Source organism: Phyllostomus hastatus, unplaced genomic scaffold (assembly GCF_019186645.2).
Source record: "Phyllostomus hastatus isolate PE091 unplaced genomic scaffold, TTU_PhHast_1.1 phas_contig_5, whole genome shotgun sequence".
Taxonomy (NCBI): Eukaryota; Metazoa; Chordata; class Mammalia; order Chiroptera; family Phyllostomidae; genus Phyllostomus; species Phyllostomus hastatus.
Window position 1 is genome coordinate 5955687 of NW_025333897.1, and position 52204 is coordinate 6007890.

The 52204-nt window shown below is 45.1% G+C and overlaps 3 protein-coding genes across 10 annotated transcripts; all 3 read left to right on the forward strand.

Annotated features, from left to right (window-relative positions):
- The first annotated feature begins 3338 nt into the window (after positions 1 to 3338).
- CD22 (CD22 molecule) lies at positions 3339 to 15361 on the forward strand. Of its 6 annotated transcripts, none has more exons than XM_045846808.1 (15): positions 3339 to 3439; positions 4238 to 4400; positions 5551 to 5606; positions 5862 to 6236; positions 7198 to 7506; positions 8653 to 8985; positions 9105 to 9365; positions 10439 to 10696; positions 10899 to 11162; positions 11245 to 11508; positions 13055 to 13151; positions 13335 to 13410; positions 13612 to 13736; positions 14146 to 14230; positions 14533 to 15361. In XM_045846808.1, exons 3-15 carry the CDS (start codon positions 5573 to 5575, stop codon positions 14662 to 14664), a joined length of 2613 nt encoding a protein of 870 aa, XP_045702764.1. In that variant the 5' UTR covers positions 3339 to 3439; positions 4238 to 4400; positions 5551 to 5572; the 3' UTR covers positions 14665 to 15361. The 6 variants fall into 6 exon arrangements, with proteins under 6 accessions (XP_045702764.1, XP_045702763.1, XP_045702766.1 ...); XM_045846809.1 differs by lacking the exon at positions 4238 to 4400 and adding an exon at positions 3739 to 3828 and having other exon boundaries at positions 3424 to 3439; XM_045846811.1 differs by lacking the exon at positions 3339 to 3439 and adding an exon at positions 3758 to 3828.
- Positions 15362 to 19134: 3773 nt separating this feature from the next.
- Positions 19135 to 20324, forward strand: FFAR1 (free fatty acid receptor 1). The gene has a single exon (XM_045846817.1). The coding sequence runs from the start codon at positions 19343 to 19345 to the stop codon at positions 20246 to 20248; it is 906 nt and encodes a 301-aa protein (XP_045702773.1). The 5' UTR covers positions 19135 to 19342; the 3' UTR covers positions 20249 to 20324.
- On the forward strand, positions 20316 to 25598 carry LOC123823799 (free fatty acid receptor 3-like). Of its 3 annotated transcripts, none has more exons than XM_045846814.1 (2): positions 20316 to 20445; positions 24028 to 25598. In XM_045846814.1, the coding sequence occupies exons 1-2, from the start codon at positions 20367 to 20369 to the stop codon at positions 25020 to 25022; spliced, it is 1074 nt and encodes a 357-aa protein (XP_045702770.1). In that variant the 5' UTR covers positions 20316 to 20366; the 3' UTR covers positions 25023 to 25598. The 3 variants fall into 3 exon arrangements, with proteins under 3 accessions (XP_045702770.1, XP_045702771.1, XP_045702772.1); XM_045846815.1 differs by having other exon boundaries at positions 20327 to 20445; positions 24031 to 25598; XM_045846816.1 differs by lacking the exon at positions 20316 to 20445 and adding an exon at positions 23677 to 23805 and having other exon boundaries at positions 24031 to 25598.
- The last annotated feature ends 26606 nt before the right edge of the window (positions 25599 to 52204 follow it).

Below are 52204 nucleotides of genomic sequence, written 5' to 3' on the forward strand. Positions count from 1 at the left end.
ACAAGCCACCCTGACACTGCTCCGCCGGAATGAAGTGGGCACTACCTCACTACTACCAAGTGGGGGCAGGAGTTCAGATTCTGCATTCAGCCTCCCTTGACACCTGGGAAGTGAAGGTTCCTTGTTATTGTTGGAATGTTTAATAGTATGACAAAGATTGAAGGGGTGGGGGTTTGTTCCTCATTAGGCACCCACTATTACCACTCTAGTTGGGAAAAGGGAAGGATACTTTATTATGGCTGTTCACGTCTTTCACACAGATTACACTACAGGAGGTGGTCTTGTTACCACTGAGTGATGGTAGATGTCCCGACTATCCATTAGTTCTCTCTTCAGGGAGGAAGAGAGAAATGTGTCATCACCACTGGGTGGGGGTAAATGTTCAGGCTACCCATGTGTTCTCCACTGGCACTGTGGGGAGGAAGAGCCCAGTGGGAATGGAGGACCCAGCTCCAGACTCAGCTTCCTCTGGCATCATTTAGATGGAGTATCATGGAGTGGCCTGAGGAGCTTTGTTAAAGAAGTCTAGGCTCCCCACTCAGCCTTTGCTATCAGTGCATCGGGGTGAGGCTTCAGGTTTTTCTGGAGTAGGGCAGTTATTGCCTGAAGGATTTCTACCTAGACTGCCTCTTTCCTGGTTCTTTGGCTAGAAGAGCAGAATTTTGCTGGAATTCTTTTTTGTCTGGGCCTATTGGTATTTCCAGTTGCTGGCTTCTCTAGAATTCAGTCTGGGATATAAGAAGCAAAGAGGAAACCCATGGAATTTATTGCCATATCATTCCTCAGGTCCTGAGGTCTCTAGCCAGTGTGTTTTCTTTCCACATTTCAGAGTCTCCTTATGCTTGTTTTATAATTTCCAGGGTTTTTGTAGTATTTAGAAGAATAAATGGGGGAAAGTACACCTACTCCATCTTCTCAGAACTATGTCCGGTACTTTTGCTATACCACCTTTGCTGCAAACATTTTGCTGCATAACTAATTGACCATAAGGCAATTTTTCCATAAAAAGATAAAGTAACTGATTGACAGTTTGGGTTTTTTGTTAGTATTTTTGGTTTCATTTCTTCATTTACTAATCATTCAACCACTGTAAAAAAATGTTTGGTGTTTTTGTTTGTTTGGTTTCATTTCTCCATTGACAAAGTGTTCACAGTTACTGACATTTTTGTATTATAAATAAATCTTTGTCATCCTCACAGTGCTCTATACAGTGATAAGTAGACATGGTGCTGGTCTTAAAATAGTTAGCATTTCTTTCAGGTGATGATTTTCCCCAAGAGTTGGTTTCCTTTTTTGAAACCATACTACATTTGGGGGAAAATAAGAGGCCAAGGGCCCTCTTTGTGGGTGCAGAGCTGAACCCACATTTCCCACAGAACAAAGACAAGTGCTTAGGTACCAAATAAAGTCAGTTATTTGCAAAGTGTTGCTAGGAATTTACACACATTTTAAATGTATTCAAATATTTTATATTTCCTTATAGAATCTTTTAAATTTTATATTTAATTTTATTTTTAACATTATTATTTTATTTCTCATAATTTTATCTTTTATGACAAAATTGTTTATGGCCAATTACTTATGTGACAAAAACATTTGTGGCAAAAATCCTTGCAGCAAGGATTCTACAGCAAAAGTACCTAGAACCTCCCAGAACATCACTGCTTTTTGAAGAACTTGTCCTTCACTCTTTCTATTTCCTTCTTAATGCCTGGCAGTCAGTAGAGTGTAGTGGTGTCAGAGTGAAGATTCCTCCGAAGCTTCCCATATCATCTGTAGGATTTGCATGGCTTTGCCTATTGTCTAATTCCATTTTTTCACATTTTTTATTGTTGTTCAAGTACAGGTGTCTACATTTTCCCCCCACCCCAGCCATCCCCACTTCCCACCCTTGATCCTACCCTCCTTTGGTTTTGTCCATGCATCCGTTATACATGTTCCTGAAAACCATTCCCCCTTTACCCTCATCCTCTCGCACCACCCCTCTGATTACTGTCAGTTTGTTCTTAATTTCAATGTCTCTGGTTATATTTTGTTTGCTTGCTTTATTTTTTTTCTTTTCTTTTTTCTTTTTTAAATTTTATTTTAATTATTGTTCAAGTACAATTTTCTATCTTTTACTCCCACCCCAGCCCACCCACCCAGCCCTCCCCACCTGCCTCCTATTTCCACCCACCCCTAGTTTTTGGCCATGTGTCCTTTATACTTGTTCCTGTAAACCCTTCCCCTTTTCCCCTGAAATTCCCCTGAAATTCCCTCCCCTCTCCCCTCTGAACACTGTCAACCTGTTCTCTATTTCAGTGTCTTTGGTTATATTTTGCTTGTTTCTTTGTTTTGTTGTTTAGGTTCCTGATAAAGGTGAGATCATATGGTATTTGTCTTTCACTGCCTGGCTTATTTCACTTAGCATAATGCTTTCTAGCTCTATCCATGCTGTCGCAAAGGGTAGGAGTTCCTACTTTCTTTCTGTGCATAGAATTCCATTGTGTAAATGTACCATAGTTTTTTGATCCATTCATTTACTGATGGGCACCTAGGTTGCTTCCAACACTTGGCTATTGTAAATTGTGCTGTTATGAACATTGGGGTGCATAGGTTCTTTTGGATTGATGTTTCAGGGTTCTTAGGATAGAGGCCCAGTAGTGGAATCGCTGGGTCAAAAGGCAGATCCATTTTTAGTTTTCAGAGAAAATTCCATACTGTTTTCCATATTGGTTGTACCAGTCCGCAATCCTACCAACAGTGCTCTAGGGTCCCCTTTTCTCCACAGCCTCTCCAACACTTGTTGCTTGTTTTGTTGACTTAGTTCTGGTCTTAAACACAGACTAGATACCTGAGAAAAGTGGTGAGGTTTTGGTTTCAAGACTTGTGCATTCAATAACACTTCCCATAATTTATCTTCTTCCTTTCTGATACCTGTGTGCTTTCTCAATCCTTGGGGGCTGCTGAAACATCAGTGTCAGTGGTCAGATTCCCTACTTTTCAAGGCTATCGAGGGAAAGTAACAGGAACGAGAATAATTCGATGGTGACACTAAACGACAAATACTTTCAGGTTGACTTGTGCCTTTTTCAGCAGGCTGGCAGTTTTCATTTGCTTGGACTGAGTCATTAGAACTTCCTAAGGTCTAGATAAAGGGGAAGTTGTGGAGGAGCCTGCTCTGAAACTCATCTGATATAGAAACTTCATACACTAAAACAAAAAATTGACCATAGATATTTGAGTGTTTCATCCGATCTAACTCCTGCCCATATCCCCTTCATTGCCTCATTTCTCCACTCCTCAGTTCATCATGCCTCTTAGTCACCCTCAGAGCCACAGAAAGGTAGGAGGTGTGGCCAAAGAGTGTGAAAATCAGTTACAAGAGACTTTGCTGTGCTTCCCCTTTTACTCTCAGATGCTGCCAGGATCTCTGAAGAGGGAAGACACCAGAAAACAGGTAAAAAATGATTTTGTTCTCTTTTGCATTCAGCAAGCAACTATAGAGCAACTATTGTGTGTCAGGCACAATTCTTAGGGCTACTAGTATAGTGAGGACCCCACCCTCTCTTGCTGTGTTATAGCAGGTTGTAGAGCCCTGTGTTTGAATATCTCCTGGTTGAGCTTGGTGAGTCTTCTGAGAATAAGATGGGTCACTAGATGCTCAAAAGAGAAGCATAAACTCAGGGAGGCTAGCTCTGAAGTCCTGAATGGTGTGGCTTTGTCCTTCGTCTTTTGCCTAATGCCTACTGTCCCTAGCCTCCAAGTTCCACCAAGCCTCAGCAGCCTTTCAGTTCCAGGCCTGGAGCCCACTTCTTTTGCCCCAGAGACTTTCTGGAGCTCCTTTGGGTAAGCACAAAGCCCCTCTGCCACTCATCCTAAAAAGCCAGTTCTCAATGAGGGTATGGCCGGTGGCTGCTGGCAGCTGAGGGCACAATGGCCCAACTATGGGAGGCTAGTCTTTGCCTCAGGGCATGGAATTTGGCCCTTGCCACAAATCTTGTAGAAACTCAAAGGGTATCCAAAGTGCATCTCTCAAAACACTGACCCTGCAAGCCTGACATTTTCATGGAAAACAAAGTAGTTCCCATGGCTAAAGAAGTGTGTTCAAACAACCATGCTGGGAGATGTACCACACACACACACTGTGATTAAAGGTTTTGAAAAGACCTGCAGTAAAGAGTCCTATTTTACTTTTTAAAAATCAGCTTCTCTTAAATGGATCTGACCTTGACTTTTTTGTGTGTAACACTGTTAGCACGTACAGAGCTGGTGTCAACTCTGCCTGGAGAGACTGCCCCACTTCCAACTCCTTACCCCTACCCCTGCCTGGGCCAGGCCTGCACAGTCACTAAGCCTGGGGACAGACCCCCTTCCTGCTTTCCTGCTTTCAGCAAGCAGCTTAGCTTTCCCCATACCAGGTACTGGGTATTCAACAGCCTTTGGCAGAAGCCACACAGCCAGTGGCTGGGTGGGGGAGTCAATGTGTGGGAAATGTTGGCTGGGTGAGTGGGAGGGGCAGGATCTGTGCTGAGAACGGAGACACACTCTGTGGACACATCCTGCCTGGCTCCCTGGGGACTGTCACTGAGGGCTTAGCTATGCAAACTGGGACTTAAATTTAACTTTATGTAAATGTAACTTCGTAAAAGTATAGTAAGGTGGCAGGTCAGTTCACTGGTGGGGGTGGAGGGGGGGGGAGAGAGAGAGAGAGAGAGAGAGAGAGAGAGAGAGAGAGAGAGTGAGTGACAGCAGTAGCAGATGGCAGCCCTGGACTCTCTAGTCCACAGACAAGTTTTGTTTGACCAACACTGTGCTTGTTTGTTTGTTTATTTGTTTTTTTAAAGCAGGACATTTCACGTGGCAATCTGGCTTCTTACTTCTCTTAAAACAGTGAAAGATCAGGCAGTGATGAGCCTACATTCCCACTTGGCAACAATTAGCTAGAACTGAGAATCATCCCCTAAGCTGTGATAGTTATCATATAAGGCATAACCCATGATTTTGTCCCCACCTGGTTGATTTATGTTTCCTACCCAGCCCCTGGGGACATCTGAGAGGGACCACATTCTCCTAAGTCCTTTCAGACTCCTTTAAATGCTCTCTTGATATCATACTTAATTATTTGTTTTAAAGTTGTTTTTTTTCCTGGTCTTTAAAATCAAGTTTTGGGCATATCTCTCGCCTATGTAAAACCCTTTACTAGTTGCCCCAAGGTGATCCCCAAGTTTCCCAGGGCCTGACACTGTCAGTGCTGAGTCACCTGGTGCTATTCAAAGCCTGAGAGCTGGTTAGGAAGTTTATACAATCATGTATGGATGGGTGAATGGAAGAAAGGAACAAGTACTGGGAAGAGAGAGAGACTAGCCTAACAGGGTTCTTGGGCTGCTGGGAGAAGCACAGCACAACAGGGAAGGCCCTGTGTGCTTCCAGAAGCCCACATCCTACCACAATTGGACATGGGCTTCCAGGGATCAGGGACAAGGGGTCGGAGCTCAGTACATGAATAAGAAAAGCTGCCTGGAGGAATAAGAGACCAGATGCCTCAAAGACACACTCTTTCTGCCTCAGGCCCCCTCCTAGACACAACACCATGCATCTCCTCAGCCCCTTGCTCCTGCTTCTCGGTAAGGACTGTGGGCTGGGATGGTAGTTGGGTTCTGGGGAGACTGTGGAGCTGCAGAAGGAGAAAAGATCTGGGGCAGAAAAGAGTAAATGTGGGGTAGGGTGGGACAGGCAGTGGACGCATGTATATATATATGCTTTTCTCTTTGTGTCTTGCTCTTTGTGTCTCTCCTTCTCTCTTTAGAGGGGATTCTTTACTCCTTTGAAAGCTCTCTATGCCCCTCAATAACGCTTTTGATAACTGTGGTGGATTCCAGAATACGTGGCTTTCTCTGACTCACAAGATTGGAAGTTTGAACACCCAACAACCCTCTATGCCTGGGAGGGGACCTGCATCTGGATTCCCTGCCGCTACACAATCCCAGGGAATGGAAAGGTCCTGGATAACCTGACTGTGTATCAGAATTATAAGTGGGATGACAAGACCAAGGATTTCAGTGGGACAGTCCTCCATGAAGAGAAAAAGTTTGAGACACCTGCCTTTGAGGGAAGGGTACGATTCCTGGGAGACAACAAATCCAACTGCACCCTACACATCCACCCTGTAAATGCCCAAGACAATGGTCAGCTGGGACTGAGGGTGACATCGAGGAATGACAGATGGATGGACAAGATAGTCCTCAACATCTCCAGTAAGGCCATGGCGGGGGTGGTCCTCTGCCTCTGCACGGGCAAGGAGGGAAGTGGGAAACACTGACTCCTGGGACAGGGGCCCCAAACGAGATTGCCTGCAGAGGCTAAGCAGGGGGTGTCAGTGGGTGGCTCAGGCAGCACACACATGGGGCTGTGGCCAAATGGGAGCATGAGCACTTGTTCCTTTTTAAGGATCCCACCTGTCACTCAGCCTCTGCCCATTCTGTAATCTAGATTCCAGGTTACCTGATTTTTCAAAAGGAGATAAAACTCTAGATCTTGAAGTAAAATCTTCCAATGTGTTAATGTTGGTGTTTAATTCTAAGTGGCTCTTCATGGCTAAATGACAAACATGTAAGAGGTGGATCAAACACAGCTCTGGAGCCTGCACCCCAGGACATGTGCTCACTCCGTTTCATAGCCTCTCGTAGGTGGGTGGTTCTAGGCAGCCCTATGTTTGGGGTGAAAGATGTAGCTTCAGACCCTGCAGTTTGAGGGTGGCCTGGCCCTGGGACAGCTGGGATTGGCTACCCGCAGTCCTGCTCTACTAAAGGAACCCCCTAAAGCAATGCTGTTGGGGTGAGGCCATTAAACAATGCAGGCTTGTCATCAAAGCCAAGAAATGCATGTTGAACTAAACTGGTGAAATTCACTTAGGGGTGGTGGGGAGAGCACTCTTGAAAACATTTAGAAAGCAAACATTTGGCAGTGAGAATAAAATAAGTACAAAATCTGAAATGTAATCCCTAAGGAGGTTCAGCCCTTGACCTTCCATAGTGTGTGCTTCAGCTGAGCAAAAGTGATTCACAGCAGAGGGCAGGCCTGGAGAGAGGTAGATAGACTGGGAAGGGGTTCCTGAGGAGTTATTTGGGGCATGGCATCTAAAGCCAGGTGTAAGAAGATAGTATGCAGCAGTCCTCAGTCTCCCAGGCCACCAGCATGGGTCTTACTCTTTTGCAGAGACGGCTCCTCCACCTCGCATTAACCTCCCTTCAGAGATCCGGGAGCTCCAGGAAGTCAAGCTAACCTGCCAACTGGATTTTGCCTGCTTTGGGTCCCAGATCAAATTGCAGTGGTCCCTGGAGGGGACACAACATAATCTTTCCTCTGTCACCTCAACTTCCCTGACCACCAAGACTGTCTCTACCCAGAGCCAGCTCACATTCCAGCCAGAGTGGACCAACCACGGCAAGAAACTGACCTGTCAGCTCTGGAATGATAGTGCAGATGGGCTACTCTCTCAGGAAACGGTGCAGCTGGATGTGAAGCGTGAGTCTCTCCAATGCTCGTATGGGAAGGATGAGAGACTTGTCCTCTTCTCCTAACACTTCAGTGAGCACCCAGAGTAGGAGGAACTTCCACAGAAGGAAGCATAAGCAGTCTGTGGGCCCCTGAACCTGGGGATGGTCCAGGCCTAGCTGGGTCCATTCCTCCACCATCCCTGTTGTCAGGAAACTGATTCATTTCAGCATCTTCTTTGGTCTAATAGAATAAAATATTTTAATCTATCCTCAAGCTATGAGGATTAATCACATGATTTTGGTATCATCTGGGTAGGTTTTCTTGTTCTTATTTGGGGACAGCAGAGAGGAATTTTTTCATATCATTATTTTTGCCTCATTTATTCATTCAATAGATATTTCTTGCAAATGTACTAGGTGTCAGGTTGTCTTATGGTTGCTGAGGAGACAGTGGTGAGCAAAATTCTTGCTCATGTGGAGATAGCATTGCAGTGGGAAAGACAAGCAATAAAGAGATCAATAACAAAATAGAGAACATAACAGTATGTAGTGCTAACTGTATTAAGAAAAAAGTAAAGCAGGGGTTGGACAGAGGGAGTAAGAGATGGAGACTTCTGTGAGGCAGGTAAACTTGAACTGAGACTTGAATGAAGGGAGGGATTGAGGCAGGCAGATAATTTCGAGAACATTCCAAGAAGAAGAAAGAGTGAGGACAAAGATTTGAAGTAGGAACTTGGTGTGTCTGTGACAAGCAAGGGGCCACAGACCCCCAGCACCGTGTCTGAGGGGTCTAGTGTAGGACAGGATGGTTGGGAGGAACCAGGGCATTTGAGCTTGTGGGCAACACTTAGGGTTTGGGATTTTATTTTAAGTGAGGACTCCACTGAATGGTTTCAAGCAAGGGAGAAGCAAGGTCTAATTGATGGTGTTAGGAATGCTGCTGGCTGCTGGTGGTGACCAGACCTTCAGGAACTGGGGGTGGGAAGAGCAGAAATGAGTGGGAGGCAGTGACAGTTGCCAGCCCACGCAACAGGGGTAACAGTGAGTGGCTGCACACCTCAAATGCTACATGCAGGCCACTGCTTTATCAGAAGAAAAGCTGGGCAACTTCTCACCACTTTACACCCTCTGAGAATTCTCTGTCCCTTCCCCCACTGTCCCTCTGCTCCACCAGACTCCCCCAAATTGCAGATCACGTTGAGTCATGGAGAAGCCAATGTGAAAGAGGGGAATTCTGTGAACATGACGAGTCTTGAAGATGCCATTGTGAAAGAGAGGGATTCTGTGACCATGAAGTGCCAGATCATCAGTAGCAACCCACAGTTCACTAGTATGTTCTGGTTCAAGGATGGAAACCCTTTGAATGAGCACGAGACACTGCACCAGGAGCAGAAGACAGCCACACTAACTCTGCCCTCAGTGACCAAGCAGGCGGCTGGAAAGTACCACTGTGAGGCCCATAATGGAATAGGCTCAACAAAGTTAGAAGTGACCCTCCAAGTGCACTGTGAGCCTCCTGGGAACTGTGGAAGGGCAGGGAGTTAGGGGGTGGAACCAAGGCCCTTGAGAGATAAGCAGGAGCCGCCTCTGCTCACCTCCCACACTTGCCTCTGCCCCTTTTTGCAGATGCTCCAGAACCTTCCACAGTTGAGATCACAGTCTCACCAGCTAAGGAGGGAAGTAAAATAAACCTGACTTGTTTATCACAAGCCTGTCCTCCTCCAATAAATTATACCTGGTATCACAATAAGATTGAAATATCGGAAACAAACAAGACCTTCCAGATCCCAAACGTCTTCCTCGAGCATGCTGGAAATTATTCCTGCTTGGCAAAAAATAGTGTTGGCACAGGAAAAGCTGGCCAAGCAGCTGAGTTGGATGTCCAATGTGAGTAGTCACAGAGCATGTGGGTTCTAGAGGGAGAAGCTGTGGAAGTAGATACAGGAGGAAGGCAGATGAGTGCAGGGGATTCCTGAGACCTAGGATGAACAGCAAACAAAAGCCAGAGTCTCCTGACATGTAATCTTCTTGGGGCGGGTATTTTGCTGCTGTTCACAGTTGTATTCTCTGCACCAAAATAAGGCCTGGCTGGTGGTAGGTGCTTAGTGGATGTTTGTTGAATGAATAAGCTGCACAATACCAGGGTCCCATGAGGGAAATAGAGGCTTGGCATCGCTAAGCAGTGGCTGAGTCCTAGAAGGGGTCCTGAAGTTTTTGAGGAGAAATGGGGCAATATGTGCCATTACCTCTCCATCATCAAACCCTTTTTAACACAGTGCGTCTTGTCATTGAGTCAAGACCAAGACAAAGAGAATCCATAGTTTTCATCCTTGAATCTTGGAACATCAATGTCTGGACCAAATTATGCTGTGGGAACACACAAATCTGGAACATCTAGGCAGGCTGATATACAATAGTAGCAGCAGCAGCATCATTGATGTTTATTGAGTGTTTACTACACTGCTCTAAGGACATCATTTTCTTTTGTTCTGGCAACAATTCCATGAGTTTTGATACTCTTAGGACCCCATTTGACAGATGAATAAACTGAGACTTGCAGCCCATAGTGGTAGGGCCTGGCAGTCTGGTTCCAGAGCTGTACCTTTTAAAATTATTATTATTATTATTACTATTACTATTACTATTATTATTACCACTCATGTTGCAGCCACCTGGCAATGTGCCCCAGACCCTTGCAAAGACAACAGACAGTGCCACGTGTTCTCTGCCAGAGCCATGCTCCTAGCCGATGCACCATCCTATCTCTAACAACCAGGCCAAATAGGAAGGGCAGGATTTCTGTCCTCACATGGATACAAGAGGGAAGTGTGAGCCTTCCTGTGCTTAATTTCGGAACTGTGTGGGTTCAGGAGATAGGCAGAAGGAAAAGAGGAAGCAGAAAGGAACAGGTATTATGAACAGCTGACTTTTCCTCACCCATTTCTCTCATTTTCTCCCAGATTCCCCCAAAGAAGTAACTATGGTGATTCAAAACCCCTCACCAATTCGAGAAGGAGACGATGTGACCCTGTTTTGCAACTACACTTCCAGTAACCCCAGTGTTACCAGATATGAATGGCAAACCCAAGGCTCCTGGAAAGAGATAATGCCTGGGGTCCTGGTGATTCAAAAAGTTCCCTGGAATGCCAGTCCATTCTCCTGTGCAGCCTGTAATCAGTGGTGTTCATGGGCTTCCCCTGTCAACCTGCATGTCCAGTGTGAGTGACCCAGGCAGGGGCATCTGGGAGGTGGCAAGGTGGGATTGGGGCTTTAAGGGTGAGGAGACTGGAGCCTCGACCAGAATCCTCACAGAGAATTAAGGGATGAGAGTCAGGTCTCAGCACCTAAGGGAGAGGAAGTCCTGGGGACAGGAAGAGGGAACAGGACCCAAGAGGTCAAACTGAGGCCCTTGCTCTCCAGATGCCCCCAGAGGTGTCAAGGTCCTGCTGATTAGCCCTGGTTCTGAGATTTACTCTGGGCACCCAGTCCTCCTCCGATGTAACTTCTCAAGTAGCTACCCCACTGATGTCCTCTTCTTCTGGAAGAAAAATGGAATATTTCTGAAGGAAGGAAGAGATCTGAGCTTTGACTCCATCTCTCCAGAAGATGCTGGAAATTACAACTGCTTGGTCAACAACTCCATAGGACAGAGCACATCTGAGGCCTGGAAGCTCCAAGTGCTGTGTGAGTGGCTGGACCTGGAGGCTAACAGCAGAGAAGGGCAGGTAACTGGCTACCTGGATCCTGATTTCACTTCTCCTTGCAGATGCACCTAGGAGGTTACGGGTGTCCATTAGCCCTAAAGACAGTGTGATGGAGGGGAAGAAGGCCGTCCTGACGTGTGAGAGTGATGCCAACCCTCCCATCTCCCGGTATACCTGGTTCGACTGGAATAACCAAAACCTTCACCATGATGATCAGACGCTGAGATTAGATCCTGTGAAGGTCCAGGACTCAGGCGCCTATTGGTGCCAGGGGGCCAACCGACTGGGCATGGACCAGTCACCCCCCAGAATCCTCACTGTCTACTGTAAGGCTCCTTCCCTCTTCTCTGGCTTTGATCACTCCTGTTGTTTTGCCCCAAGGCTGTGCATCCCAGCCACCTACTCCTTCCTCCCTCCGCATCTCCTCCCTGTCCTGCCAGGCCAGCCCAGCCTGTGTGCTCAAAGGCAACCCCTGCTGCACATAGCTCACCAGTCTTCCCTTCTTCCTGCCCTTCCTGACTCTCTCCAGGAGGATTCCCTCTCAGACTGTTTCTGCCTTCTAGACACCCTGAGGTCCAACTGGGTCCCTCCCTCTGTCACTCTCTGTATCACCCTTGTTTTATCTTTTGAAACTTAAGTGTTTTTTATTTTTTTTTAATATTTTATTTCTTTATTTTTAGAGAGAGGGGAAGGGAAGGAAAAAGAGAGGGAGAGAAACATCAATGCGTGGTTGCTTCTCACATGGCCCCCACTGGGGACCTGGCCTACAACTCAAGCATATGCCCTGATTGGGAATCAAACCAGTGACCCTTTGGTTTACAGCCCACACTCAATCCACTGAGCTACCCCAGCCAGAGCTTAAGTGTTTTTTTAAAAAGACCGTACGAGTACATGGTAAACGTTCTAAACAGCACGAAAGAGCAAACAGTGGAAATACAGACACCTCTCCTTTCTTGCTTCCCAGGAACTCTACCCCTCCCTCTAAGCCTGCACTGTTGGAAGGTGTTTACATCTCCTCACAGAATTCTTTATGTGTGCAACGTGCATCTATACATCTGTATCTATATAAAACCCTTCATTACACAAATGGTGGCAGGGCTTACACTTTGTCCTGAACCTCTTTTTATTCCATGTATTAACATCACCTGGAGAGTGCATATACAGGGTGTATAAAGAGTCTGGAAGCATTGGGAAGACATTAATTTATTTGTTATACTTTTTCAGATTAGTGATTGGTGCCATGGTTTTAAATTTAGAGGGTCATTGACTGCAAAGTTGGACACTAAAGGAAAATAGCGTGAGCATGTAACTTTGAAATGTACTATATTGTATAAAAACATGTTCCCTGGGTCTCCCACTTTGCAGACACCCTGGAAACCTGCCTTTTCCCCCCTAAGGACTGTGCTATATTCTGGTGTATGGATGTTGCTTAGCTCACTACCTAGTGCCCTCCTCAAGATGTGTATACTCTCTTGCTTGGGGCACCCCTGCAAGAATAGTTGGAAGATAAATTCCTACACTAAATTTCTGGGTCAAAGGACAGTGGTTTGAAGTTCTAATAGTATGGCCAAAGTGCCCTCTGAAGATGTCGTATGCATTTATGGGGGTTACATGCTCTGTGTGTACCCCTGCCTGTCACAAAGCAGGAGCTCCTCATGAAAAAGAGCTATCCTCCTAAAAGCAGGTCCAAAGGGTGGGGACTGGCTTCTCCCTCTTTGTCTGCATCCTGTCCCCACTGGTGGAAGTCATGCAGGCAAAATGATAGAGCTCTACAAAGAGAAGTCGAGGATGCCCTCCAGAATATCAGGGCAGAGTGGTCTGGTATCTGACTGAGACCGTGTCATCAACAGATGGTCCTCCTTTCTTCATCAGATAGCCCAGAGACCATCAGCAAGCAAGTGGCCCTGGGAATGGGGCTCTTCCTGGCCATCCTCCTCCTGCCACTCTTGGGAGTCAAGCTTCAGCGAAGGTGAGTTCCTCACATGCCCTCCTCCCCCTCCTTTTCCACCGTGTCCCCCTTCCCCTTCTCTTTTCCTCAGCCAGTTCCGGGGAGTAACTCCAGTTACTCAGTCCTGTAGACCCCAGCTTACCCATTCTACAGGGTCTTGTCCCCATTCCCTTGATCCTCACTGAGCAGGTCTTTATTTCTTAGCTGGAAGAGGATTCAGAGCCAACAAGGGCTTCAGGAAAACTCCAGTGCACAGAGCTTCTTTGTGAGAAATAGAAAGGTAGGATGGAAGAAAGATAAAGTGCAGGGAAGACCTTGAAGTCAAGCAAAGAAACAAAGTGAAGGGGGGTTGGGGGCATGGGTGGGGGGGCGGGTAGGGAATAAAGAGTACTGTGGAGAAGCCTGGGCTGTCAGCGGCCAGGGGAAGGGAACTATGGTGGGGAAAGGAGGGGTGAGAGCTGAAAACTTGCCTCCCTCACAGGTTAGAAGAGCCCCGCTCTCTGAAGGCCCCCACTCCCTGGGCTGCTACAACCCAGTGATGGAAGATTCCATCAGCTATGCTACTCTGCGCTTTCCTCTTGCCGAGACTGACACACCAAGGATTGGGTATAGAAGGCCCCAGGAGGGTGACAGCTGCACCCTGGGAGGGCTGTGGGAGGAAAAGTGCATGTCCCACCTGCCATCTCCATGCCAAGCTCATGCCAGGCACCACTATATTCCCATTTTCTCATTTCATAATGACCTGCTCCCTCAGTAAGTAATTGTCTCAGGAATTGGACCTGTTCCTTAAAGTCAGCAGAAACTATGTCCAGAATCAGTCTCTATCACCAAAATTAAGATTGTGGTACATACATCCACCCACTCATTTAACACATTAACTCCTACTGTGGGCATTAGGCATATACATAATGGGCTGAGAGGCTGGGGTGCTCTTAGGGTCTAGGGGAATTAAAAGAAGGAGGAGAGTTCATGAGAAATGCTTCATTTGTGATCATCTATCTGCCTTCTCTTTCAGAGAAGCAGGAACCTCAGAGGTGCAGAGAACTTCCTTAAACAGAGACAACACAGTCACTTACTCTGTGGTGCAGAAACGTCAAGTGGTAAGAGGGCAGGGCTATGAGAAGTAGGAGAGTAGAGGACCTGGCCTCAGCTGTGAGTCCAAGATGGGGAGACTTGGGTGGACTCAGTGGTGCCAAAGGCTGGGCAATGAAGAGGTAGGTTGCTCAGGTATAGGGCAGGCACCTCCCAATCTGAGATGCCAATGGCTGCCAGTTTCTGGACAAGAGTGCCCCTGCTTGGGCACTTGAGCTCTTAGTGGAGTCAAGGAGAGAGTGTCAGACAAAGAAGAAGGTGGGAGGATGGGGACCATGAAGCCAAGCTGACCATGATGTGGCTTTTTCAGGGCGACTATGAGAATGTGACTCCAGATGTTCCAGAAGACGAAGGGATACATTATTCGGAGCTGGTTCATTTGGGGATTGGTGAGCGACCTCTGAGTCAAGAAGGAGTGGAATACGTGACCCTCAAGCACTAATGGGTCAAACAGGCTGAGGTGGAGGTGCCTAGAGGCTGTAGAGGACAAGGTGGTCATGGCCCATGCCACCCCCACTGCTCAGCTGAGAAGTTACACAGCCTCCCCTTACACGGACACATGATTAGTGCACTCCCAGTTAGTACAGAGAATTCTGGGCATGGCCCAGAGGCAGTCTTTTTTTTTTTTTCCACATTGGTTACCCCAGCCATTCAAAAAGGTGGCCCCCCCCCTTGTTTTTTTTTTGTCATTCTCCTTCCCTCCCAGGAACTCATCTAAACATCTAGCCTGCACTGTACAAATCCCCCTGCCCATTCCCAGCTATCTGCCACCACCCATCCCCTCCTAAATCCCATCCTCAGCTGGCTGTATTCTGGCTAGGATCAGCTGGTCCTAGTTTTTCTTCTTTCACTCCCCATCCCCTCGACACTCCACTCCTGCCCCACTTTCATAGCCCTGCTTGCTAATCTTATGTCTGATTTCTGCCTCTGGAGCAAAGTCTAGGGAAAGGGATGGAAATGAGGTAGAAAGAGGCACTGCCTGGTGCTGGTTTCTCCTCTATTTGTTAGGGAGGCATTCCATAGAAAGCTACTGCAGCCCTACCCTCAGGGATCTTGTGGTCTGAGACATACACCGATGTGGACAAACATGTAATAAGCACAGAGCTGCACAATAAAAATGGCTCAGATATTACTTCAAAGAATCGGTAAACTATTTCCAGTCTGTAGAATTAGAGTAGGGCAGGGACATGGGGAAGGCATCACGAATGAGGCTCGGAGAGAAGGGATAGGAATCAAGGTAATTTCATGATAAAGTCCTCAGATTGAAGAGTCTGTTATCTTGTTGCAAAGAATGCACTTGATCTGGGTCTGAGCCTGCCTCTTCTACTTAACTAGCTGAGCAAAATTGTAGGCAAAGTTCACCAGCTTATCTGAGCCTCAGTTTCTTCCTTTGTAAAATGGAGACGTCTGTTGTGCAAGTTCAAGAAAGGAAATGATGTATAACCTTACATTGCTGGAGTCTCGTTATAAGAAGCCTTACCTGACAGCCAAAAGTCCCCCAAACCAAATTCCCATCTTATTTGCATCTCTTGAAGAATATAAAAAGGGCAAGCCAATTCATTACTCAGCTGTTCTCAAAAGAATCCCTGCCAAGTTCTTTTACAATCCACAGCTGCCTTGAGAAACCTCATAGCTTTTCCACCTCCCACTGCCACCACTCTGCACCCCCAGCTCCCTATTGTGTTCACTAATTCCAACTTCCCAGTTAGGTCCTTCCCGCTGCCCTTCACTTCTCAGGCTGATCTCTTCCCACCCATTCTCCTGCTTCTGCCAGAGGGCCAAAGCCCATTCTCCTTGGGGTCCGGAACAGGTGGCTAATCAATCAGCAGGAAGAGGACTATAAAATTCCTATCTTTGGCAGGTGCTTTGAAAGTGCCACCTTTCCTTCCTGCTCCCTTTCCCCATCTGCTAAATACTGAAAGCTCTCAAATGGGAGAGGAGGTTCTGGTCATCCTTGGATTTATGCAAAGCAAGGCACTGATTTCTTATCAGTCCACTTTGTCCCAGTTTGATTTCCTGTGAGCACCACCAGTTTTTCTGGAGCAAGAGGAGACTCCAAGAACTGTTTAAATGAGAAGGATAGTGTTGGGAGTGGGGGTTCCGTATTGAAAATGAGGTCCAGTATCATTCAACCATTCATTTAGCAGACAGTTCCTGAACACATGACAACACCTCCAGCACAGAGCCAGTTATTGGGGCACAAAAAAGATGTGACAGCCCTGACTGGTGTGGCTCAGTTGGTTGGGTGCCATTCTGCAAAATGAAAGGTCGCTGGTTTGATCCCAGACACATGTATGGGTTGCAGGTTTGGTCCCTGGTTGAGGCACTTAAGAGAGGCAACCAGTTGATATTTCTCACACTGATATTTCTCTCCCTCTTTTTCTCCCTTCCCCTCTCTCTAGAAATAAATCTCATAACAAAAAAGATATGGCATAGCTCTAATTTGGGGATCTCTGGGATGCCCAAAGGGTTTTAGGAGGGGTCCCCTTGGAGAGGCTGGAGTCAGGCCTGAGCCTGATGAGGCTTGGCTCAGGATTCCTGGCAACCAGTGAGTACCTTTCCATCTTGTCTCTGAGCCTTGCTGCTGACGTAAATCTACTTCATGATCAATTGACCAAGAGATGTAGCCACCCATAGGCACAGCTGAGGTGTGCACAGCAGATGGCCAGGAAGCTCAGAGGTTCAGAGACTCCAGACAATGGGCACCCCTCCACCCCAGCCCAGATCTCACCACCCTTCCAGGACCAGGACAAATGACTACTAAGCTCCCTGAGTCACCACTAGGTGTGCAACAAGCAGTGGACAAAGCAGAAAGAAATCTTGGCTCTCACTGACCAACATTCTAGCAGAGGAACTAGGAAATCTGATGTCTCTAGCAGTGAGTGCTCTGAATAAACAGAACACAAGATGAATCAGAGAGACTGGAGCAAGGCAGGAGCCTCTTTGGATGGAGGGATCAAGGAAGGCCCTCTAAAGAGGTGGCACTGGCCTGAGACCTGAACCACCAGGTGGGCAAGCCCGGAGCAGAGATCTCAAAGATTTGATGTCTCACTTTACACCCAGCTTTGCTTTCCCAAACACTTGTTACAGGAGGTGAAATGGCACTGCTCTTGATTTTTTCCCTTGGTTCTCTCAGTCTCTCAGTGTTTTCCAAACAGAAAATCCTAAACAACGGCTGGCAAGTTCTACATTTCAAGAGAGGGGCTGAATAACATCCATGGGACTTGGAAGGGAGGTGACCAGGAATCACCTTAGTGACTAAAGTAGAAAAAGAAAATTAGATTGTTTCTTTGGAGGGAGTTGTTGCTATGCTGCCCCCACCTGAAGCCTGGCAAGAAGTACTCTCAGAAAACCACTCAAAGAAGCTCATTTACTTATTTAGGGTGACTTGGGATGTGGGAGGGGCACAGTAGCTTGGTGACCCTCACGCACACCCAAGAAAACTGAAGTCAAGAGGATGTGTTGTCAGTCTGGGGCAGCAGATAGAGGTAGATGGGGAGACAACACACAGTCAGAGACAGAGACAGAACCACAGGCAGCCTCTGGCCATTTTAAATCTCATTGAGGAGGTCTTCCTGGAAGGACAAGGTGATCCCAACAGGAAGTAAATGGCCGAATTCCCAGAGGCTGAGAAAGGAAAGCTAGGCAGACAGCTGGGGCACCCACTGTGCCGGCCAATGTCCCTGCAAGGGCCCAGGAGGAGTCCCCCTGGACATTCATGCAGCCCAGAGAGGGAGGGTGAAGACACCAACCGGGTTCGTCTAGTGCCACCAAATGAGACATTGCTTGTCCCTTGTCTCTCCTCCTCCTCCTTCTGCTTATACTAGAAGGATCAGGGACCAGTGTCATCAAGACAGAGGGGAAAAGAGAGGGAGAGTGGAGGAGTGCGCTTCTGAAAACACATGCCCACACCTGCGCATGTCAGGGGATGAGGGCACAGGCTATACTTCAGAATAATTATTTCCAGTATGAATGGTCACATATGATCCCACATATGAATGACTAAATGGAGACAGTGTGGGTGACTGAAGTGACCAGAGGCCAGCCCAAGAGCTCATACAGGACTAGAGAAAACTTTGCCCCAGGGCAGGTTTGAAGGTGGGTGGGGGATAAAGCTGTGTTCTGGTCGTATGTCACCAATCCTGCTCCTCCAAGGTGCTGGCTCTGCACTTTGCACTCTACCCAGGAAAAGCCCCCATTTCTGCCATCTCCCCTTCCTATGTTCACATCATCCTGGACCCTTACCTCCTTCCATCTGGCCTCAGCTCCAGCAGGAGATGCCCCATTAGCTGCTTACCCAGGCTGCTAGTGCCTTGGGCTAATGGCCCTCTCACCCCACCCTTCTTTCCCTTCCGGCTCACTGAGCATCCCAAGCACCTTCCCTCAGCCCAGAGGGGGACTCCTGAGCCTCAGAGATATCCGGCAGCACCAAGAGGTGAGTCTTTCTTTCTGTAGCTCTTCTCTATACCAATAATTATTTCTCACACTCCCAGATCCCCCTGCTTATGGTGCCTCTGAAGTTAGCTAAGGTCATTACCTTGGGTTCTCTCCTGAGAACTGCCTTTGCCTGCCCTTTGCTGCAACCTCCACTCTACCCAAACCCCTACTTCTTCCCTTGGCTAGGAGTTGCCACCAACCCTCCACTGAAAGTCCACTGTGGGGGAGCAGCTCCTTCTCTTTCCAGAGAATTGGGGGGAGGGGGTGAGAGCAGAACTCTATCTTCCATGTCTAAGAAAAGCACATACTGTGGAGCCCAACTCTGTTTTGAATTCTCTCTACCCCTTCTCTCCCCAGAGTCTCTGAAGTCAAGCAGCCTTTGCTCTTCTGGTACCAGTACACTTTTGTTCTATCTTCTGTTAATCCTCTATCACACTCTTCATTTTAAGAGGTGATACAGTGGAAAGAAAGCAGCGGACTGAAGGTTAGCAGCCTTACTTCTGATCCAGGCTTCCCTGCTAACTGGCTGCCACTTCCCTTTGTGGGCCTCCGTCTCCACATGGCTTCTAATACCCTGAGCAGTGCTGAAACCAGTTTGTGATTCCAAGAGCGCCCCTCCTCAGGCCTGAGATCTGAGGGCAGGAAGCAAGTGAGCACAGGAGCCCATTAGGCCACTGTGACCCATGGACCTGCCCCCACAGCTCTCCTTTGCCCTCTATGTGGCCGCATTTGGGCTGGGCTTCCCGCTCAACACCCTGGCCATCAGGGGTGCCGTGGCCCATGCCCGGCTCCGCCTCACCCCCAGCCTTGTCTATGCCCTCCATCTGGGCTGCTCAGACCTCCTGCTGGCAGCCTCCCTTCCCCTGAAGGCGGTGGAGGCCCTGGCCGCAGGAGCCTGGACTCTGCCGGCTCCACTCTGTCCAGCCTTTGCCCTGGCCCACTTCGCTCCACTCTATGCAGGTGGCGGCTTCCTGGCTGCCCTGAGCGTTGGCCGCTACCTAGGAGCCGCCTTCCCCTTGGGCTACCAAGCTTCCCGGAGGCCCTGCTATTCCTGGGGGGTGTGTGTGGCCATATGGGCCCTGGTCCTCTGTCACTTGGGGCTGGTCTTTGGGTTGGAGGCTCCGGGAGGCTGGATGGACAATACCACCAACTCCCTGGGCATCAACACACCAATCAATGGCTCTCCAGTCTGCCTGGAGGCCTGGGACCCAGCCTCAGCGGGCCCTGCTCGCCTCAGCCTCTCTCTCCTGCTCTTCTTTCTGCCACTGGCTATCACAGCCTTCTGCTATGTGGGCTGCCTTCGGGCATTGGCTGGCTCAGGCCTGAGCCACAGACGGAAACTAAGAGCAGCCTGGGTGGCTGGCGGGGCTCTGCTCACACTGCTGCTCTGCTTGGGACCCTACAATGCCTCCAATGTGGCTGGCTTCCTGTACCCCAACATGGGAGGCCGCTGGCGGAAGTTGGGGCTCCTCACAGGTGCCTGGAGTGTGGTTCTCAACCCACTGGTGACAGGCTACTTGGGAGGCGGGTTTGGCCACGGGACATCATGTGTGGCAAGAATGAAAGGGAGTACAGCCCAGAAGCGGTAGCCACTGCTGGGGAGAAGGAACATGCTGCAGACCCCAGCTGCTTCTTTAGGCCCCTGGTAGAGGCTGCTCCAAAGGAACTGCAGGGTGGCCTTCCCTGGAGGCACCCCTGGAGCCACTTATGGGAAGAACTGAGCCTGGAAAGACTGCATCCCATGGGAGAGAAGAATGGAGGCCAGGAGCTGGGTCGCAGGAGAAAGGTAAGTTTACCTCCTCGCTCAACAGCGTCGCTCCTCACATCTGTCTCTCCTCTCCTTAGTCCTTACTTTCCTGTCTGCCAGTGTGCTGTGGCAGAGGTCTTTTACTAGTGGGGAAGGAGGAAAGAAGTTTGCTTCTAATCTAGAGGAACTGCTACTCTGATGATACACTTTGGGAGATGCTACTCCGAAATCTTCTCCTAGGAAAGAATAAAATTTCTGAATGAGAGGAGGCAGGAGGCAGTGATACCATTAGGAACTCACAAGGGGGCAGCATTGGAACTGTGAAGAAGAAGTTGGAAGGGATGCTTCAGGCAGATGAGGGAAAATATTAGCAACACCAGAAATAGTTACAAATATAGAGTTAGTAACACATGACAGTCACCATGCCAAATGCTTTACAAGTTTCATGTCATCCTCACACAATCCTTTGATTTAGCCGTGCAGTTGCTGTATGGATGCGCAGATTATTCACTGCATGAGGGTGCCAGGCAGAGAAGCAAACACTGACTAAATTCTAGACTATACTTTGCTCACCAAGCCATGTGCCTGGCTCATGCTGGCCTCCATCCAGAAGAAGCAGCATCTTATTCTAATCTGAACAAAAACACTACCCACTCCTCAAATAGTACACCTTGGTAAACAGCAGGGCTGTGCTCACCTCGGGGGCGGGGTACCTTTTCCTAATTTGCACAAAGGCACTGCATGAGTTAGCTACAGATCTGAAGCCATTGTCATCTTCATTTTGCAAGGTGAAGAAATTTGCCCGAGGCCCTACAGCAAGGAATGGGTAGATGTGGGATGTGATCCTTCAAGGCAGGACCGCCAAGGGTCAGGTGACATTTAGAAAACTTGGGCTATTGGGGTAATGTCTATCCTTGGGGTCCATTTTGCAAAGGTGAATTGTGGCACGAGAAAGCAGACAGTGGCCATAAAGGAGGCAGACACCTGGGCATCTGCTCTGATGAGACAGGTGCAGGAAGCAGGATTGTTCCTCTAGTGACAATAATGCCGCGAACACACTGGAGCACCAACAGTGGGAGCTGCGTGCCCAGCACGTGTGACCTGGTTTATAAAAGTTGTCTCTTTTCATGTGTAAATGTCCACAAAGGGCAAGGAATTTTGTTTTATTTGCTGATATATTTCCAGCACCTAGTAGAGAGCCTAGCACATCATAGGCTGTCAGCAAATGTTTGTTGAATGAATGAATGCTCACACTGGCCCTCCAAAGAAAGTTTTATTATTTGTTTTATAAATATGGAAACAGGCCAGAGACATTAAGTAACTTACCAGAGGCTCTGCGAGAGGCAGAAACAAGTTTGTTCCCTCCACAGTGGTGACACCAGAGAATTTCGATAAAAGCTCAGGTGGCCCCACTGACCCTCCCAATAATGCCAGGGACTACTCCTCCTCCCACTGCTCCAGAGCATGTGCTGCTGGGCCACTTCTTCCAGCTACTTGTGCCTCCTCCTCTTAGGGGAGATTTCAGTTCCTCCTTGGGGCCAATGGGGTCTCCTGGCATGACCTGCCCTGGCATCCTCTCCTGACTGTCGCCACTTGAGCCCTAAACCTTCTACCAGTTGCCCCAGCAGGTGGAGCCTATGCACCCAGCATTCCTTCTGCCTGCAGTGTTCCCTCCGGTGGTGTCTGTAGTATCCTCCCTCTCAACCTCCATCCCAAACCCCTATTACCAACTGTAAGCACCATGACAGCAAAAACTTTGATTTGTTCACTGCTGTACTTTTAATAGCTTACTTGAGATACAAAGTTTAAATTACAAAATTCACCCATTTGGAGTGTAAAATTCAGTGATTTTTAGAAATTTACCAAGGTGTGCAACTATCATTATAATCCAATTTAGAATATTTTCATCACCCTAGTAAGATCCCTCTTGCTCATTTACAGAACATTTCATTTCCAGCCCCATTCCTCAGGCAAGCAGTAATCTATTCACTGTCTCTATAAATTTGTCTATTTTGGACATTTTATATAAAGGAAAATATACAATACATGGTCTTTTATGTCTGGCTTGTTTCACTTAGCATAATGTTTTTGAGGTTCACCCACATTATGGTACACCTGGGTATTTCCTTCCTCTTTATTGCTGGATAGTGCTTCACCGTGTGGATATGCCATCTGGTTCGCCCACTTGCTAGCTGATGGACCACCAAGTGATGTTTCCATTTTTTGGCTATTATGACTGATGCTCTTTGAACATTTATGAGCAAGATTTTGTGTGGACATGTTTTCCTTTCTCCTAAGTAGATTACCTATAAGGGAATTGGGTCACATTGTACGTTTATGTTTAGCTTTTTAAGAAACTGTCAAACTACTTTCCAAAGTAACTCCACCATTTCATATTCTCACCAGCAATATGTGAAGATTCCCGTTTCTTCACATCCTCACCAATACTTGGTATTATCTGATGTTTTTGCTTATAACCATTTCAGTGGCATGTGAGTGAAATGGTATTTCATTGTGTCCCATAAATATTTGAGTGCATAAATAAATAACCTCTGAAGCTGGACAGAACTTGGGTTTGCATTCCGGTGATGATACTTCACAAGTAGTGTTACCTAGAGCAAGTCACTTCCACACTGTAAGGCACAAGGAGTTTGAGACATAATGGTGATACCCTGAGAAGCAGAGTATCTGCCATGGATTACGTGCCCCCTAAAAGGTGGCTGCTGTCATCATCACCACCATCACCATTATCATTAATATTATTATTACCATCACCCCAGAGACAAGCTCACACCAGGGGGTGATGGCAGAGAACATCTGTCAAGTTCTCATCATAGCATGTCAGGCTCCCTTCTAAGCGTTTGACATGTATTAACCCTTTAATTCACACCATGGCATATGAGATTGGTACTATGATTATCTCTCTTTTAGAGGAGAAAGCAGAGATTCAGAGAGTTTAAGTCACTTGCTGCACACCAGAGTTATTAAGTGACAGAGCTGACATTGAACCCAGGCCCTGGCTCCATCACTCCATCACTGCATTGTGCTTCCTGCCCTTACAAGGCAAACTGGATGAGTGCCCTCTAGAGGAGCAGATACAACGCAAGTGGAGAATCAGTGAGGGAAAGATGAAGTCTGCTTGGGCTTGGTTAGGGCATTCCGTGAGAGGCTGTCCTAGCAGCCAGGCCTACAGGTGTGGAATTTGCTCTTCATTTTGCATACCGTGCAGCTCTGCTAACAGAGCTGAAAGCATCTTTTGTGCCCTCGCTCAGCAGTGGGTGACGTCGTGGGCACTGCTAGGTCTTTATCAGTTCTGTCATATTAATAACTAACTGCACTTGTTCTGGAGGAGCCCTCAAGGTGCTGAGCAACAGAATACCTGGGTTCTCAAACAATCAGGTGAGTGCTGGGCCCTGAGTGATTATATGGAGAAAGGCTTGGTACTTACTTTACTGGTGGCAGGAATAGGAGACAGGCTGGTTGACCCCACTGGGGAAAGCACCAGGGAGCAAGAGGAAGTAGGGGTGGTGACAATGTTCCCTGTGGATTGTTGAGATGCTGCTGGTGCAAGATCTCCACCCACACTGCCATCTCTCTCTGTCTCTGCCTCTCTCTCTCTAGTAGCCATCACCATGGACACAAGCCTGGACCAGTCCTTCTTCCCTGGCAATCACTGGCTGTACTTCTCCGTGTACCTCTTCACCTTCTTCTTGGGGCTTCCCCTCAACCTGGTGGCTCTGGTGATCTTCGCAGGCAAGCTGCAGCGCCGCCCAGTGGCCGTGGACGTGCTCTTACTGAACCTGACCCTGTCGGACCTGCTCCTGCTGCTCTTCCTGCCCTTCCGAATGGTGGAGGCAGCCAGTGGCATGCACTGGCCCCTGCCCTTCATCTTCTGCCCTTTCTCCAGATTCCTCTTTTTCACCACCATCTATCTCACCTCCCTCTTCCTGGCAGCTGTGAGCATCGAGCGCTTCTTGAGTGTGGCCTACCCGCTGTGGTACAAGACTCAGCCCAGGCTTCTCCAGGCTGGCCTGGTCAGCGGGGCCTGCTGGCTCCTGGCTGGTGCGCACTGTAGCGTGGTCTATGTCACCGAATTATCGGGGAACTCCTCCCACAGCCAGGGTGTCAATGGCACTTGTTACCTGCAATTCCAGAAGGATCAGTTGGCCGTCCTCCTGCCTGTCCGGCTGGAGATGGCTGTGGTTCTTTTTGGGATGCCCCTGCTCATCACCAGCTACTGCTACAGCCGCCTGCTGTGCATACTCAATAAAGGAGCCAGCCGTCACCGGAAGAAGAGGGTAGCAGGGCTCGTGGCAGCCACGCTGCTTAACTTCCTCATCTGCTTTGGGCCCTACAATGTGTCCCATGTTGTGGGCTATCTCCAGGGTGAAAGCCCACCGTGGAGAAGTTACGTGCTGCTCCTCAGCACCCTGAATTCCTGTGTTGACCCCCTGGTCTACTACTTCTCATCATCTGGGTTTCAAGCTGAGTTTCAGAGGCTGCTGGGGAGGCTGACTGGGGCCTGGGGCCTTTCTAGGCAGGAGAGCAGCTTGAAACTGAAGAAGAATGAAGGAAAGGAGCAACTTCAGGAGCTGCCCACAGTAGAGAATAGGTAGTGGAACTGGGAGGGCCATGGAGTGGGTGGCCAAGTGGCCTGGACTAAAAGACATCCCATCCACAGGGCGGTTCCCAGCTCAAGTCTTGCAGGACCTGGGAGTGGCAGTCTGGGGACTGGCACAGCCAGGGAGAGCAGGCCCCCAGCCTTCCTAAGGGTGTGCTCACCAAAGCCCAGCTCTTGATCTCACCACACTGCCCTCCCTTCCCATTTCCCCACAAGCTGTGGATTAGGCCCTGAGAATTAGTCAAGGTGAGAGAGGGCCCTGGAGAAAAATGAGCTTCCTGTGGCAGCAGCCTAGCTCTTGCACTTTTCTGAGTGTTAAAGAGGAGGTGAGAGCAGTGTCCAGGATCTGAGGGACCTGCCAGTGACTTGGGACAGGAAAGAAGAATCTACTCTTCAGAACTGCTGGTATGGCAGGGTAGCAGTGCAGAACACAGGACTCCAGGTACAAAGGAGCATCCTGCGCTCCCGTGGACTTGCAGAAAGTTTCCATTGTTCAATAGATTCATATTTTTTGAGACATTTATGAAAAATGACAGAATAAAAGTTACCTAAATAAATTTGATAGCAAGCATTGTCTTTCCTTATTCTGTTTTCTTATGGTATATGTGGGTCAGGTGCAATTGGTGGATGGAAAGATAAAACACCTAGACTCTGAAGGGAAAGGGCTAAACAATAAGATACCTGGATGCTGGGAGGAGATCTGGGTTGGAGGAATAACAATAATAGCTGACATGTTATCTTCTCTAACCTTCTCAATCACCATGTGGCAGGTAATATTTCTATTTTACAGGTGAGGGAATGGGCCCAAAGAGGTGAAGTCTCTTACCTGAGGTCCTATAGCCAATAAGTGATTGAAGCAAGACCTGTTCCCTCTGTCTCTACTGTGGCCCCTCCTTCTGCCCTCATGTTCTGGAGGCATTGTTCTAGAAGGCTCTCCCCATTTGCTCTTGTTCTACACCCTTTCCCCAGGTGTTCCAATCCATTAGAGTAGCTTTGATCATCGATGACTTCTAAGAATCTATCTCCAGCAGCAGACTCTTGTGCACCCAACTGTACACAGGACATCATCTCGTCTTCACAAACTCAAACCATGCTCTTTATTTCCCCCACAAAGCTGATCCTACTTCCCCGCCTAGTCCACCTCTATAAATGGCAACCCTATCTACCTATTTGTCCAGGCTAGAAACCCAGGCATCATTTTTTTAAAAAAGATTTAATTCTTTTTTATTTTTAAAATGATCACACAATAAAAAGGAACTTTTTCATGTGTATAGCTCTGTGAATTTTAACACACAAAGATTCCTGTAACCACCACCACAATCAAGATAAAGAGCCTTTATAGTTACATCTGCCCCTCACCCCTAACCACTGACAACCACAGATCTGCTATCAAGACAGTTTTAACTTTTCAAAAATGTCACGTAAATGTAATCATATAGTCTAACCTTTTGAGACTGCCTCCTTTCACTCAGCATAATGTCTTTGAGATTCATCCTAGTTATTGTATCATAGTTCCCTTTTATTGCTGAGTAGTTTGTTCCTTTGTATGACTGGACCACAATTTGTTTATCTATATGCCCAGTGAAAGACATTTGGGTTGTTTCAGTTTAGGGCAATTATGAACAGAGCTGCTCTAAACATTCATGTACAAGTTTGGTATGGACATAACTTTTCATTTCCCTAGGTTAAGTATCCAGAAGGTGGGTGGCTGAGTCATATGGTAATTGTATGTTTAACTTTTTAAAATAACTTCACTCTGTTTGTTGGAGTGGATGTACCATTCTGCATTCTTTCCAGCAGTGTACAAGAGGTTCAATTGCTCCACACTCACCAGCACTTGGTGCTGTTAGTGTTTTTATGTTAGCCATTCTGATAGCTTTGAAGAACATAACTTGGATAATGTTATTGCCCTGAATAAAACCTTTTATGGCATCCTATCCCTATCTCTCCTCATGGCCTATCAGGCCCTGTGCCATCTGGCCCTGCCTCTCTCTCTGAGATCCTCTGGGGCCACGCCACCTTCACTGACGGACACCACTCTGCTGGCCTGGCCTCAAGCAGGCCAGGCTCTCATGCTCTGCATGCACTGTTTCCTCCACACACTAGCTGGCTGGCTCACCCACTTCTTTCAGCTTTTCTCTCCAATGTCGCTTTAAAATACATATATTTTTATTTTCTATTTTAGTTTCAGAAGTGCACCATAGTGATTAGACATTTACATAACTTAGGGAGTGATCACCTCTTCAAATGTCACTCTTTAGAGACAATTTCTCTAAAGGTATTATCTTACATTGTGCTATGACTGATTTACATATTTGTTCATTTGTTTAATATGTGATTCCTCCCTCTAGATGGGGAAGCTCTTGACAGCAGTCACCATGTCTGTTTTATTCATTGCTATCTACCCAGGTGCCTCAAACAGTACATAAAACAGAGCAGGCATTTGACATTTGATAAACAAATGATTGAATAATAAAAGGCATCCTTGATTTTCCACTATTACAAAACATGCTATGAAAGCATCTTTTTATATAAATGCTTAGCACTTGCACATGTCCTAAAAGTGGTACTGCTGTATTAAATGGTACATATGGTTGATTTTTTTATAGATACTGACAAATTACTTTCCCCAACTAAATCAACCATCTGTCCTCTAACAGCCTGTAAGAAACCCTATAACCCTGCCAACAAGGGAAAATACATTTTAATTTTTTTAAATGTTTATATTTAAAATTTAGCATCTCAGTGTATTAGTCAGGGTCCTCCAGAGAAACAAAACCAAAAAGATGTATACATGCATAGAAATAGACTCATGCCTGGCTAGTGTGGCTCAGTGGGTTGAGCATCATCCCACAAACCAAAAGGTCACAGATTTGATTCCTGGTTAGGGTTGCAGTTTCTGTCCCTGGTCAGGCCATGTACAAAAGGCAGCCAATTGATGTTTCTCTCCTCTTTCTCCCTCCCTTTCCCTCTCTCTCAAATCAATAAGCATGTCCTCAGGTGAGGATTAAAAAAGAAGAAAGACTTGTGTAGGGAATTGGCTCACATGACTGTGGGGGTTTGATGAGTCCAAAATCTGATGAAAGAGGCCAGGCAGGCTCAAGACTTGAAAGTGTTGCAGTTCAAGTTCAAAGGCAGTTTACTGACAAAGGCAGAAGAGCTACTGTTGCAGACAAAGTCTGAACACAGTTTGCTGGGGAGGAGTTCCCTCTTGCTCAGGAATGTCAGCCTTTTGTGCTGCTATTCAGGTTTTAACTGATTGGAAGAGACCCACCCACATTATGGAGGGAAATCTGCACTCAAAGTCTACTAATTCAAATGTAAATCTCATCCAAAAACATCCTCACAGAAACATCTAGTGTAATATTTGACCAAATATTTGGACACTATGGCTCAGACAAGTTGACACATAAAATTAACCAGGCATTCAGTATTATTTTACCTTTAATTTTTTTAGATAAAAAGTGAGGTGGAAAATATTTGCATATTATGTACAGTCATTTATGTTTCTTCCTATCTTTGCCTCTTTCTTATTTGATTTGCTGGAGTTCTTTGACTATATAAACACTTTACCAGTTATATATGTAAAAAGAGTAGTCTTTCACTTTGTTAATATTTTTTCATAACATTATATTTTTATATACTCAAAATTATCATTTCTTTGATGACATCTACATTTATGTCATGTTAGTAAAAAGCCTTATTTATGAGACTTAAAAGTAACCATATGGTATTTATCAACCCCTATTGTTTTTAAAAACATATTTCATCTTTCATATACCTGGATTTTACTTTTATCATTCAATTGCAACTTTTCAAATGAAGAGGCAACTATCCCAACATTATTTATTGAAGAGTCCATCCTTCTCTACACTGATTGAAATGGACTTGCATCATTTGATTTGATCATTTGAGGAAAGAATCCTCAAAATATAATCTACAAACCAGATATCATCATTTTACCCATCTTATTAGCAAAAGTGTTAAAACTTGAAAATATCCAGTGTTGGAGAAGGTGCACAGAAATGGTACTTTCATGGTAGAAATGTAAATTACTGAACATTTTCAGAAAGGTAATATGGAAATATCTATCAAACATTTTAAAGTACACTTCTTTGACCCAGCAATTAATATCAATTACATATGTAAAAATCCATCTACCTAAAATACTCATATGTAGATAGATGGATGGATAGATAGATAGATAGATAGATAGATAGATAGATAGACACAGAGAGAGATAGTCACTGAAGCAGTGTTTATTATAGCAAAAGAACTGGGAACTATGAAAATGGACCCTACATGGTTGCATAAATTGTAAGACGGTCCTAAAATAAAATACCATTAGAAAAAATACAGTAGATATATACTCTCTGATATGGAAAGATCATCTAAGTAAAAAATAAAATTTTAAAACTATATATATATATATATATAAAGCAATATATATATATATATATATATATATGTATATATATATATATATATATATATATATATACACATATATATATATATGTATAAACAATAGAGAGACTGCCCCTGGGAAGGGAGAAGTGTCAGAGAGAAGTAAAGTGGTATTTCTCAGCTTACTTCTGGGTTGTTGTATTATAATAGAGATATGTTCATGCATTATTACACACTTTTTAAAAATGAAAGCCCTAATACTGGAAAAACATTTACCACCTTGATTCCAACCAGCTAGAAGACAGGGCACAGAAATTCAAGTTGTCTGAAAAATCAGAGGGATGCTGTAAGGTTAGTTGAGGTAATGAGGGTAATCCATTCAACACAGTCAGGCCTCCAAGTGCCCACCCCTCAGACCTCAGGCACTGAAACGGGAAGAGTGTCTTCTCTAAGAGAAATGAGGATGGCCTCATTGGGAGATGGGGGAATGTGAGCAGGACACACCACCAGGCAATGACCAACAGGGCAAATGCCCAGGAGATGTGTGTGGGGGGCTCATTAGTGTAGGGCCAGCATATGCTTTTGGACAATGCCATTTTTCTCACTAAGATCAAAACGTACCCTAAAGGATGACTATCAGAATAATCACACCCAGACAGAGCCCTGTCTGATCAGTCTCCTATGAGCCAGTCACAAGGAATCATCAGCAATGAGTTCAAAACATTAAAACATAATCAGACTTCTGGTACTGCTCCATCAGTCTCTCCCCAGACTGGTCCCAGACACCTCCAAGAGCAGACATAGGACTTTCCCCAAAGTAGCAGGCTCCTGTGGACCCTGAGACACAAGACAATAACCTTTGAGGTACAGTGCCATAGCCTTTTAGGAGGAGCCTCCTATCATAACTGCTAAAGAGAAATTTTTAAATGTTAACTTAGAAAAAATACAGTACAGAGCCAAGACTGTCCCTGTGGCAACAAGAGTCTGGCTCATAAGCTTTCTTCAGGAAGGGTGAAGAGGTGAAGTTATAACTGGTGCACTAAGGATTGCTAAAAACTGGTCTCCCTGAAAGCCAGCCTCACACATGAGAGTGTCATTCCTTTGCACAATGTGGCTGACACAGATGGAGACTGTGGCACTGGCCTGTGAGATAAGCAAATAGCAGAGCTGGTGGTGTGCTTTGCAATTTGGCAAAGATTTCCCCCGTAGATGATCTCTTTAACTTGTAAAATAAATTTGAGGGGTTGGCATCATTCTGCTGTCTTTACAGATAACATCACTGAGGATAACATCTGTGAAAGGAAGACAGGGTATAAAAAGAGAACCTTTGCTGTTTTAGTTTCAGCTATGAACAGTCAACAGATACCAAGCACCACCACAGCCCAACCTAATGAGGGGTGTTAGACCATCCATGTACTCTCTGAAAACTAGTTCTGTCTGCACTCACTCAAGGCACCCTCTAGGCCACATAGAAGGAACTGGGAAGCAAAGGAAGCAGACATTGAGGACTGTTCTGGAGATTTATGAGTCCTGTATTCTGACCCCAGTGGGAAGGCGAGGAGAGCTTCCCACTCACAGGTAAGATGCACAATATCCCTGCTGGGTGGCTCAGTTGGTTGGAGCATCATCCAACACACCAAAGCATTGCAGGTTTGATCCCTGGTCAGGGCACATACCAAAGTTGTGCTTCAAACCTTGGTCAGAGTGAATACGGGGGGCAACTGATCTCTCTCCCCCCTCTCTTAACCCCTCCCTCTCTTTCTCTAAAATCAATAAACATAACCTTGGGTGAGGATTTCTAAAAAAGATGCACAGTAGTGAGACTCTAAGATAGCAGCTGGGAGGGCTTGACATAGCCCTGAAGTTTAGAGGACACAGGGCTGATGCCAGATGCTGGGTGGGAGAAATCAAAATGTGGCTCACTCGGCCTGGCAGAGTGAGCTGCTGGCCCACCAATAATGGGGCAAAGGTGCATGGCTTCCTTGGACCAAATAAGGGCCCTTTGCTGAGGAGCCAGTCTAGAGGCATTTTATAAGTGATACTGCCCAAGGGTCAGCCTAGAGAATCAATGCTGTACCAGGCCAGCTGGACATTTACTAGCCCTTAGGCCTACTCTCTGCCCATAGGGCAGGGCCCTAGGTGGGTTCAAAGTAAAGGCTAAGGAGTGGGAAAGGAGAGGAGATGAGATAGAGCCAAGAAAGAGGAATCCCAGTGGCTGGCCTCCTCTGGGCTGCAAGCCTGAGACATTGCAGAGCTGGAAGGGACAAGTGCTACTGGAATAAGATTGGGAATTTTGGTATAAAAATGGCCAGGAGCTGTGTGATTACTAAACTGGACTGGACTTTTTAATCATCTAAGAGTGTCCAAAGAAGCCATGACACCCAAAGAGCAAAGCAAGCTGCAGAAAGAAGGGCTGTAGGAGAAAAATAAACTTAGGATTTGCTTGAATCTTGTCAAGTTCAGCTCATTCAATAGCATTATTCTATTCTATTCTAGATGGCCTCAGGGGGCAGTCATTTGGCTCTTTGGCTTTTAGCATCGCAATAACATCCAGGGCAGGTCTTGGGCTCTTGCATGACCAGATATAGAAGGGACTGCTGCCCAAGAAGGTCAGAGCATGGCAGCACTGGACCATTTGCCCACAACAGGGTCTGGTACAGTGCTGGTCTAGAGGGGATTGGCCCACGCCTCACAATTACTCTTTAGGCATGATCACCAGATAGGGTTAAACATACAGTCACAGAAAAACCTTGACAGGACCCAAATTTAAACCTGTGGCTCATTTCTGACTTTATACTTCAATGAATTCTGTCAAGAACAAGCAAATAAAATCCTAAAACTGTTTTGGAACAGACCATTTACATTTCTTATTTTATTTGAGAATGCTGCTCTTCTATTATAATCCCATTTTGGCATTTCATCACTTTTTTTTTCAAACACTGAGAACCTCAAAAAATAGAAGTGGTCTAGCCTGTCCTGACCTCTGAGAGGCCCTGCTCTAAGGACATTGGTCATCCTTTGGTTGCCTAGCATACGAACCCCTTCCCATGTTTAGGGAACTGCCTAAGTATGAATTCTGAGTCTTAGTGGGAAGCAGAGCCCCACTCCTACTAGAGAAGCTGATAATACTAGGACTTCGTTTTTCATGAATCCTTCCTGTATTTAGGCAATCAGATGCACCTGCCCAAATTCTGAATCTGAAACTACAAAAATGTACAAGAAGGCAGGGCAGTGAAGAATTAATTCAGGTGGTGGCAACAGTAGTGCAAATAAAATGTGTCTCTAGAGCCCAGTGTTCAGTGTTTGTGTGTTTGGGAGGGAGGGGATCCCGTGTCCTCATTGGAATGGGTCAGTGGTATGGATTTCATGTGGTCCTGACTGCACAGTTTCCTTTATTCTCCAAGCCTAGTTTACCAGCCTTCCTGGCAAATCTCTGAGTCTTCTAACATTTTTATCATACAACCATTAAATTAGCCAGAGTTGGCCTCTGTTGCTGCAATTAAGACCCCTCATGATGATTATGAGCTAAGAAAACCTGCATTCTAATGAGAGATTGTCAACCCATTAGTAATGTCTTTGCTGCATTAAAACAGCAAAGAGACATTGTCTGATATCCATTCAGCTGGCAAAGACCCGGAAGCTGGACAATGTTAAGTCTGGGTCGGAGTGTGACTCATTGTTCCAATGGCTACAGGGCTGCTCTTTTTCTGTTTTCTGTCTATTTTCGTTCATCCACTCTCCCATCTGGAGCTGCCCAACAGAAGAAAAGGTTGTGGCTGAGCTATGTGGACTGCACTGCTTGCCAGTCCCATGAACTATCTAACCTTAATTCTAGGTGTTCACTGTGATGAGCATCATAGCTCACAATAAATGTTCAATAACTGTTAGCTATGAATATTTTCCCTTGCTTTTAATGTCTTTTAGAAAGATTATATGTGCACATACTCAGAAAAAAATAGCAGTATAAAAGGCTATATGGAGACAAACCACTGCTAACAGTTTCCTGGGTATTCATTTCCCCAACATCCAGATGGATCCTTTGGAGATGTGAAGCAGATTGCAGCACACCTCTGCCCATCACACTCCGGATGTCACTCTACATCCTGACACAGCCATAAGGCCCCACATGATCTGGGCCCTGCTGACTAACCTGACCTCATTCCCACGACTCTCCTCTCACTCAGTCCCCTTGTAGGCGCTCTGACCTCCCCAACCTCTTCTGACATGCAGTAACTCATCTTAGACTTGCTGTGCTGCCTGAATGAACAGTCTCACACCTCATACTCTTCTTTCTTGCAGGTCTCTGCTCAAACATCACCTCCTCTGAGAGGTATTCTAGGACTGCACTCACTTTGTTCCATACTCTGCTTTTCCAGTCTCTGTCTTCCTTCATCGTGCCAGCCTAGCCCCTGGCTTGATGTTTTATATCTGTTTCTCAATCTATTGCCTGTCTTTCCTCAGGCAATAGAACATCAGCTCTGTGCAATAATGCCTATTCAATCTGATTGCCCAGCACCAGGGAGAGCTCCCGCATGGGGGCTGCTCTGCAAGTAATGTGTGGGAATGTGTGGGTATATATCCCCTTCTCTTACAACTCACTGTTCTTATACCATGCTTTTTTCATTTAACAATACATCTTGGAGTTTGATCTACATTGATATATGTAGAATTGCCTCATTCTTTGTAGCAGATGCATAGTATTTCTATTGTTGGATATCCCATAGTTTTTACTTAACAAAAGCTTTTATTGATAAATATAAGGTGTTCCAAGTCTTTTATTATTATAGAAGAAACAAAAAGAAAACTCTGTGATAAACATTCTTCTTTGTGAACATGAGAGAGTATATCTATACCATAAACTCATAAAGGTCAACTTGTTGGGACAGATGACATAGGATTTTTTAAAGGATTTAATTTATTTATTTTTAGAGAGAGGAAGGGAGAGAGAATGAGAGGGAGGAAAAACACCAATGTGTGGTTTCCTCTCATGTGCCCCATACTGGGGACCTGGCCCACAACCTAGGCATGTACTCTGACTAGGAATCCAACCCACCACCCTTTGGTTCACAGGCTGGCACTCAATTTACTGAGGCACAGCAGCCAAGGCTAGGATTTTTAATTTTGAAAGATATCAACAAATTGTGCCCCCAGAAACATGTCCCCAGTAACGGGGAGAGAGAGTAAGAGAAGTAGAAGATGAGGTCAAGGAGTGAGGGGAGCAGGAAGGTGACACAGAACTGTAGGCCACTGCAGGACTATGCCTTTGACATGATATGAGGAGACAATGGGATCTTGAGTAACGGATGGATATGACCTACTTGTGTTCTGAAAGGTCATGCTGGCTGCTGTGTGGAGAACAGATCGAAAGGGCCAACAACAGAAGCAGATAGGCCAGATAGATTACTATGGAAAGCAGGTAAGAGATGGTAATGAGAGCCTGAACAAGAGTGGTAGCAGTATCCCTGGCTGTTGTGGTTCAGTGGGTTCAGTGCCACTCTGCAAACCAAAGAGTTGCCGGTTCAATTCCCGGGCAGAGCATATGCCTGGGCTGCTGGCCAGGTCCCCAGTAGAAGGAGTGTGAGAGGAAAACACACACTGATGTTTCTCTCCCTCTCTCTCTTCCTTACTTCCCCCCTTTCTGAAAATAAATAAATAAAATATTTATTTTTAAAAAAGAGTGGTAGCAGTAGATGGAGTGAGGAGTGACTGGATTTGTAGTATAGTTTGAAGATTTGCTGATGGAGTAAAATGGCAGAGAAAGAGAAGACATCTCTCAGCTTTCAGGCCTAAGCAACTGAAAGGATGGGGAAACTAAGTCTGTGTCACCTGGGATCCTACTCCAGAGATGCTGGAAGTGATCCTGGAGAGGCAGCAGAGTTGGTGGAGTGGAGGCATCTAGAAGACACAACAGGTAAGGTTTCTTGATCTCAGATTGTCTGTGTGATTTCAAAGGGGTACAGCTGAACTTCAAATGAGAGCAGTGACCACCTGGAACTCAGTTCCCTGGTTGGGCCACTGTCCCTCCTTGCTCTTTGCCTTTCTTGTCAGCATAAGCAGCTATATGTATAGCTGGAATCTCTTTTTCCTGTCATCTTGATGTGTTTCCTAGTCATTCCATTTTCAGTGTTGCTATATCTGGTCTTCACCTCATCTGTTGTTGCTGGGTGCTAAAGGGGATAGCAGTGGTTCCATGTTGTCAAGATATCAGAAGGGGACTTCCAGCCAAGATGGAGGCATAGGTAGATATGCCTCCTCTGCCTCCTCCCACAACCAAAAGAAGGACAACAAATTAAAAAACAAAAACCCCATAACTGCCAGAAAATCAAACTATATGGAAGTCCAACAACCAAGGAGTTAAAGAAGAAACATTCATCCAGACTGGTAGGAGGGGTGGACACCGGCAGCCAGGGAAGAGAAGCTTTGTGGCAAGGCAGTAGCTGGAAGACCAGGTTGGGTAAGGGAGCAGTTGGTGGACCAAGTGGTCCCACATTTGCGTGAGGATAAAATGCGAGGGACAACTGGGGAGCAAGACAGACCGTGCAACCCAGGGTTCCAGTGCAGGGAAATAAAGTCTTAAAACCTCTGACTGAAAAAATCTGTGGGGGTTGCAATGGTGGGAGAAACTCCCAGCCTCACAGGCTCATTGGAGAGACCCACAGGGTCCTAAAACATACACAAAACCACCCACCAGTTATCAGCACCAGAAGGGCCCAATTTGCTTATGGCTAGCTGAGAAAGCTACTAAAGCCAGCAGAGAGTCAAGCAAGCAGCAGTTTCCTCTCAGATCCCTCCCCCACAAACAGCTCCACAACACAGCAACATGGGTTGCCCTGCTCTGCCCCTTACTATGTAACAGGTGCACTGAGACAAAAAAAAAAATATGGCCCAAATGAAAGAATATATCAAAGCTCCTGAAACAATACAATTAAGTAATGAAGAGATAGCCAACCTATCAAAAGCAGAGATCAAAATACTGGTACTCAGGATGCTTACATAAATGGTTGAGTATGGTCACAAAATAGAGGAAGAAGTGAAGGCTATGTAAAGTGAAGTAAAGGAAAATGTACAGGGAACCAACAGTGATGAGAAGGAAACCAGGACTCAAATCAATGGTTTGGACCAGAAGGAAGAACTAAACATTCAGCTGGAACAGAATGAAGAAACAAGAATTTAGAAAATTAGGGAGAGGCTTAGGATCCTCTGGGACAACTTTAAATTTTTCAACATCTGAATCATAGGGGTGCCAGAAGGAGAAGAGGAAGGCCAAGGAATTGAAAGCTTATTTGAAAAAATAATGAAGGAGAACTTCCCTAATCTGGCAAGGGAAATAGACTTCCAGGAAGTCCAGGAAGCTCAGAAAGTCCCAAAGAAGTTGGATCAAAGGAGTCACACACCAAGGCACATCATAATTATATTACTCAAGGTTAATGATAAGGAGAGAATCTTAAAAGCAGCAAGAGAAAAGGAGACAGTTACCTACAAAGGAGTTATAATAAGACTGTCAGCTAATTTCTCAAAAGAAACCTTACAGACAAGAAGGGGCTGGTAAGAAGTATTCCAAGTCATGAAAGGCAAGGACCTATATCCAAGATTACTCTACCCAACAAAGCCATCATTTGGAATGAATGGAAGGGCAGATAAAGTGCTCCCAGAGAAGGTCAAGTTAAAGGAGTTCATGATTATCAAGCCTTTATTATATGAAATGTTAAAGGGATTTATGTAAAAAAAAAAGAAGATCAAAACTATGAACAGTAAAATGACAACAAGCTCACAATTATCAACAACCAAATCTAAAAAAACAAAAAAACAAAAAAAAACAACTAAGCAAACTAGAACAGGAACAGATTCTCAGAAATGGAGATCACATGGAGGGTTATCAGTGGAGAGGGAAAAGGGGGAGAAAGGGGAGAAAGATACAGAGAATAAGAAGCATAAATGGTAGGTACAAAATAGACAGGGGAAAGTTAAGAATAGTATGGGAAATGGAGAAGCCAAAGAACTTATATGCACAACCCATGGACATGAACTAAGGTGGTAGGATGCTGGTGAGAGGATGGGTACAGGGCAAAGGGGAGTAAAGGGGAGACAAAAATGGGACAACTGTAACAACATAACAAATAAAATATGTTAAGAAAAAAAAGATATCAGAAGGGCTCTGAATCAGAAAGGGGTTGTCAGATTCTGACTGGCTGCAGCAGGTTATCAGGACGTATCAAAGGCTAGAAGAGGAAGATGAGATCAACAGTTAAGATAACATCATTCGAAGTCAACCAACTTGAGACAAAAGTCAGCTCTCTCAAGCTTGTTCCAGTGTCCTGTCCCCACGATCCACTAGCTTGAGCAGCTTGACCTATCTTCTACCCAGACATACTGGTTTTCTTTCCATTCTTCCAATACAGTAAGCTTTTTCGCACCATAGGGGTTTGGTGTTTTCTGTTCCCTCCACCTGGAATGCTCTTCACATGGCTGGCTCCTTCTCATCAGTTCAAATTTTCTTTGTCAGCTCAGGCCTTTGACATCTCTCTCAAAAAAAAAAAAAAAAGCCCATGCCAGTCTCTGTATTTCCCTGTTTGCTTCCTTTCTTCACTTGAACTTACCTGGTGGTTCTGTTTACTTGTTTACTATCTGTCTTGTTCGCTCCTGTCCCCAGAGTAAGGGCTCTGGGCATTTTATAAATGGGAAGCAGAGTGATGGTGAAAGGTGTGGCATTGTGGAGAGGAAGTGCACATGCATAATTAATGCAAATCAACCTGAACTTTGACTTAATTAAATTAGACTTGAGATGTTGCACTGCCTGCTTCCATGGCGCAGCTGTATGAGAGGCCAATGCAGCCTTATGATTCTGCAAAACAACTTAGTCTGAATTCCCCTTTCTGCTCCTATGACCCTAGGACCCCAGCACCAAGGATGTCCCATTACTGGTAAGCTGACAGAATGAAGATAAAAGAAGGCAACAAGCATTTGTTGCTTGTATCATCAGGTAGCATGCTATGACAGGTACATTCAACTTTCATCCTTTCACTCCACACAGTCACGTGCCTATTATATGCAAGAGATTATGTTAGGTATTTTTTAAGGACAAACTTCAAAATAGTTACTTCCAGAAGAGCTGATCTTACCTAGACTCAACACTAGGACCCTGTGAGAAGGGGACTCCTGAAGTCCTAGAAATTGCTCACGGTCTTGGCACCTACTAGGAGAAAGGGTTCTCAGCTCTGTTCCTGACCTGGGAATCAGCTCTGCATGGTCATGGATAGTAATGGAGAAAAGAGGCCTCTCCCCTAGCATTTTAAGATAATTTAGAGCCGCCCTATCCGGCAATCTTCACCTTTCCAGGAAGTTTATCTTTCTCAATCAAATTCACACAGTAAAATGGCACAAATTAATCTGGCAGAGAATAAAAGATTATTATGTTGCTTTCATCTCATATACATCAACTATCAAAACCACTTCCCAAATGCCCATGTTAGGCCAGGCACTGTTTGGGTTAGGGAGGGCCAGGCCACAGGAATGTAGAGAAACCATGTGAGTACCAAGGCAGAGAATAATGAGCTAAGTGAGATCATTTCTTCTGGAGAATGTGGGCTGCAGGTCACTCTGATAGAGGACTTAAGAGTTAGAAAAATTTAGTTTAAGGTAAGTAGTTATCAGCCTAGCAAGTAATGTATATGTTAAAACTTTTGTTTCAGAAACTACAGATAAAGCCCACTCTGGCTCCTGGGAAAACAGCCAACCTCCTGGGGCACTGCTAAAGATTACCACCTAGGGACAAGTGGAGGCATCAAGGCCATTGTGTTTCAGGGAGGGGCAAACTGACCACCTGCCCCTGGGAACAGCTAACCACCCAGGACAGGAATGTTGCAGTTTCTTCTACCTGACCCTCTCTGAATTTCAAAACCCCTCACTGCACCTTGTTTATTCCCTGCTATAAACACCTTGGCCTGGGAAAAAAAAGACAAGATAGTCTATTAGGATATGAACTTGCCATCTTCTCAGATTGCCAGCCATCTGAATAAATTACCCATAAAGATTCGATCGCTGTCATTGCTTATTAGGTTTGGTAGTGACAGGCAGCCTGAACTCCGGTGTCTTTTCTGGTTTCAATTCTTCATGGGCAAGAAGAAGAGCCTCTGTTGGCAGGGTCAGGCAGCCGGTGGCAAAATATATACAATCCCTGAGGAGAGACAAAGCATCCTCTGTGTCCATTATCTTCATGTATTTGCCCCCAGACACCATCAGGGAACAATGTGGACCCTACAAGGTCTTATCAACAATGTTGATAAGAGAGCAGCAGTGAGAAGTCAGGGGCCTCAAGAGAAAGATGGGGGAGGAGTAGGAGAAGAAAGAACAAAGGGAGCAGGATGTGGATGTGTGTGCAAAATTGCTTGAAATAATTGTCCATGGAAAGGAAACAGAATAGATTCCTTGGAATGCAGAAGGAGGAAGAAACCAAAAAGAACAGTTGTGATCTGGATTCTGGGAGAAATAAGTTTTATGGGGGCAGAATTTGGAGGATCAAGTTGCCTTGCAGAGAGCTCAGCTATTGAACTTTCCCTTTTTTAACACATGATTCTTCCAAGCATAAAAGCCTGCTATTCGTGAAAGAGAAAAAGGTGGTCCAGTTGGACAAGGTTCCACTTGCTTCTGAGACCTGATGAATTTGAAAAGCTGTCTGCCTGCCTCCAGGAAAAGGCAAGGGACCTGATTTTGTTTGTGTTTAGGAAAGAGGCCATTGGGATTATGAACCTAGGAAGAGTTGGGATAGAAGGAAGGCGTGTAGATAAACTTAGCAAGAGAGAGCAGAGTATGGAGTTTACTCTCCAAGAGGAGAGAGAAGAGGTCATAAAAATGGGAAAGGGGCAAGGACAAGGTAATGGAGCAATGTTGTTGGTAAGGGCTGGCTGCAGGTGAGAGCAGGAGGAAAACAAAAGGTGAGCTCAGTCCTAAAAGGGTTGGAACCTCCTTATTCACCTGGTCCTCTATGAGACTCTCTAATGTGGGAATGAGTCACACGGATATGCACCAATCATTTGTTACCAGTAACAGTTTAACTACTCAAAACTTTATTTCAAATGTCTACCGTAATAATAAATTAAAGGAGACTGAAGGTGACTCTTGATTGACATGAATCTCATGCACATATGCTTTCTTTGGGGGTAGAGAAAAGGATGAATCTGCAGACATCATACTAGAGACTCTGGTAGTTCTGGTGAAAATACTGATTATATGTGTGGTACAGAATGAAAACAAGCTGATGCTGAGTAGACTAGTGATTTTCCCAGAGTCACATGACTGATCTGAATGGTCAAGATTGGAATCCTGGTTATCTGGCCCGGGTCAGGCCCCTTCTGTTACTATACCCAAACCTATAGGTTTTCTTTGAATTGCTCAGCATGGTATTAAGAAACTGGGCAACTGGGATTCACCTTGAGCTTAAACTGCTTTTCTCTTGTGCTTAATCAAATTCCCATTTTCAAAAGTGGAGCTGAGAAACTTGTGTTCAAGCCCAATATCCTAAGGCAAGAAAAGAAAAAGAAAGGATATAAAGATAAGTGAGAAAAAAAGCTATAATCAGGTTGAGTAGAATGGAGAAACTCGGAGACATTCTCAGGCTTCCTCCCTCTTTGTGATGAAGCAACCTGTTTCTTTCCACTCAGTCTATATAGACATTCATTTCCTGTCAGATATTGGTTCAGCACCTACCATGTGTCACACACAGTTCTAGGTGCTAGGGACATGATGGTGAAGAAGACAGGCACTACTACTGTCCTCACGAAGTGTCCTGTCCTGTGGGGACTTGGAGACCTTAGAACTTTTCCTGTGAGAGCTTCTGAGACATCAAAATTCTTAGGAGACTCATTCTCTCCCTCTCCCCCTCCCCTCCCCCTCCCCTCCCTCTTCCCCTCCCTCCCCTCCCTCTTCCCCTCCCTCCCCTCCCTCTTCCCCTCCCTCTCCCTCTATTGGTGGCATGGCAATGGAGAGGAGGGGAAGATGTTAAAGAAGTAATCTGGCTGGAAAGCAAGGAGGTCTTCTTTCTCCATGACACACAGGAAGCAGAACAGTGCTCAATTTGAAGGGTTACCAATAATCACTTGGTGAAGCAGAGAGAGGAGATGCAATGAAGCTGAGAATAGATTCAGCTTGATTTGGGGCTGGGAAGCCCATGGTCAAAGGATTCTGACCCCATCTTTTCTCTTTTTAGGAAGGATGGCCCCAAGTCCTGGACACTTGGGATTTTTTTTTTGACTACTGATCCTTTCTCACTGATCTCCCTGCCAACCACCTGGCCCTTTGTGAGGTGTGTCTACCAGCCCCACCCTGCACTGTCAGACCTCCTGCTGCCCTCCAAGATAGTTGAGGCTACATCTGACTTCCACTGTTACCTGCATGAGAGATAGTCTGCACCCTCACTGGCGATGACTCCTACAACAGCACATGGCTGCTGGACAGTATTAGCATTGAGCACTACCTGGGAGTGGCTTTCCCAATACATACAAGCCGTTCCTCCAGCCTGTGTATTGAATGATTTCTGCTCAGGTCTTCTAGACTTTGTCCTTTGGACACTGTAGCATTGTGATTACTATTCAATAACTTACTAAACAATGTGATGAGTGATGCTAAAGACTTCCCTGTCTCCTATGAGAACCTGCCACAAGGGCAGCTGGATGTGGTACCTCCTGTGAGGTTGTGATAGGGGACTCAAAGCTTAGAAAATTTTAGCTTAAGGTAAAAAGCTATAAGTCTAGCAAGTAATGTGTATGTTAAGCTTTTGTTTCAGAAACTACAGATAAGACCCATCCTGGCTCCTGGGAAAAGCAGCCAACCTCCTGGAGCACTGGCTAGAATTTACCACCTGGGGACAAGTTGTGTGACCCATCAGGGCCTTTTGTGTGACCCCCACGCCCCCACAACAGCTAACTGCCTAGAACAGGAATGCTGCAGCTTTGCTCACCTAATCCTCCCTGAATTTCAAAGCCCTCACTGCACCTTGCTTGTCTTCTCCCACCCCCCTTATAAAAGATCTGGCCAAAAAAGAGAAGGCAAGATGGTTTGTTAGGGTATGAACCCACCATCTTCTTGGATCGCTGGCCATCTGAATAAAGCTCCCATAAAGATTCAATCACTGTCATTGCATATTGGATTTGGTAGTGACAGGCAGCCCGAATGCCAGGGTCTTTTCCGGTTACAGTTGGAGTTTTGTCTTGTCCTCTTCATCCCTATGGTGGTCACCATTTTCTGCTATGGGCACTTCATGCATGTCATGTTCTCCTGGGCCAAGCTGGGGCCCTGGAAGTGCTAGAGAGCTGTGGGGCTGGTCACTGTGACCCTTCTCAAGTTTCTGGTCTGTTTGGGGCCCTACAGTGTGTCACATGTGGCAGGGTTCTTCCATAAGAAATGTCAAACTGATAGGGGCTTAAGACTTGTGAAAATTTAGCTTAAGGTAAATAGTCATAAATCTAGCAAGTAATGTGTATGTTAAGTTTTCGTTTCAGTAACTACAGATAAGGCCTATCTTGGCACCTAAGAGTAAGCAGATGACCTCTTGGAGAGGTCTGTACCAGGAAGAAGCAAGTGACTACCCTTCCCCCTTGGAGGCAACTGTTGAATTTCAAAGGCTTTCGCTGACACCTTGTTTGCCCTCCACCAACCCCCTTATAAAAGATCTGGCTGGGAAAGAGAGAGGGAGATGGTTTGTTAGGGTATGAACCCGCCATCTTCTCGGATCGCCGGCCATCTGAATAAAGCACCTATAAAAGATTCAATCACTGTCATTGCTTATTAGATTTGGTAGTGACAGGCAGCCCGAACGCCGGTGTCTTTTCCGGTTACAAAACCTGGCAGTGTGCGTGGTGCTGCTCAGTGCTCTCGATGCTTGCATCAACCCCTTCATTTCCTATTTTTCCTCCTGAGCTGTCCACAAAGCCTTGTATGAAAGGCTACAGAGCTTGGGTGGATAAGAGTTGGAGAACCACCTGCAGAGAGAGGAAATGGGAGCTTAAGTATGAGCAATGTCAGCTTCACAGGAGACAATTTGCCAGCTTGTTACATCCTTGCAGAGGGAGGCTAAAAAAAAAAACTGGGAACAGTAAAACAGAACTGGGGGCAAGTTCTGTGCCCAGCTTAAGAAGCAAAGAAGAGCATCTCAAATCCAACTCATACATCTGGATGAGTGTTTTTGTTCTTTCCCCCAGAGTTTACATTTCCTTATTTATGGCTGGTACTGCTTTGTGGTAAGCCACAAGCTCTGTTATCCTACAATATCACAGTCTTGGAATTCTTTTTTTTTAAGATTTTATTTATTTATTTTTAGAGAGGGAAGCGAGGGAGAAAGAGAGAGAGAGAAACATCAATGTGCAGTTGCTGGGGGTCATGGCCTGCAACCCAGGCATGTACCCTGACTGGGAATCGAACCTGGGACACTTTGGTTCACAGCCCATGTTCAATTCATTGAGCTACGCCACCCAGGGCCAGAATTCTTAACATTCCCAATTCAGTATCTATAAGATGGTAGCACTCATTTATCTACTACAGAGAGTTTGTTATATCCTTGACCCTGATTTGGTCAGGAGAGTGATTCCACATGCTGGGTTCTACCATCCAACACAAACAAGATTCTGGACAGCCAGAGAGAATTCTGCATGTGAGCCCAACAACCAGCACCCCAATCAAAGCACTTGTTGGCTCAGGTCTATAAAACGTGCAAGAAAAGAAATAGTTCTTGAGTGAAGAGTCAGTGCTAGTGTGAAGAATCTTGAGTCAGGATACTTTTTAGTAGTTATGTCCTATTTCCAATCCCCACCATTCTGTACTTGTGCCTTCTTTTCTCCTTGATCCATCTTGCCAAAGGTCTGTTAATTTGTCTTTCAAAAAAATAAGATCTTCTCTAGTATTTATGTTTTCTATTTCATTAATGTCTAATTTTACCTTATTGTTTCCTTCCTTCTACTTTCAGTCTTTTCAGTTGTTCCTTTTCTACCTTTTCTAGTTTGATGCTCATTCAATTTTTGTGCCTTTGCTAATATATGTATATAAGGCTATAAATTTCCCTACAAGAGCAATCTTAGTGGGATGCTACAAGTTTTGATTTGCAGAATTTTTATTATTTTGAGTTCTAAATTGGCTCTAATTTTCATATAATTTTGTCTTTGACTCTTGAGTTTAGAAATGTCTCTTAGTTTTCAAGCACATGCATTTTTTCTTGATCCTTTTGTTATTAATTTCTAACTAGACTGCACTGTGGTCAGAGAATATTGTTCAAATGGTACTAGTTCTTTAAAATTTGTTCAAAATTACTTTCTGACTTAGGATATAGTCAATCTAATGTTCCAAGTGTGATAAGAATATAGATTCTGCAATTGTTGGGTGCCGTGTTCTCTTTATGTGCCTTAGATCAAACTTCTTAATTTGTGATGTTCAAATATTTATACTGTTATTTATTTTGCCTACTTGATCTATCAGTTACATGAGAGATATGTTGCATACTCTTCTATGATGGTGAACTTGTCTATTTCTCCTTGTACCTCTGTCTTCTTGGTGAATTGAACGTTTCATTATTCCTTTTGCCTTAAAATTGATTTTGAGTGATATTTAATATAGCCACACCAATTTGTTTTTTGTTAGTATTTGCCTAGTACCTCTTTGTCTATCCTTTTAATTTCAAACTTACAGGAGTGTGTAAGAAGCATTTAATGATTCAAAATTTTGAGTTAAACTTTAATGCTGCTTGAACTTTCAGAGATGTGATTTAAAGTCTGCCTGGTCAAATGCAAAGCTTTTTGATGTATTAAGTATGAGACATAAAAACTGGAACTATTCCTCCATGAGATAAAAAGTAACAAAACTGGTTTAGATGGATAAGGTATGATTGTGCTGTTCAGGTCAGCATGTTTGTCACTATATACTAGTCACTATTTTTGTTCAATGTTTCTTTGAACCGGAGTTTTTCTTCTTGCTTTATGGGGCAGGGATACTTCATTTACATTTAGGTGGTAGTGTGTTGATCCAAAATATAGGTAGGATTTCTGATCTGAAAAACTGTATGAACTGGAGGAAGGGGAAGCTCAATACTAATTGTATTTGGCCTACATCATCCTGAGAAAAAAATGTACATTTGATTCTTGTCAGTAAATATTAAAGAAAGTTTGTCAGGGCATGAACAAAATTAAACCAAAGGCATGGATACATGGAACAGACTGACAGATCTCAGGGGAGTGGGGGGCTGGGGGGAACTGGAACGGATTAGCCAAAGAACATATATGGGTATATGCATAGTCCGTGGACACAGACAACAATGTCGTTAAGTTGGTGGGGGTGGGGAGAAGGACAGGGGTTGGGTGGAGGGAGGCTAATGGGGGAAAAAAGGGGGGCATTCATAATAGCGTCAACGATAAAAAAAGAAAGAAAGAAAGCATGTCAGGGTGAAAGTTATGAATATGCTTTGTGTGATTTATTTTGGAAGGGGAGCTTCACAAAACCCCAGTTTTGTTGCTGGAGCACTCAATAACATATAGTTCATATAATCTAGTTCAGCGTAATGTCTGTTCCATCTGCTAGTAAATAAACGGCTCCTGGAGTATTGTGTTAAGAAGTGTGGGGGGAAGGAAGGTTTTCCTCAGCTCCTTCTAGTTTTCAGGTTAATGGTAGGGAGGGTAAACTTCCACTGGAAAGGGACTCTGATGTGAAGCTGGATTACTTGTTTTATGTAAACTTACATGAGAGCTTTCTCCTTAAGATACTGTACTTCGAACCAGCACTTCACAGTCATCGAATACATACCTTTTTTGACAAGTTGCTAATTGTCTGCAGTTGTGTTACATTAAACAAGTATTATTGGGCAAATATAAAATTGTATTAAACATGCATTTTCTTTTTTTAAGATAAATGTCTTTTTTAAAAGATTTTATTTATTTATTTTTTAGAGAGGAAAGGGAGAGAGAGCGAGAGAGAGAAATATCAATGTACAGTTGCTGGGGGTCATGGCCTGCAACCTAGGCACGTGCCCTGACTTGGAATCAAACTTGTGATGCCTGGTTCATAGCCTGCGCTCAATCCACTGAGCTACGCCAGCCAGGGCTAAACACACATTTTCAATCCATCCATTCCATCCTACTTGCAAAATCCAGCTCTGAGATTCTAACAAGCCCACTTGGCAGAGGCTCTGCCCCCCCTTCCATGTGGGTGGAGAGCTGATGGCTTACAGGAAGTCAACTGAGAGCTTCGATCTGGCATTTACAGGGCATTCCCATAAGGGAACCCCATGACCGAGGCAGGGTGCAGAGTGATAAGAGGGAGGCAGGGAAGACAGTACTGATCAGTGGACTTGAAGGTTACAGTTTTATCTCTACGTTCACTGAAACCCCTTTTCAAAAAGGAGCCAGCAATCAGAGGCAGGCATTTGTTGCTTTGGTCTTCTTGACAGTACCCACCTGCCCCCTCTGTGATGTGGTTTGGTGGAGCTGAGATCACTCCCCTCATTATACTCCAGAGGTAGCTATGTGACCCAGAATCTGGGCCACCAGCCTAGTTCCCTTCTGACCACAGCTATGGTTCGCACGTGTGCATGTGACTCAATCTAGGCCAAGGAAACTAGCCCAGTCCTTCTCTTTTAACCATTTGGGAGAAAGAACCTCTCTTTTACTGAACTAAACCTGGATTGAATGCTGGCCATTGCTTTGGGGGTCACTTTGAGGAGAGAGGCTGAAATCAGCTGAAAGGAAGGCGGAACTGCAAAACACAAAGTTCAGGAATGGGACATCCCTTCAGAGCAGATATACTCTGGGCTTTTTTAGATCTGAAAAACAAAAATTCTTTCTTTTTAGCTTAAGCTGGTTTGAATTGGCTTTTCAGCCACATGCAACCAAAATAGATGTTATTTCATAAGCTATCATAGTTGCAGCAAGTCTTTCTTCATTATTTTAAAATTTGAATGAAAACTTTAAGTATGGAAACTTAGAAGCATAAAAAATATGATATACTCATCATGCAGAAAGGATGCTTATTAACAGTCACATTTCTTCAGATTTTTAAAGTTGATCTTCTACCTCACTAGATTTCCTCTCTTTTTCACCAGAGGCAACATTATTTTGGAATTTAAGTGTGTCTTTCCCGTCCACAAAATGTACTTTGTGCTTTAATCCATAAACACCGTATGGCATTCTTTTGTGTTTTTTAATGTCCATAAATATCATATGGTACAAGTCATTCTGTAACTTGCTATTTTCCACCCAACATACCTTTGATATCTGTCCTTTTGATAACCTATCACTGACGCTTACAGATTTCATACATTTCTTTGGTCTGCTGAATAATACTATGCCCTTGTATTCCTAAGCCATTTTACTTTTCCATTCTACTATTTATAAACATTTAGATAATCTCCCATTTTTTCACTAGCATAACAATGCTGCTTTGAACACCCCAGTGCATGTCTCTTGGTGCGTATGTGGCAAAGTTCCTTGGAGGAAGGAAATACTGGCTGGCACGACATGTGTATTTTCAGCAGAAATTGCCAAACTGCTCTCCAAACTGAGAGCATAAATCCAGCTTTCTGAAGAAAGGCTCACAACACAGAAGCCCCTGCGTCCCTAGCAGTGGTTCTTCCAATCCTGGCCCTGCAACTGACACCAAGTGACAGATGAAGGGAAGAAGCTAGGCATGTACTACCTGCCAACAGGAAAAAGAGTTCAATGAGGCCTGAGACCCTCATGTAGCCCAGTGGATTGGCATACACATGGGCTATGGGGGACCCACTGGGGCAGACAACCTCTATGGCACTTTTGGGGTAAAGGAATGGTCCATCTCCCCATCTCTTACTTTTCTTAACCAAATCCACACTGTTATGAACATTCAAGAAAAGCATGAAGGTAAAATGATATAATAAAATATAGCAGAGAGAGGTTTCTCCCCCATGCCATTGTTTACATAGAAGTGCACTTAAGCTGGAGAGAAATAGTAGTAACTGGAAGGCTAGGAATTCTTGGTCCTGGAGAAGAGTGCAGTTTGACAACAGGGTGAAGGGAAAATAAGATGCTGGGATCCTGAGGGAGTGGATCTGGGAGGCAGGGGGCCAAGTGTCCTGGTTCCTTGGTGCATATACCAGCCATATACCAGGGCCAAGATGGGCCAAGATGACAGAAAGCATAATCTGTCTGTGAAGAAAGAAAGCATAATCTGTCTGTCACATGTGTCTGCATCAAATGGCTTCCATGACATCTGACACAGACACATGTGTGTGTGTGTGTAAGCAGAGAAGAGGTGAAAAGAAGGCAGAGGCAGTGCAGAGGCAGGGCATAGGACATTGGGAGACAGAATCAGAGCCTGCCTGCGGATAGCAACTGGTTATTGAGGACCCCTGGCCCTCTGTCAACATTTTAATATGTGGCCTCACTTTCTTCTGGGGTGCTCATGTGTCCAGAGATTTAGAGAGGTTTATGAGGCAGAGCTGAAGAATAACCAATTCAGCTGGAGCCTGGCTTGGAAAAACTGGCCAAGCAAGGAGTGTGATCAGGAGCAGGGATGGGAGTACCTGAGTAAACTGACAGTACGCAAGTTCATTTGGAAGAATCAGCCCAGGGAATGATGTCAAAAAGGAAGCCTGAATTATGAAAGCAGAACAAAATCTGAAAGACTATTCGTGGCTTGAGATCTAGAGATTAATTAGATTTGTGGGAACAGTTTTGGGGAAAACAAAGAGGGCTGAGTAGTCTGAGAAAGAGCTCAATTCTTGACCTTTCCCTTCTTGAAGGGAAGTTCAAGTGTAAACACTCGGCTCATGGGGGACCCTGAGATGGCAGAAGTGCCTATGTCTCTGCACCTTATTCCACATATTGGTAAATGTCCATTTAGGACTGATCTCCGAGAGCAATCTACTTGGGAATGGGATGAGGCTAGATGCCCAAATTAGTGAGCAAGTCCTGGAAGAAGGCACTCTGAAATCTGACTCAGAAAAAGAAAAGGATGAGAGGCCCAAATGACTACAGGAGCAACCAGTGGGGAAACAAGGTGAGATGTTCATTCCCAGTGGAGGGGTAAAGCCAGAATAGTAAAAGATTAAGAAAACTGAATGGGGACTCGAGAGAAACTGGTAGAGGTATTAAACAAGTTGAGATGGGAAGTACAATACCAAACAGAACTGACCTTCCTTGTTGGAGTAGAGAAATGCTTTGATATTCAACTGGCCAGTGATTAAACTGTCCTCACTTCTGCCAACCCATTTGCTGTGCGGTGACCACCTGTGAGTGGACACCTGGAGTTTATTTGAGCAAAGCTTCATTTAAGCTCCTGGATCTGGCCATTTCTCAAGCCACCACTTTGCCCCAGACTCTTGAATTATATAGACAATAAATTTTTATTTTTGCTTAATCAGCTGGACAAGTTTCTGTTGCCTAGACTCATGATATTAATACAAACCATTGGTAAATAACTTGTCACTAATAATAAAGAATAGATGTTTCTAAATTATATGTCATGGTATTTTTAAATAAACTAGATTCAAGGCGATCTGTATAATAATTTTACTAAATCACTTGTATTCTGACATGCAAGGGTTAGAGCCACAGCTAATGGTCTAGGAATGACACGTAGCTGGGCATGCTGGTAACTGCCTTCACATACAGTGTTAACAACAATAATTTAAATGAGAAGAAGTGTGTTCTGTAGTTTTAAAAGTACTTCTGCACATATTATCACATTTGAGTCACAAAACAATCCTGTGAGGTTGGTTTCTTATGCCTTCTTCATAAGTATGGACTCTGAGGTCCAGAGAGGCTAAATGTCTTCCTCAAAGATACACAGCCACAGTGATCAAACCTGGACAAGAATCTATGTTGGTCTGTCAGGTCCAGTGCTCCTTTTATTCCACCTGCTTCCTCAAAAATCAGGAGACAGTATGTGGGACTCAGGGACAGCAGTTACAGAATTGTGTCCAATGGCCTCTGTGTGTGGTACAAGGAACACTAAAGGGCTAAATGCTAGGACCCTGTGAGGGGAACTAGGTCTGCTGATGCTTTTGCCTGGGTCCTGAGGGAACAGGAAACATTATAGAGAACTTAATGTTCTAAATGTTTCATATCCTTTAACCCACTGTGCTAGTTCTACTAGAAGACTCTGGCTACAAGGCTTCAGGAAGGCAAAGATCCAGTCTGTTCTCCAGAGATACAGACACCTGCCTGCATCCTTATCTGTCTCTTTCATTCCTTCATGCAACTGTATTTATTGAGTGCCGGCTCCATGGCAGGCCTTGCTCCAGGTGCAGGGAACATTATGGTGAACAAGACAGAGAAGCTACCAGCTCTCATAAGTTTACATTCTAGAAGAACACTGGAGTTGAGGAATACTGGTATACCCATTTAGGCCTAGCATTTGGGCTCTGCAGGAATGAGACACACTTTAGATTGATTACTACATAACTGAATTAATAAAAGACTTCAGCTAGTTATCATTTTTTTGTATCATGTAAGTGTGGCTTCTTCTTCCCTGTTTCTGGGCCAAAGGATGGTGAGAGGTAGCAAATACCAAACAACAACAAAAAATAATAATACTGTTTGTTCAACCTGAAAGGATGTCTACGTATGCATTTCTAATTATTAGATGCAACAAAAAGTTTTACTGGGGCAGTATAAAACCAAGACGGTGAGCTGAGTAGCACCTCCCAATCACCAGGAACTGCTGACACACAAAAGGTAAATACACAATGTCGGGTGTGGGTAAAGTATGATGAAGAAAACAGAACAGAGTCCAGTAATAAGGAGGAGAGGAGGATCCTTTAGATGGAGTTGCCAAGGAAGAGATTTCTGAGGAAAGACAGGGAAGTAACCAACTATTGAATTTCTGTTGAAGACACACGGTCTTGGTAAAGATGTGGCCCCGGAGCAGAGCCAGATGAGGCAGAGGTGGCTTCAACTCTGCTACTTCATTAAGGTGCCTAAAGACTTTCTTTTGGAAGCTACGGCCCCCTTGCCCAACAAAAATTCAGAATAAAGCAAGGTTCCCAGATGGCTTCCTGTGCTCTGGGAAAAGACTGTTGGTGGCACGGAATAAAAGAAATCAGGAGAGGGCCACACTGGTGGGGACAAGGCAAGAGGTTCAGTTACAAGGGACAGATGTAACCAGGAAGAGGAAAGATCACAGAAAGAGAGCAGGGTCACAGAGATGCTAATGGACAGACTGTGTGGTGCTGAACTGGGCTACAGTTGGGGAAAGGGAACCGATAAGATCATGGCCACAAGGCAGAGACAAGTCTTCTGCCCATTGGAACTTCTGACTCAGAGGCTATGCAATTTCTTCTCTTGATCAAGACATGAATGGGAGAAGTTGCAGCTGGAGTGATTTGAGAGTCTATCCAGCAGGTAAGTATATTCAATCCCATGTGTGTCCACTGGGGAAAAAGTTGAGAATTGCTCCTATAAAACATGAAGTTGTCTGGTTACAATTTACAACAGACAAGTATTTGCAGTTTTGCAAAGTGTTTTCACATATATTACCTCCTTTATTCCCCCAAACAATCCTGCTTTATTCACTGAGGGCTACGATCCACAACAAAGTCCAGAGAAAGTCAGTGACTTTTCAAGACCTCCCAGATGATCAGACAGAGACTACCTGGGGACCCAGGCTATCTTCCCAAATGCTTAGCTGACATCCCTAAACTCTGACTTTGGAAAGTTCAGTAAGGGACCAGGCCAAAAGGCATTCAGAGTGGTTAGCTGTCTCCCCATCTGGCTCTGGTTCCTATCTTCACAACTGAGCTGTATGGTATCACTGAACACCAGGTAT

Excerpts from the sequence above, each read along its gene's own strand:
- LOC123823799 (XM_045846814.1), top strand. The coding sequence starts at position 20,367 with ATGGGAAGAACTGAGCCTGGAAAGACTGCATCCCATGGGAGAGAAGAA. Across the intron at positions 20,446-24,027 it reads AGCTGGGTCGCAGGAGAAAG|TAGCCATCACCATGGACACA; the intron begins GTAAGTTTACCT and ends CTCTCTCTCTAG.
- FFAR1 (XM_045846817.1), top strand. The coding sequence starts at position 19,343 with ATGGACCTGCCCCCACAGCTCTCCTTTGCCCTCTATGTGGCCGCATTT.
- CD22 (XM_045846808.1), top strand. The coding sequence starts at position 5,573 with ATGCATCTCCTCAGCCCCTTGCTCCTGCTTCTCG. Across the intron at positions 8,986-9,104 it reads AGTGACCCTCCAAGTGCACT|ATGCTCCAGAACCTTCCACA; the intron begins GTGAGCCTCCTG and ends CCCTTTTTGCAG. Across the intron at positions 13,411-13,611 it reads TCTTTGTGAGAAATAGAAAG|GTTAGAAGAGCCCCGCTCTC; the intron begins GTAGGATGGAAG and ends CCTCCCTCACAG.